Source organism: Acomys minous, assembly GCF_964271855.1.
Source record: "Acomys minous genome assembly, chromosome: 1".
NCBI classification, from domain to species: domain Eukaryota; kingdom Metazoa; phylum Chordata; class Mammalia; order Rodentia; family Muridae; genus Acomys; species Acomys minous.
This window is the reverse complement of record NC_140483.1, coordinates 120,582,888-120,653,757: the sequence shown is the minus strand read 5'-3', so window position 1 is coordinate 120,653,757 and position 70,870 is coordinate 120,582,888. Positions and strand designations below refer to the sequence as shown.

The 70,870-nt window shown below is 46.2% G+C and overlaps 1 protein-coding gene and 1 long non-coding RNA gene across 5 annotated transcripts in view; one reads left to right on the top strand and one right to left on the bottom strand.

Moving 5' to 3' along the window:
- The first annotated feature begins 23,926 nt into the window (after positions 1–23,926).
- On the top strand, positions 23,927–47,099 carry NDUFAF6 (NADH:ubiquinone oxidoreductase complex assembly factor 6). Of its 4 annotated transcripts, XM_084798981.1 has the most exons (10): positions 24,049–24,169; positions 25,802–25,946; positions 27,536–27,639; positions 28,485–28,607; positions 32,098–32,154; positions 35,793–35,895; positions 36,951–37,084; positions 38,912–39,013; positions 43,060–43,116; positions 46,952–47,099. In XM_084798981.1, exons 3-10 carry the CDS (start codon positions 27,619–27,621, stop codon positions 47,078–47,080), a joined length of 726 nt encoding a protein of 241 aa, XP_084655107.1. In that variant the 5' UTR covers positions 24,049–24,169; positions 25,802–25,946; positions 27,536–27,618; the 3' UTR covers positions 47,081–47,099. The 4 variants fall into 4 exon arrangements, with proteins under 4 accessions (XP_084655105.1, XP_084655106.1, XP_084655107.1 ...); XM_084798979.1 differs by lacking the exon at positions 25,802–25,946 and having other exon boundaries at positions 23,927–24,169; positions 27,536–27,635; XM_084798980.1 differs by lacking the exon at positions 25,802–25,946 and having other exon boundaries at positions 24,029–24,169.
- Positions 47,100–65,265: 18,166 nt separating this feature from the next.
- The window catches only part of LOC311607434, a 6,873-nt gene continuing 1,268 nt past the window's right edge, over positions 65,266–70,870 (bottom strand). The window contains exon 2 of the long non-coding RNA XR_014782597.1: positions 65,266–66,003. This is a non-coding gene — a long non-coding RNA (uncharacterized lncRNA). The remainder of the gene's footprint in view (positions 66,004–70,870) is intronic.

Here is a 70,870-nt window from a genome sequence, read left to right as displayed (position 1 = left end):
TTGGCAAAGCGCTCTTGCTTGGCCCACAGGGAATGAAAAGCCAGACAAAAGCCTTCATTCTGTGCCTGTCCCCTTCAGTTTGCCTCAGATCCTTGCCTGACCCTGCTGTCACAGCGCCTGTGTACCTGAGCGACCTTTAAGGCACAGCGATAAGTCACCGGTCTTGACCTGGTCACTTTGAATTCCAGGAACTGCCAGCCTTCTGGAACAGGACAGACCATTCCCAGATAAACACAATCTGTGCTTTATGGTAAAGCTGCACCTTTCTTCCCAGAGTCACCATGATTCCCTTCAGCAATGACTGGAATCAGAGGTCTGGGGGACCCCTTTGCAGAACTGGAACTGGGACAAGGATCAGCTGGGAGTAGTGGCGCACGCCTTTAATCCCAGGGCTTTGGGAGGCAGAGACAGGGTCTATGTGAGTTCGAGGCCAGCCTGGTCTACAAAGCAAGTCCAGTCTGGTCTACAAAGCAAGTCCAAGACAGCCAAGGCTACACAGAGAAACCCTGTCTCGAAAAACCAAAAAAAAAAAAAAAAAAAAAAAAAAAAAAAAAGAAAAAGAAAAAGAAAAGAAAAGAAAAGAAAGAAAGAGAAAGGAAAACCAAACAAACAAATAAAAACAGGGAATGATCAAGGAGCCCACACTTGAGTCAGGACTGCTTGATGATGCACACCCTTTGCACCTCCCAGTTCTTCCTATTTAAGCTTTTGTTTGTTTGTTTGACTTTGAACTCCTGGCTCCAGAGTGCTGCAGGTGTGCACCACCACAGCAGGCTCTCAGTTTCTTTTATTAAAGTCCCTAGCTATATGGTGTTTGTTTGCTTGTTCTTTGATGGTAAAAGTATCCATCATAAAATGTGTGAACTTTGTCTTGAGCTCACTGGCATCTTGTTTGGTTTTTATTGGTGACTTCTTTCAAACTGTCAGCTCTTTCAAACTGTCAACTGCTAGACAGCGTATTGCCCACACATTTGTGATTTAAATGAATAGGCTAAGAGCAGCTGACTATCCATTTTTCTGCCCACTCCCCCTTTCTCTGCACAGGGAGCCTGGCCCCTGTAAGACATGGCCTCTTGGCCGCTTGGCTTCTGGTTAAGCTCCAGCGGAGGGAGCTGCCAGCAAATCAGGAGACAGGAAGTGTGTCTCCTAGTCAACTCCTCTGAGACTGTGGTCATTGCAGCACGCTAGCTATGGGTTCCCAGGAGACTTCCATCCTAGACATGGTTGTGGCATCCAACTGTTGCAAGTTTCTGAGTCTTTCAACAATACTCTTCAAAATTATGTGTTGTTAAATTGGGAGTGATGGCTCAAACCTTTAATCCCAGCCCTTGGAAGGTAGAGGCAGGCAGATCTCTGTGAGCCCAAGGCTAGCCTGGTCTGCATATTGAGTTTTAAGCCAGACAAAACTATATTCTTTGATCCTGTGTTTGACAAAACTATTATTTGTTATTGTCTTTTTTTCTTTCTTTCTTTCTTTCTGTCTTTCTTTCTTTCTTTTAAGATAGTCTATAGCCCAGGCTGGCCTAGAATACTTATATAGCCCAGGCTGGCCTCAAACATGGCAATCCTTGTGCCTCAGTTTCCCTGGTACCCGATTAAAGGCCCAAGCCAGCATATCCTGATCTTCTGTTGAAGTACATCTCCTGTCAACAGGAACAAACATTAGTTATCTGTGTCTGTCACACATGGTCACTGATAACACCACAGAGTTTTAGAAAGTCTTCCTGGGAAGAAGGCTCAGTGGGTAAGAGCACTTGCTATGCAAGCAAGGGGACCTGAGTTCAGATCCTCAGCAGCCATGTAAGAAGCCAGGTATAACCACATGCACCCCAAGTGTATAACCATATGTTCCCCAGTGACACATGCACCCCAGGCACTGGAAAAGAGGGGGCAGACCAGAAGATGACTGTGGCTTGCTTACTGCAAACCTAGGCAAAGGAAAGGCAAGCTTAATGAGAAAGCTCATCTCGAGGGAACAAAGCAAAGAGCAATAAAGGTAGCCGACATCTGGCCTCCTCCGCTGCCCACTGTATGTATGCCACTGCAGTTCCCAACACCAACCAAAGAAAACCTCAGGTCCATCCTGTTGGCTCAGCAGGTCAGAACACTTGCCATCAAAACATGATGAGCTAGCTGGGCATGGTGGCACACACCTTTAATCCCAGCACTTGGGAGGCAGAGGCAGGTGGATCTCTGAGTTCGAGGCCAGCCTGGTCTATAAAATGAGTCTAGGACAGCCAAGGCTACACAGAGAAACCCCATCTCGAAAAAAACAAAACAAAACAACAACAACAAAAACAAAACTGATGATCTAAGTCCTGTTTTCAGACTCCACATGGAGAAAGGCTATACCAAATCCCATAATTGTTCCCTGAGCGCCACATGTGAGTCATGGCATGTGTGCCTGGATGCCCAGCAAATAAATAAACAAATATTAAAAAGAGGAGGAGGAAGAAAAAAAAAAGTCTGCACTGCTGAAGACAGGGCTGGTGCTAGAAGCCCACCTTGTTTTCCTGCATAGCCCAATTCCATGAGGCCATTAGGACTACATTAGCTCTGGAGTTGGGGAGTAGCTCAGACCCAAGCCTTCTCTGGTGTTCTTCTTCGGCGTCTGTGTTACGCTCTGTGGTGGTTTGATGAACATGACCCCCCCATGGGCCCTAGGGAGTGTCACTATTAGGAAGTGTGGCCTTGTTGATGGAAATATGTCCCTGGAGGTGAGCTTTGAGGTTTCAGAAGCTCAGGGTCACTCTCTCTCCCTGCTGCCGGAGCATCTGGCTGCTACTTCTCCATCGCCAGGTCTGCTTGCATGCTTGCCACCATGATAGTAACAGAGGACTAAACCTCTGAACTGTAGGCCAGCCCCAATTAAATGCTTGTCTGTATAAGCGTTGCCTTGGTCTTTGTAGGGGGTGGGGGAGTGGTGAATGGGATGGACCATGCCCAAGATGACCGCAGCCTGGTGCCATAGTGCACAACTGGGCATAACACTCCTGATATAGCCCCAGACACTCAGAGACCCTGGACGCCACTAACATGAGCAAGTAAGTGGCAGAGAAATGGAAGAGAAACAGAGGATGTGGGCAAAGAGAAGAGAGGCAGCACTGGAGATTCAAAGGTAGTGAGGAAAAGCCTGATCTGAGTAGCCGCTGATGCCATCTGAGACCATGTCTGGGTCTGTGGCCCTACAGCAGCAGGGGTCTGTTACCACCAAAGGCCAGGCAGAGATCCCTGGCTAGGCTGCTACCGTGGCACATTTTGATATCTGAGGGCTGGGCAGAACAGGCCCCACCCCACCCTTCACCTTGGTATCCTGGGAGAGCTGGCCCTGGGAGCGTGAGAGCAAGAGAGCTGACCTTGCCCTAACCAGCTGCAGTACTCTGGAGAGTGCCATATTGTGGGAGTTGCAGGTGAGCCAGCCCCAAGGGTATGAGCATGGAAGAACTAGCCCTGCCACTGTCTCTCCTTACGGTGGCATGTATGAGGGAGAGATATCCTTCTCTGCCCTCCACCCTGCCCCTTGCCTCTCATCACTTGCAGCAGATGGGAGACCCAGCTCTGGAGTCATGAAAGCAGGAGAGCTGGTCTCCCTCCTCACCAGCTGCAGGGCCCTGCACCTCAACTGGGCAGCACAGTAGGGCTGACCCTGACAGCAGTGGTGGTGGTGGTGGTGGGGAGGGGGGAAGGGACACGGGTTAGTCGCCCTGAGGGTATGAGCATGGAAGAGCTGGCCCTACCTCTAGTCTACTGTGGGGTGTCATTGGTGAGAGAAAGGTCCCCTCCCCTCCCTTTTGCCCTCACTACCTGCTACAGCACTTGGGAGAGCAGGCTCTGCACCTCACCTGGGCAGCACAGTAGGGCTGACTCTGACGGCAAGGGTGAGCTGGCCCCACAACTTGTCTGCTGTGCAGTGTGGCAGTGTGGGAAAGGGATACCTGCTCCCCCCCCCCCCCCCCCCCCCCCCCCCCCCCGCCAACCAGCCACCTATGACAGGCAGGAGAGGTGGCCCTGGGGTCATGTGAGCAGGAGAGATGGCCCTGTCCCTCACCAGCTGCAACACATGGTAGAGCAGACCCTGATTGCAGGAGGGGGCAGGGCTTGCCTGTGAGCTGGTGGGCTGACCGGAGATTAGGGCTTTGAATTGGCCCACCGCATCAAGGAACTGCTGGAATGCATGAAGGGGCCTGTCCTACAGATCCAAAGCTGCAAGAGCTCCATGACACCAAGCAAAAACAGGCTGAGAGGAGTCCTAATGAGGTCCCAGTATTAATAGAGTAGCAGAAGCCAGAGGCCTACCAGACCAATGAGTCATTGAAGCGAACATCTGCAAGCAAAGAAGTGTGGACAAAAGGGTAGAATATGGAATACAATGTAACTCACTACAGCCTCTGTTGACTGTTCACAGCAGAAAAAGCCTTCCGTGCCAGACGCCCACTGTTTACTTTGCATACTTAGTAAACTTTGTATACTTTGCAGGAAAGTGTCCCAGCCCCTCCTTGCTGAGGAGCTCCTGCAGCCAGGCAGGGATGCTTCAAGATGTTTGCCTCTTGGCTCCCTTACATCTTTCCCTGGGTACCCACTCTTTCGCCCTTCAGTTCCCCTACGTGCCAATCCCTGTGTTCCCTAAAAGGGGATCTTCAGGCTGTGCTGCTGTCCTCTCCACACGCCTCAGGACTACATCTCCACAGCCCTGGCACCTGAGATCACGCACCTAGAGAAACTGAGACGCTGAGGCCTCAGTTACCTCAGCTGCTGACTTGGAACTCTGGGAGGGCGGCATGTTTAACTGGAGCTAGTCTGTGAGCTCCAGTACCATCTTCTGTTGCAATAATGTATCAACTAGCCAATCCTCCCCGGCTGACACTGCCAGCCAGGGACCAGAACTAGAAATCTGACTCCTTAGTAAGAGTTCATAGTTTAGTTAAGGAAAGGTGTTTTGTTTAGAGTTCCAAGTCTGTGTAAACCCCTTAGGGCATGAGTTAATAGGCCCTTCCCCCACACCACTCTAACTGGCAAATTGACAATTCCAGCCTCTAATGGTCACAGTGCCCATCTCCAGACCCTCAGTGAGGGCCCTTTCAGATTTATGCTAATTTTAGGTGAAAGGGCTGAACCCACCAATCACTAAGGTCCCTCCAAGCTCAGGACTTGAAATCTCACCAATCCTCACTCTAGAAATCTCTGCCCTAGACAGTTCCTCCCCCTAAACAATCCTATATAAAGGCTGTGTTTGCTCAGTTCTCTGCTGTCTTCACCTGGTAGCAGAGGCAGCCACTCCTGGATACGTTCTTCCAATAAATCTCTCTTAAGAGGTTTGCTGCCTGGTGTGCCTCATCAGAAGAAACCAAGAAGCCCAGAAGAGAAGAAGCAAAGAAGGAGCCGGACTTAGGGTCCTCAGCCCATCAGAGCTTGGGGAAACCTTTTCCTGGAAGCTGCATTTGTTATAATATATAAATGTGCCATGCAACAGATCTGGTATGAAAGGAGATTTATTGTGGGAAAGGGAGAAGGGGGAGAGGGGAAAGGGGAGGGTCCCGAAGGGGAGGGTCCCAAAGGGGAGGGTCCCGAAGGGGAGGGTCCCTGTAACAGACAGGCAAAGGGAGAGAAACTGAGAGTGTAGGAGAGCAAAAGAGAAGGAGGAGTAAGAGAGAGAAAAGGCTGGTGGGTCCTTTTTATCCAGCACACAGTGCACCTGGTGGTGGCAGGTAATGACCTCAGCAATTGCTAGGCAACCTAGAAGCAGGCTAGTGGTTCTGCCTCCCTGGGAGCTACAATGGCTCTGCTCAGAAGGTCTCTTCTCAGAGCTGTGTGGTTCCTGGACTCTTGTGTCTCAGGATACCCTTTCCTTGAGATGCTGCCCCACCTCAGAGCTGGGGTACCTTCCCAGGTCTTGGAGTTATGGGTTTCCTGGATACTTTCCTACCCAAGCAGGAAGGCCCCCAGTTTCCACAACAAGATTTTTTGTCTTTGCTCAAGGGTGGAGGATGGGTCCGAGGGGAGGGGGTGATGAGTGGGATTGGAGTGCATGATGTGAAAATTACAAAGAACCAATAAAGCCGGATGTGGCAGCGCACACCTTTAATTCCAGTACTTGGGAGGCAGAGGCAGGCAGATCGCTGTGAGTTCGAGACCAGCCTGGTCTACAAAGTGAGTCTAGGACAGCCAAGGCTACACAGAGAAACCCTGTCTCAAAAAAAAAAAAATCCAAAACAAAAAAAGAAAGAACCAATAAAAGTTAAAAAAAAAGTTGCCATGGTCATGGTGTTTCTTTATAGTAATAAAAACCCTAAGACACTACTTTCTTGAGGAGTTGAGAACGGGTCTCAGTCTATAGCCCAGGCTGGTCTTGAGATTTTGCCCTGTTCATCCTGCCTTACCCTCTTAAGTTCTAAGATTACAGGTTGAGCCATTACATTATTGTTAGTATTGTTATTATTTTGGCAGGAGGGTGAGTTTGAGAAGGATTTATTTTCTCATGTTCTGGCTGGCCTGGAACTCACAACAGTTGTCCTGCCCTGGCATCCAGAGTGCTAAGACTACAAGTGTGAGCCAGCAAACTTGGCTTCCCTTTTCTTTTTGTTTGTTTGTTTGTTTGTTTGTTTTTGTTTTTCAAGACAGGGTTTCTCTGTGTAGCCTTGGCTGTCCTGGACTGACTTTGTAGATCAGGCTGTCCTTGAATTTACAGTGATCAGCCTGCCTCTGCCTCCCTTAGTGCTGGGATTATAGGCATGTGCCACCACGCCCAGCTTGCCTTTGGTTTGGACCTGTGTTCTCCCCATTTCAGTGGCACAGAAGGGGTCCTCAAGCACTGCGCATAATTTGTAGTTGAAACCAACCTTTTGTACAGGTAATTTGCTTGTTCTGGCTTGTGCCACTGTTAAAACCAGATAAGGTTGAACTTAGGTCACGAGCCAACTTAACCTAAGAGCTCATGGGTCATTGGGTCACAGGAGAGAAGGAGGATGGTGTTGCAGGGGTCCCCAAAATAGCAACAGAAAGAGCTGGGGGTCAGCCTTAGAGACGAGAAACCTCTCCATAACCTCACCTGCCCTTGCCAGCGGACACAGAAAGTGGGCTAATGAAGGTTAAGCGTAGGAGCCAAGGGAGATGTAATTTCAGCAGAGATCACAAACGAGGACAGAGCAGTAGTTAGATAATAAAGGAAATTGACAAACGCAGGCCCCTAGGAGATGCATAGAACAGGCTAGGCTGTAGCTCATTGATCGAAGCCCTGAACTCAGTCTTGTTACCCCTCTACCAAAAAGGGGTTCTTTGTGGTGAGTTTATCTTTTTTTATGGGGAATGAAAAGGTGCTGGCGACTGAGCCCAGGGGTTCATGCATGCTAAAGTACACTCCTTTTTTTAAAAAATGGTTTTTTGAGATGGGGTTTCTCTGTGTAGCCTTGGCTGTTCTAGACTCACTTTGTAGACCAGGCTGGCCTCAAACTCACAGCTATTAGCCTACCTCTCTAGTGCTGTGATTAAAGGCATGCACCACCACGCCCGGCCACATACTCCTTTTGAATGTCAATTTCTTCCTCACTATACTTAAAAGTTTATTTATTTATATAATAATAATAATATTATTATTATTGGCTTTTTGAAGCAGAGTTTCTCTCTGTAGTCCTGGCTGTCCTGGACTTGATTTGTAGACCAGGCTGGCCTCAAACTCACACCGATCTGCCTGCCTCTGCCTCTGCTTCCCGAGTGCTGGGATCAAAGACGTGCGCCATGAAGCCTGGCTTCCCAGTTTGCTTTTCTATATAAACCAGGACCTCCTGCTCAGAGATAGCACCACCCCAGTGGGCTAGACCTTCCTTCCCACGTCAATCATTAACCAAGAAAACACCCCACAGACTTGCCCACAGCCCAGTCTGATGCAGGCATTTCCTCAGCTGAGCCTCCTGCTGCCTATGTTACCCACTTCCATCAACTCAACAGAAAACTCAGCTGCACAGGGAGAAAATCAGAGGTTTTTGTGATGCTAGATGCACAGGGAAGCCTATCAGGGCTCAGCCTCCTAACTGTTCACCTTTTAACATTTTCTTTTGTTTTTCGAGACAGGGTTTCTCTGTGTAGACTCACTTTGTAGACCAGGCTGGCCTCAAACTCACAGTGATCCACCTGCCTCTGCCTCCCGAGTGCTGGGAGTGGGCCACCACGCCTGACCAAGAATTTTCTTTTCTTTTCTTTTCTTTTTTAAGACTTTATTTTCTTGAGACACAATTTCATGTAGCCCAAGGCTGTCTTTGGTCTTGCTTTGTAGCCTGGACTCCTGATCATCCTGTGTTCACCACTCAAGTGCTGGGAAGAGGACACAACTATGTCTCTGTACAGGACTTCTTCTTGTTTGTTTGAGCACTGTAGCCTGGGGAGGCCTGAACCTCACTTTGTAGCCCAGGCTGTCCTGAACTCACAGTAATCCTTCTGCCTCAGCCTCTCATGTACTGATACAACGTGTACTTAAAAACCACTTTTGGTAAAAAACAAAAACAAAAACCATTCACTCCTCATTCAGACCCACGATGTCACTGAAAGCCTGCTGTCTCTCTGTTTTGTGCAGTTTTTTTTTTTCTTTTTTGGCTGGGAACATAGAGGTAAATTGTTTCCCCTAATCTTTCTTCTAGTCCTTCTAGATTCCCAGAACTGCAGAACTTTCCAAGGCAGACCAGCTCAGGGTAATTATCTCGGTGGGGGCCACACCCTGGACTAGGAGTTGTGATCTCTGGAGAACCACCTTATGCCCTTAGGCAATAAAGATGCCTTAACAGCTCTCCCAGGACTAGGGCTGGCACAGCATGGGTTGGGCCACACCTTAGGCTGGACTGCTTAATTATGCACACCCCTAAACCTTGTCCATTTCAATCTTATAGCTTTTTAATCAGTACCTGAAGTCAGACTTACGGTCTCTTTTTCTCTTTCCATTATGGCCATAGTGACTGAGTTTCCTCTCTACTTTTCACCCGGACATGGCTTTTTAATTGAAATATTTGGGGTTATTCCAAGCCTAGCTTTTTAGAGCTACAGAACCCTGGTTTTAAACCTAACAACTCTGGTTACCTTGCAATCAGAGGTATGAGCACTGAACTCTCACTTTCTAAACTTAACCCCTGGGGTTCAGGTTTTGTGTGGGTCTGAGGCTGGATTAGAGACAAGCAGCATTGATTGCAGCTCTGGACTCTTTGTTACTGCTCTGTCTTCTTGTTTTTGTCTGTCTGTCTGTCTCTTTCTCTCTCACTCTTTCACTGGTTTCCTGGGACAGTATCTTACAATGTCACCCACTCTGGCCTGAAACTAAAGGCATCCTCCTGCCTCAGCCTCTAAGTGTTGTTATATATGTATATACGACCATGCCAGCTCTTTATTTTGTTTGAAACAGGGTCTGCTGTGCAGACCCCACGGGACTGGATCTTAGGATTCTGTACCTTGTACCTGTCTTCATTTAATATTCATGATCTAATAACATTTTTTTAGGTTTTTTGTTTTGTTTTGTTTTTCGAAAATGGTTTCTCTGTGTATCTTTGGCTGTCCTGGACTCCCTTTGTTAATCAGTCTGGCCTCGAACTCACAGCGATCCACCTGCCTCTGCCTCCTTCCTGAGTGCTGGAATTAAAGTGCCGCCTTCCCGTGAGCCACCATGCCAGGCTGGTTTTTTTTTTTTAATTGTATTTATTTTGTGCTTCTAGGTGTTTTGCCTGCATGTATGACTGTGCAATGCTTGTTGAAGCCAGAAGAACACATCAGGTCCCTGAGCTGGAGTTACAAATGGGTGTTAGCTGCCACATGAGTGCTGGAAACCAAACCTGGGTCCTCTGCAAGGGCAACAAATACTTTTAACTCCTGAGCCCTCTCTCCATCCTCCATAGCCTTTCATTTTAAAGCAGAATGTTAGCAAATCAGGCTCTTCCGCCCTGCCACTTAGATAGGCAGTAAATGTTGGATATATCCATGCATTCATTTATTCATTTTTATGGTGCTGGGAATCAGAGTCAGAACCTTGAGTGTGCTAGGTAAATACTGTGCCATTTAACTACACCCCTGAGGCAGGAGGCAGGGTCAGACTTGCTACTGTGAGTCATACAAAGGTTAATTCCAGGATCCAGCAACCGCAAACACTGCCCCTTAGAACTGCCCTTGATTATTCCTTGGATTTTGCAATCTGTCTCCAACAAACAGAAAAAATAATCTGACCACAGTTGAGAAATAGAACCAGTGGAAGATTCCCCTGGAAACACATATGCAGTCTGGGTAAGAGGATTAAGGTCCCTGGGGAGGTCGTTGACCCCTTGAAGACTGATGGAGTACATCTCAACAGAGGACCATGGGGTAGTGCACATAAGGAAGTATAACATCATATAAGCTAAAGATGTCAGTCATATACACCTGACAAGAAGGGTCCATCCCTTCAGGAAACCTCTAGTTTCTCTTTTGTCCTTAAAACCCTTTGGGCAAGATGGTGGTTGGGCCATGAGCTTGCTTGAGCCCACTCTGGAGTGCACCTTTCTGTGTGTTTAGTTGCAATAACTCTACACTTTCAATACTACTTCTCTGTGTCTTCCTCAACTCTTTGTTTTTTGTTTGTTTGTTTTGTTTTCTCAAGACAGGGTTTCTCCATGTAGCCTTGGTTGCCCTGGACTCACTTTGTAGACCAGGCTGGCCTTGAACTCACAGTGATCTGCCTGCATCAACTCTTTCTTTTTTGTGACACACAAACCTGACCTTGGCATTGTCAGAGACAACTTGTAAGCATCTGGTGACACTTCCAGTTCCTGTGATGTTTAATTAATAATCAATTCTGTAGATAGCAAGAAATTATAAAGTCAACCTTTTTCTTTCTCAAGACAGAGTTTCTTTGATGTAGCCCTGGCTGTCCTGGACTCTCTTTGTAGTCTAGGCTGCCCTCAAACTCATAGAGACCCCCTGCCTCTGCCTCCCAAGTGCTGGGTTTAAATGTGTGCACCACCACACCCAGACCAAACATATTTTTACAAAGCACACTGTTTAGCCAAAACTGGTGGCACACACCTTTAATCCCAGCACTCAGGGAGGCAGAGGGAGGGGATCTCTGTGAGTTAAAGGCCAGCCTGTTTTACAGAGTGAGTCTAGGACAGCCAGGGCTACACAGAGAAGCCCTGTCTCAAAAAGCGAAACAAAACAAAAAAGCGGCTGGAGAGATGGCTTAAAGGTTAAGAGCACTGACTGCTCTCCCAGAGGTCCTGAGTTCAATTCCCAGCAATCACATGGTAGCTCCCAACCATCTATAATGAGATCTGGTGCCCTCTTCTGGAGTACAGGACTACATGCAGGCAGAACACTATATACATAATAAGTAAATAATCTTTAAAAACAAAACAAAACATAAAAAAACAGTAACAACAACAAAAAAGCAATTAAATGTGTTTGCTGGTCTTTCAGAGGTCATGAGTTCAGTTCTCTAAACCTATGTTGGGTAGCTCATAAATGCCTGCAACTCCTGTCTACCTACCAGATCCAATTCTATTTTGTCATTCATGGGTTCTCACACACATATGACATTCACTAACACACACACACACACACACACACAAATAATCTTTTAGGCCAGGTGTGGTGGCGCTCACCTTTAATCCCAGCACTCGGGAGGCAGAGGCAGGTGGATCTGTGTGAGTTCAAGCCCAGCCTGGTCTACAAAGCAAGTCCAGGATAGTCAAGGCTACACAGAGAAACCCTGTCTCGAAAACCAAAAAGAAAAAAGTGACAAATCAGAGGAGATTTGACAGAATAGGAGAAGTGGGGGAGGGGGGAAAAGGGGAAGTTACTTAAGCAACAGTACAGTGCACACATTTAAACCCAGCACTTGGGAGGCAGAGGCAGGAGAGGAGGCTGTTTTACCAGGACAGTAATAGGTTGCAGAGAGAGAACTCAGGTGAAGACCAAAGGAGCCAGAGAAGGAGCCAAAAGACTAGAGCAGATTGCCGGAGTTAGTTTGAGGCCAAGCAGAGCAATTCCAGGCCTGGGAAACAAACAAAGAAACAAACAAAGATTGAGTAAGTCAGCTGGGAGAGGAGTTTGAGTCAGAACAGCTGAGTTGAACCTGCCAGCCCAGAACTCAGGGTGGGGTTAGTCAGCAGTGAGTCTCAGAGGCTGAAAACATTCTAGGCCTAGGTTAGAACGGAGGCTAGAAGCTGCCAACACCAGGCCTAGGTTAGCAGAAGGAGGCAATAAACCTCCAAGACAACAGTTACTTCAGGAGAATAAAAGTTCCACTTACACAAAGTATCTTTTTTTTATTTGTATTTTTTTCTCTGACGTGTCAACAAACCAACCAACAAAACATGATGACACGTGTGAGCCACAGTGCCTCAACTGCAGTGAACCTTAAACTCTAAATATCCACACAAAATATTTAGAGAAGCCTTGTTTTGTTTTGTTTTTCTGTATTTTTATATTAGTGTGTGTGTGTTTCTCTTTTAGTCCTGGCTGTCCTGGACTTACTCTGTAGACAAGGCTAGCCTTGGACTCACACAGCTCCACTTGCCTCTGCCTCTGTTTCATGAGCCTTGGGATTAAAAGTGTGTACCACCACTGTCTGGCTAGAATCAGATTTTAAGTAATGATACAATACACATACACACACACACATAGCTGGAGAGCACCAGCTATTCTTTATTCTTTCAAAGGACCAAGGTTCAATTCCCAGCCCCTACATGGCAGTTCACAACTGTATGTAACTCCTGTTTTAGAGGACCTGACACCCTCACACAGACATTTGGCAGCCAAACACCAATGCATATGAAATAAAAAATTAAAAATATATACATATAAATATACATTATATATATGTGTGTGTGTATATATATATATACATACATATACGTACATATATGGTGCACACACATACATGTGCCACCACACTTGGCAGGATCTAACACTTTTAATATATACATTTATTATGTGTTATATATTTATTATATATGTAATATATTATTGGGTGTGGAGTCACATGCCTTTAATCCTAGCACTCAGAGAGGTAGAGGCAGGTGGATCTCTGTGAGTTCAAGGCCAGCCTGGTCTACAAAGCAGAGTCCAGGACAGCCAAGGCTACACAGAGAAACCCTGTCTCAAACAAACAACGCAAAGCACAATGAAAAACCTATAATCAGGTATGTGGTGCATGCTAAAATCCCAACACTTGGGAGGTGGAGGAAGGAGGAACAGAAATGTAAGGCCCACCCTCTGCTATATGGTAAGTAAAGCCAGTCTGAGCTACATATCACCCTGTCTGAAAAAAAAGAAAGAAAAAACACAAAAGCCTTCCACTAAACACGTATTAAATATCAGGAGATTTCACTGCAGTTTGCAGTGGTCCTCAGTAAGTATGTAACCAATGTTAAATGCTCAGAAATGCTTATTGGATCATTAGATGACTAACTCTTGGGTATAAGTGAATAAATAATTCTACACTTTTAAAAGGCGGTAATTATGGGTAAGTATGATTAAAAACTCCATACACTCAAGATTCTCTCATTCAGCCAGGCGTGGTGGCGCACACCTTTAATCCCAGCACTTAGGGGCAGAGGCAGGCAAATCGCTGTGAGTTCGAGGCCAGCCTGGTCTACAAAGTGAGTCCAGGACAGCCAAGGCTACACAGAGAGACCTTGTCTCAAAAAAAAAAAAAAAAAAAAAAAAAAAAAAAAAAGATTCTCTAACTCATAATTGACAATGAGTTCCCTAAAATCAGATAACTATAAGGACTGAATATTGAGTAGTGGAAACTGCTTTTTTGAGACATGGTCTCATGAAGCACAGGTTGTCCTCAAACTTGCTGTGTAGCTGAGGAAAACTTTAAACTCCAGCTCCTCCTTCCCCTGCCTCCCAGGTGCTGAGATTACACATGTGCACTGCTGGGCCCAGCTAGTAGTGGACACATTTCACAAGGAGTAATGGTGTCATTATTTTCTCCATATTCTACCATTCTTGAAGTCTCTAGGTCTGATTTTTCAGCCAGTTGTGGGATTGTAAGGCTGGTTGGTGTCATAGGATGTACTGAGCAAATCTCCTTCCTCCAGGAAAGGAGTAGCCATGCAAGCAGATGCCAGGTGATGGGAAAGGCTCCGCCCCCTTCCTCTGGGTGGGGACAACCCATACCAATCCAGCAGCTCAGTTGGCTCCACCAGCCAGGCGTAGCTGCAAAGTGCATAAATGTACAAGCAGGTGCCTTGTTTCCAGTGCCAGAAAGACCTGTCTTTCTCAACGACACAATGCTGGGCATTTGGCCATGCACTGGCTGTAAAAGGAAGAGTGAGACGGTGTGCCTTTGGCAGTTGAGGAAGAAGGCCATGTAAACAAATCACAGTAAAAACGGGTAAGGTGACCAAAAATATACTCAATGTTTACCATCACAAATTAAGGGACGACTCATTTTTCTAGGTCCTGCTATGGCCCAGAAAAATTCAGAAAGGATGAGGCATCTGAATAGGGTAAAAGGATGAATAAAACTCCATGAAGTGACAAAAAGGGCAAGGTGACCTGGACAAACTCAAGGCTCTCTTCCTGTACCCACAAACCTCAGCAAGGCAGACTTAACATCTAGGTCTTAGGTCACACCATCTCTGTTGGGATTGTCCTGCTTTGATTTTATTCCGTTTCTCCCTTCCTTCCCTTTCCTGTGACACAATTCAGACAAGTGCTCCATCAAGGCTTATAAACAACAGGGTAATGAATAGTATTTATTTGCCAGGACTGTCCCCTATGGGGCAGCTCCTTTGGGATTCATAGTGCCCTGAAGTGGTTGGTCAAAGGCTGGGGATTTTGATCATTGCTAAAGGGTTTTCTGGAAGACACAACACGCAGGATGTTCCAGGAAGAGGGAACAACAAAATGCCACAATATTTTGTGGGCCAGATGCAAGATCCTTGGTGATAAACAGGTGTGACCTCTGGTTATGAAACAGCATTGAAGATCAGCTAAAGTAGAATTTTGAAACTCCCAGACTACTTATTGCCCAAGAAATATCACTTGTTTTGCCCCAGTAGCCAGTCCAAGAGCACAGATTACATGTCTAATTCCAGTGATTCCCTTCCCTGTGCTTGGTGCAGTTGCCACTGCTTGCCAGAAAAATCCAGAGGGCGCTTGTGTGCACAATAGTCAGACACAAGCCACCCCCACTCTCAGAAAAAGCACTCAGTGAATGTCCTTAGGCAGGAAGTTGGAGGTATTTCTGAGTCATCAAGAGAGTATAGCTTTTTATACAGACATCAACCAGACTGATCGTATTGGGGCAGAGGGGGCAGGAAGGAGAAACAACCTTTTTTTTTTTTTTAGGTTTTTTGAGACAGGGTTTCTCTGTGTAGCCTTGGCTGTCCTGGACTCACTTTGTAGACCAGGCTGGCCTCGAACTCACAGCAATCCACCTGCCTCTGCTTCCCAAGTGCTGGGATTAAAGGCGTGAGCCACCGCTGCCTGGCACAATGACCTTTTTGTTTGTTTTGTTTGAGTCAGGGTTTCTCTGTGTAGCCTTGGCTGTCCTGAACTCACTTTGTAGACCAGGCTGGCCTCGAACTCACACACATCCACCTGCCTCCCCTGTGCTGGCATTAAAGGCATGTGCCACCAGGCCCGGCTTGAGACAATGATCTTTAAAACATTTTACTGCCTTCATTTATTTGCATGTACATGTGTGTGCACGCATGCCACAGTGCCCATGTTGAGGTGAGGGACAGCTGTGGGAAGTGCTCCTCTCCATTCTGGTGCCAGGGAGAGAACTCAGGTGGGCAGTCTTGGCAGCAAGCACCGTTCATCTGCTGGCTGTAGTGGGTGTACTGAGTCTAAAAAGGGTTGCTTCTCCTCTTTCCATTAACCTCTTTTCTCTCCTCTCTGGGGTAGGAAGGAAGGTTGGAAGGAAAATATAAGCTTTAAAGAACCCCAAATAAAGTAGGTTTGAAAAAGTCCAAAGTCTACAGCTAGCCCATCTCATTGGCCTAAGGTAGTAATCTTCACTTCCTCTTTAGCAGGCATTCTGATAATTGCTTTGCTGCTCGACATGCCTGTGGCCTCTGAGCCTGTTCGTGGAGTTAAAGGCAGACTAGAAGCATTAGTGGGCACCGTGCTGGCAAGTCACCACACCAGCAAACAGCAGAAACATCACTGGCTGTGTTCCCCCCCGCCCCATTAGTTGGTGGTTGCAGGCATCATGCTCCAAAGCCAGGTTCTCCTTTGCTGACTCCTTGAATAAAAGGGGATGTGTGTCTGCAGCTGTCAACCTCAGGGACAGCCTGTGGGTCCCCATTTATCAGAGTGCAGTGACCCAACGAAGCAGATAGCAGTGAGCTTATGATTCTCCAGTGCCACAGATGTCACTGAGGCACCACACTGACAAGGACATTCGTACCCAGGAAGCAACCACTGAAGAACAAGAGGCAAAGTCAGGAACGCCGTGTAAACACTGAAGGGAACATTCTTACAAAGTAGGAAGGCGTGTTAGAACAGGGCAGATTGAGGAAGAAAATCCAGGGCAGTGGCAGAGAAGCCGGGGATGTGTCCAGCTGTATTTCATGGCCCTGCTGTGGGTGACCACAGGTCACATGCCAGTGACTATTGTCCAGAAAGTGTGTGCCAAAATATCCTTGAGCATCCGTTAAGGCTTCACACTCCACAGCTCAAGAAAATATACCTCACCCCCCAGTTCCTATAACAAAAACAGCAGCAAAACCTAGGAAGAAGGTTGGGTGTGGTCTGCAGTTCTAGGACCCAGGAAGCAGAGGGTTCAGAGTTTGGGCCATCCAGTGAGACCCCGTCCCCAAAACACAACAATAGAAAACCTAGAAAGCATGCCGGGAGGCAGAGGCAGGAGGATCCCTGTGAGTTTGAAGCCAGCCTGGTCTGCAAAGCAAGTTCAGGACAGCCAAGGCTACACAGAGAGACCCTGTCTTGGAAAACAAAAACAAAAATAAAAACAAAAAAACCCCACAAACAAATCTAGGAAGAGGCTATGCACGCCTGTAATCCCAGAACTCAGGAGTCAGAGACAGATGGATCTCTGTGAGTTCTAGGACAGCCAGGGATATTACCCTGTCTCAAAAAAATAAACCCAGGACTGGAAAGATGGCTCAGAGGTTAAGAGCACTGTCTGTTCTTCCAAAGGTCCTGAGTTCAATTCCCAGCAACCACATGGTGGCTCACAACCTTCTATAATAGGATCTGGTGCTTTCTGGCATGCAGGCAAAACTGTATATTATTTATAATAAATAAATAAAATCTTAAAAAAAAACAAAACAAGCAAACCCTTCAAAGCTGTCATTTCCTTTTTTTCTTACTATTGTCAACTAATTAAGCAATCAAATCAATCAATGTGGATTTTTGGTTTTGTTTGTTTGTTTTGTTTTGTTTTTTGGATTTTTGAGACAGAGTTTCTCTGTGTGGCCTTGGCTGTCCTGAACTCACTTTGTAGACCAGGCTGGCCTCGAACTCACAGCAATCCACCTGCCTCTGCCCCCCCCACCTCCTAAGTGCTGGGATTAAAGGAGAAATCAATCAATGTTAACCTCCAGATTAAACACACACACACACACACACACACACACACACACACACACACACGATTCAAAAAGTTCTCTTCTTCCTCATCTACTATGTGGATCATCCTGGAGATCAAATTTAGGTTCTTAGGGGCAGATGCCTCTACCCACTGAACCATCTCACTGGTCTCTCACTTCTTTTTAAAATCTACTGAGCCGGGCGTGGTGGCGCACGCCTATAATCCCAGCACTTGGGAGGCGGAGACAGGTCGATCACTGTGAGTTCGAAGTCAGCTTGGTCTACAAAGTGAGTCCAGGACAGCCAAGGCTACACAGAGAAACCCTGTCTCAAAACAAAAAAACAAAAACAAAAAAACCAACCAACCAAACAAACAAACAAAAACAAAAATAAATAAATTAAAAAAAAGAAAAATGGACAGGAAAATTACAGGACAGGAAGAGAACAGCGAGGGAGGACCCTGCCTGCCGCCTCCACATGAGGGAGTATGCCTGACGAGCTCTCCTCAGCAGCCCACAGGATGAGAACTTTTTTTGGCAGTGGTCACTTAAAACATATTTTCTGGGTTCACAAAATTGTCATTTACAGCATTCTAGTTACCCTGCTTACTTGGCTGTTCTGCAACAGTTCAAAGCTTAGAAACCACATCTAATAACCAGTGGCCACTGACAGTGTGGCCGGGACATTGCAACAAAAAGTACTTTGCTGTACTCGCCAGAGGGTTCTGTTTGTACAGGAAGGGTCTTGAGTACCGCTCAACAAGCTTGTCAACAAAAGGAGCAGGGGAGGAGAGAGCATCAGCAGACAGATGCAATAGTGCGGACACAAAGTGCACACGTGAGCCTGTCCTGGGAGGAAGGAAGCATCTCAGATACTGCAGACACAAGGGAAAGTGAGTCTTTCCGCTCTGCATGACATTTACCCATCCAAAAAGAACTGTTAAAGTACCAGCTCATATATACCCACATATATGCATGCAGCAATGATTAAGAAAAAGGCAAAATGAGGAGGCCTGGTGGCACTCAGAGGAAGGACAGCAGGCTACCAAGAAGAGACTTGATACCCTATGAGCATATACAGGGGGAGGAGGTCCCCCTCAGTCACAGTCATAGGGAAGGGGAGTAGGGGGAAATGGGAGGGAGGGAGGAATGGGAGGATACAAGGGATGGGATAACCATTGAGATGTAATAAGAATAAATTAATAAAATTAAATTTAAAAATTAAAAATATTAAAAAATAAAAAATAAAATAAAAAAGAAAAAGGCAAAAAACAAAACAAACAAATAAACAAAAAAACAATGAAACCGAACCAAAATAAATAAATAAATAAATAAAAATAAGAAAAGAACCCAGCCTTGCATGGTGGCTCTCATCTGTAATCCCAGCCCCTGCCATGAGTTCGAGGCCAGCCTGAGCTACATCATCAGTTTCAGGTCAGCTTTAATTACAGAATGGATCCTTGACTCGAAAGAACAACAAAAACAAACAAACCTCAAAACAAAAACAGGACCGAATACCTTTCTAAAGACAACACAAATCACAAACTCCAGATGGTATAAAGTAAACATAGGCGCGGGGCATAGTGGTGCTCACCTTTAATGCCAGCACATAGATCTCAGTGAGAGGTGGATTGCTGTGAGTTCCAGGCCAGCCAAAGCTACATAGTGAGAGCTTGACTCAGGAAAAATAAATAAATACATGTACATTCGAGTATATAAATGTATATAACAAACTCCCCATAAACAAAGACAAAAACAAGACCAAGGAAAAAAGATTCATGTCCTGGACGAGAACAGTAGCCCCTCCCAGTCAGGGCATCTGATGGCCACAGATTACACAGACTAGATTCTGGGGTCCTGGAGGCAATGGGATCATGATCTCAAGATGCTCCCAGGGGAAAGAGTCTTTATAACCTAACCTCAGGAGTACTGTAGTGGGCTTTTTGGGTGGTGGTGGTGAATTTTCAATTTTTTTCCCCTGAGACAGGGTCTCTCTGTGTAGCCTTGGCTGTGCTGGACTTGCTTTGTAGACCAGGCTGGCCTCAAAGTCACATCTGTCCGCCTGCCTCTGCCTCCCGAGAGCTGGGATTAAAGATGTGTGCCACCATGCCCTGCGCAATTTTGTTTTTTCTTGTTGTTTGTTCTTGTCTTTTTCTTGTAAAAATTGAAATTAGTTTTAGGATTCAGGGCTGGTGGTAAACACCCATAATCCCAGCACTCAGGAGGTAAGAGGGTCTCAAATTTAAGGTCAACCTGAGCTACAGAGTAAGAGCTGTTTTAAGAAACCAAAGGTAGGTGGGCGTGGTGGCACAGGCCTTTAATCCCAGCACTGGGGAGGCAGAGGCCAGCCTGCTCTACAAAGAGAGTCCAGGACAGCTGGGGCTGTTACACAGAGTAAACCCTGTCTCGGGGACCGGAGGGGAAGCCCAAGACCAAGCTACAAAATCCCTCCAATCCCAAGCCATCCTGGAAAGCACACCCTTACCCCCAAGAAAGGCTATATAAAGCTGTCTTCTGTTCAGTTTGTTGCTTCTGCATCGAACAGTGGCAGCCTTCCTTTTGTGTCTCTTTTGTCTCTAAATCTCTTGTGTGGTGTGAGTTTCTTTGCTCCAGACTGCCAGGGTACCTTTCCCCTCAGAGGTGTAACCCTTATACTGGTCAAATATTGAGGTATGCTCTTAGCTCTTTAGTTTAAACAAAACCATACATTAATTTATTTCCTATGTGGGGGAGCCCTGTCTCTCCTTTTACCATGTAGCTTTATTTATTTTATTTATTTATTTATTTTTGGGTTTTCGAGACAGGGTTTCTCTGTGTAGCCTTGGCTGTCCTGGACTATGTAGACCAGGCTGGCCTCAAACTCACAGCAATCTGCCTGCCTCTGCCTCCTGAGGGCTGGGATTAAAGGTGTGTGCCACGACGCCCGGCTACCATGTGATTTTCGACACTGAACATAGTCCTCTGGCTTCTGAGGCCATCTCATCAGCTCCCTTTTTAGTTTTATGTTGAACATTTTGGAGGGAGTAGTTCCTGTGTGCTGTCTGATGTTTGTGCTTCCTTTAATTAGTGGAGTAACTGCCTCAGGAGCCCCAGACGGGTCCCTCTCACTGTGGCCGACACGCACTCCACCGCAGCAGGCCTGCTTTGATTCTTTAATCATACGAAGTCCTGGGCTGACGATGGTGCTGCCCCGTCAGGAAGAAGAACACGGCTACCTGAGCATCAGTGAGTGCTGGATGCCACCTTTTCATGACAGGACTCACCTGTGCCTCTAGTTTGATTCTTCGCCAACAAGCTCCCAGCTGGTCTCTCGACTTCCAAGAGAATCCCCCCACAAAAATCAGAGCTGTCTTTTTCAAATCTAAGATAAAGCGAATCGGGCACCTGTTCTGAATTCGCTAGTGGGTCCCTAACACATTTCATACTGAGGTCCCCTAATCTCAGCTTTCCCTAGAAAGCCACCAACACTTGACCCCTGGTGACCTCTGCATACCCTCCCTTGCTGATCACATGGCCCCTACTCAGTCCTTAACAGGAACTGGCTCCTGTACTAAGGGCCTTCGCACCTGCGGCTCTCTCTGGTGGCACAGTCTACTCAGTCTTTGCCTGGCAGTAAACTATAAAAATGAAGGAGATGGAAATAAAATTTAAAAAAAAGGAGAGATGGTGGAGATGTTGTACAAGGCACAAGTTTATTTCCATCAGCTATTGCCAGACGTCTAGTGCTGAGCAAATTACTTAACCTTCCTCCGCCTTGTTTGCTTCTTTGATAGACTGTAGGTGAGGTGGGCCTAGGAGGCTGAGGCAGGAAGAACCCAAGTGTGAGGCCTGTCTGGGGTCCAAGGCCAGCCTGCACAACTTAGTGACACTTATCTCAAAGTAAAAATAAACAAATAAGCAAATGCAGATGGCATTAGTGGTTATTCCCACGTCTAGCTGAAAGCCTTGGGTTCAACATCCAGTATCGCAGTAACTTAAAACAATCCAAAAGCCAGGCTTGATGGTGCATGCTTATCGCTGTGCTACGCAGGCAGTGACAGACCGAAAGGGGCCATGTAGCAAGACCGAGCCTTAAGAAACAAAAATAAGTAGAATTTTAAAAGGAGATGACAGTAGTGTCAGCGCGGTGCTAGTCGTAGCCGTGTTGTAGTGTCTGTGCTGGGGACACACCAGCCACTCTTCTCATTGCTGTGGTGACATATCCACCATGCACCATAGGAACCAGCCTAAAGGAGGGGACGGTTATTCTGGTTCATGATCACCCTCATCGTGGGAACGCTTGCCCACTATTAGTATTAGTCTTGGTTTTAATGGATGACAAGAGTTCTCAGTGGCTGGGCACAGCAACAGCTGGGAGGCAGAGGCACCTCACACATATCTGTGAGTTTGATATCTGGTCTACACAGCGAGCTCCATGGCTACATGGTGAGACTCTGTCTCAGAGGACAAGGCAGAGGAGGACACAGAGCGCTTGTTAATCCTGGCCTTATACCTGCTAAGCCAGTGTGCACAGTACAGTAGATGCTTAATAAATATCTTGAAACGAACAAAATAATAGTGTAAAAATGTACGTGATGGCAGGGCGGTAGTCGTGTACGCCTTTAATCTCAGCACTCTGGATGCCGAGGCAGGCTGAGCTCTGAGTTTGAGGCCAACCTGGTCTACAAAGGTAGTCTAGGACAGCCAAGGCTACACAGAGAAACCCTGTCTCAAAAAAACCAAAAAATCAAAACAAAATGTATGTGATGACATTAAACTAATGAAGTAACATCGGACAGACTATATAAAAAAACCAAATAAGTCTATGCATAAAAAAGGAAAATATCTGTCGGGCATGGTGGCACTCACCTTTAAACTTGAACTCCTTATTGCCTACTTGTACACAAGTGGTGCGATTAGAAATGAGAGCCACCACAGCTTCCTTAGTGAGGAAATCCATTTTCCTGGGCTTTATATATGAATAATAATAAAAAACCATGTAAGACAAGATGGAACTGGAGGGCTGGCTCACTGGTTGAGAGCACTTCCTGCCTCCTATAGGATGCTCTGTTTGCTACATCACCTTGGGTGGCTTACTGCCAGCACCTCCAGCACCAGGGGATTTGATGCTCTCTGCTGGACACCGTGGGAAGCCCTCCACACACATGACATATAATCATATAATCATGCAAAAAGAAAAAGAAATCTTTAAAGGGTGTAGGTATTGTCAAGATGGCTCAGTGTGTAAAGGCCCTGGTTACCAAGCCTAAAAATCAGAGTTCTATTCATGTTATCCACGTGGTGGAAGTGTAAGGACCAGATAAACACCATTTTGAAAAGGAAACTCCATTTTGTGTTAAACCTAGGCAAGTGCTGAAACACAGATTCCAGAAAAACCACAAACTAGTCTAAACAGAAAAATATTCCTGGGGCTGGAGAGATGGCTCAGGGGTTAAGAGCACTGGCTGCTCTTCCATGGGACCCAGGTTCAATTCCCAGCATCCAGATGGTAGCTCACAACTGTCTGTAAGATCTGACACCATCACAGAGACAGAAATACACGCAGGTAAAACACCAATGCACATTAAATAAAAATAAGTACTTTTTTTTTTTTAAAGAAAAACATTCCCTAGCAACACAATCAGCTCACCTTGGGAAAGTCCAAATACACTCTCTGCTGACCAGCAGGTGGTCTGGCACAGAGCAGCAACCAATAAGAAGCCAGGTGAAAGTTCCTAATGCCCCCATGACTGCTTCAACCTATCTTTCTATAGGCCAACTTGGCCCTACAACTATTACCCAACCACGAAACACCAAGGCTTGTAACTCCCTGCTTGCAGCTTTTCTTCCCAAATGTTATCCAATCATATGCTGTAAAACCCATTTCTTTGTCTAAAACCTATTAAAAACCCGTCTCAATTGAGACTCAGGGCCGCTTCCCTACCTCTGCTGTGTCGTGCATTGGAGGGGTGTCCAGGGTTCCAACCTGCAGTAAAGACTTCCTTACCATTGCATTTGGACTCAGCTCTTGGGTGGTCTGTTCCGGGAGTCTCTCAAAATTTGGGCATAACAGAAGGGTACACACACACACACACACACACACACACACACACACACACACACACACACAGAGTTGTGTTTTGTTTTTCCTAGAAAGAGGGTCTTCTGATGATCCCTACATCAGAACCCCCCCAAAATGTTAGATCTCAGTATTGAGGAAATAAATTTCTGTTGACATTAAGGAAAACAAACAAACGAAGACTGGAGCTCTTGTGACAAGATAACTTGACTCTTGGCATGAGGAATGACAAACTCATTTTTTGTTTTGTTTTGCTCTGTGTAGCTTTGCCTTGTAGGCACGAGGGTGGACGCTGGAGAGGACAGCCAAATCACCCACGAGCGGAACCACAGCGACACCTGGCTCCGGTCTGAGTGGCGGGGGCGTGGCCTCGGGGTCGGAGGGCGCGCGGAGCGGGTGTCATGGCGACCTCCATGCTGGGTTCCGTCCCCGGCCCAAGGCCGTTCGGCTTGGCCGGCTTGCTCCGTCGCCAGCCGCCTCGGGATGAGTGGGAACGTGTGCGGCGGCTCCCGGGGCCCTCGGCAGTGCGGCGCAGCGTGGCGGCGGCCAGCGGCACGGGCGTCCCGGGTTCCGATCACTACTGCCTAGAGCTGCTGAGGTGAGCCGCGGCCGCCCCCGGGGATGTCCCCGCGAGCCCCGAGCCTAGGGGGCAGGAGGTGGTGCCGAGCCCCGAGCCTGGGGGACGGGGGTGCTGAGCCCTGAGACAGGAGGATCGGGCATGCTGAGCCCCGAGCCGGGGTGCTGAGCCCTGAGACAGGGGGATCGGGCATGCTGAGCCCCGAGCCGGGGTGCTGAGCCCTGAGACAGGGGGATCCGGCATGCTGAGCCCCGAGCCGGGGTGCTGAGCCCTGAGACAGGAGGATCGGGCATGCTGAGCCCCGAGCCGGGGTGCTGAGCCCTGAGACAGGGGGATCGGGCATGCTGAGCCCCGAGCCGGGGTGCTGAGCCCTGAGACAGGGGGATCGGGCATGCTGAGCACCGAGCCGGGGTGCTGAGCTCTGAGACGGGGGATCGGGCATGCTGAGCACCGAGCCTGGGGGACAGGGGTCCTGAGCCCTGAGACAGGGGGATCGGGCATGCTGAGCCCTGAGCCGGGGTGCTGAGCCCTGAGACAGGGGGATCGGGCATGCTGAGCCCCGAGCCGGGGTGCTGAGCCCTGAGACAGGGGGATCCGGCATGCTGAGCCCCGAGGCTGGGAGCCCGGGTGCTGAGCCCCGAGAGTAGGTGTTCTGCTGAGTTCCGTGCGGGTAATTGGAGAGGCGGGCAGCCACCCTGTTGCCGTAGCCACAAAATCCTGGCAGGATTTCTTCCTCTGCTCAACACGTCACCCTGCCTGAACCCTAATTTTATGGGACCCTGCAACCTTTGCACGCATAACAGTTTTTGGTTTGGTATGGTTTGGTTTCGAGACAGTGTTTTTCTGTGTAGCCTTGGCTGTCAGGGATTCGGTTTGTAGACCAGGCTGGCCTCCAACTCACAGCGATCCTCCTGCCTCTGCCTCCCTGAGTGATGGGATTACAAGCGTGGGCTTGTGTAGCACTTTTTATTCATTGACAGCTAGTGACTTTTAATACCTGTTTAGTGACTGGGTTCTGTGTGCTCTGTCTGCACTATTAAAAGTAGTTTACAGAGCCTTTGGATTTAGCTCCGTTGGTAGAGTGTTTGCCTAGAGTGCTCTAGGGTTAGATCAACAGCATTTCACACCCCTGACCCATCTTCTTGGGGGCGGGAGCGGGGCGTCTGTTCAAGGTTTGGCTATAAACCAGCCTTATGAAACTACTTAATCATTGTGTACGAAAATAAATTCCAAAGCCACTTATTTAATGCTCCTTACAAGTTGCGACTCCCGTCAAGGGTTGTAAGAATTAGAGCATTTAGGAGCTGGAGAGATGAGATAGCAGCTAAGAGCACAGACTGATCTGGAGGATCCAGGTTCGATTCCCAGCATCCACATGAGAGCCAACTCTCTCTTCTGGCGCTCTTGGGCACTAGGTAGGCACGTGGTGCATAGACATATGTGTAGGCCAAGCACTCATGCACATAAAAATAAATGCACTTTAAAAAAAATAAGCTTTAATAATTAGAGCATTTATATCAATGCCTGGCACGTAGTTAGGTTATTATCATATTTAATAGACGGTCACACTTCGTGTCATATAAAAGGAACAAGGGTTTTGCCTGAGATTTCTAGACCAGTCTCCTGACTTGTGTTTTGTCCACCTGGTAACAGGCAAGAGTTCTGGGAGTTCCTCCTCAGACATAGGTGGAAGTGTGGGCGTGGGCCTTGGAATTGAGCCCTGTGAACATCTGTGGATTAATAACATCCACCCTCTACACCCCTGCGTTTTGCCCTGCAGTGCCAACGGTAGTACCTGGTATGGTTTTTTTGTTTGTGTGTTTGTTTTGACAGACAACCATGGTTGGCTGTGTAGACCAGGTTGGCCTGGAACTCAGATCTTCTGGCCTCTGCTTCCCAAGTACCAAGATTAAAGAAAGGTCTGGCCGGGCATGGTGGCGCAGGCCTTTAATCCCAGCACATAGGAGGCAGAGGCAGGCGGATCGGTGTGAGTTCGAGGCCAGCCTGGTCTACAAAGTGAGTCCAGGACAGCCAAGGCTACACAGACAGACCCTGTCTCAAAAAACAAACAAAACAAAAAAAATAAAAATAAAAATAAAAAATAAAATAAAGAAAGGTCTGTGTCACTAGCTTTTGTTGTTGTTGTTGTTTTTTATTTTTGTTTGGTTTGGTTTTTTGGAACAGGGTTTCTCTGTTTAGCCTTGGCCATCCCGGACTTGCTTTTGTTGACCAGGCTGGCCTTGAACTTGTATTTTTTATTTTTAAAGATGTGTTTTTGTTTTATGTGTATGAGTGTTTTGCCTGTGTGTATGTATGTATGTATGTATGTATGTATGTATGTATGTATGTATGTATGTACACTGTGTGCATGCCTGATACCACAGATAGGCCCCCTGGAACAGTTGTTAGCCAGGGTGATGTTGGGAATCAAACCAGGGCCCTGTGGAGGAGCAGTTAGTGCTCTTAATTGCTCAGGCATTTCCAGCCCTACTATCTGGTTTTTAAATACCTGCTTTCAAGGGCTTCTAAGAATTACTAAAATAACTAAATTACCATAGATTTGACTAGGGAAGTAAATCCAGAAAATGCATTTGCTTCCCAGTTTGGCAGGTGCTGGGGTTCTCCCCGCATCAAGGCTGAGTTTACAGCTTTGCCTGTGCCCTACCCTGTGTGGTTGCTATGCTTGCTCTATGGTGCTGGAGACTGAGCTCAGGGCCTGGTGATGCTGGGCAAGCTCTGAGCTACACAGTAGCCATTGTGTTTCTTTTTTTCTTTTGTTTACTTTTTTTTTTTTTTGAGACAGGGTTTCTCTGTGTAGCCCTGACTGTCCTGGACTCGCTTTGTAAACCAGGCTGGCCTAGAATTCACAAAGATCCACCTGCGTCTGCCTCCCTGAGTGCTGGGATTGAAAACATACATTACCATGCCTGGCTTGCTTTCTTCTTTTGTTGCTCATAATTTTATTTGTTTATTTGTTTGTTTGTTTATTTATTTATTTGATTTCTCGAGACAGGGTTTCCCTGTGTAGCCTTGGCTATCCTGGACTCACTTTGTAGACCAGGCTGGCCTCGAACTCATAGCCATCCACCTGCCTCTGCCTCTGCCTCTGGAATGCTTGTTGCTCATTTTAATTCTTATAAAAGCAAAATATACTGAAGCAATTACAAGTGCTTTGTAAATAAAAATAAAATAATAAAGATTTTCCTTTTAATATGTTTGGGATGAGAAGCAGATTTTTTTTTAAAGAGAAATATTTATATAACTTAAGAACTGAGAACTACTGTGATCCAAAGCTTCATCAGTTGCCGTTGACTCTTATCCGTAATGTGTGTGCAGTTTGGAGACAGAAGACTGACTGCCTTTTTCTTTTGTTTCTGTTTGTTGTAGGAGGCGGGATTATGAGAGTTACCTGTGTTCCCTGCTGTTCCCTGCAAACTGTCGGAGCTCTGCTTCTGCACTGAGGGCTTTCAATGTGGAGCTGGCTCAGGCTGGTATTAAAATGACCTAAAATGCTGTGTCAGGATGGCTGGAGGATGTGCTTAATACTGAACAGAATGGAGTAGCCAGCTGTGATGGCACACTCCTGTGATCCCAGCACTCGAGGGGCAGAGGCAGGTGGATCAATGTGAGTTCGAGGCCAGCATGGATTACAGACAAAGTCCAGGACAGCCAAGGCCACACAGAGAAACCCTGTCTTGAAAAAAACCAAACCAAAACAAAAAAAGAAATAGAGTAATTCATGTTAGATGTTCTTAAAGTCGTTGCTAGTGGTTTCTTTCCCTTGCTAACTACTTAGGCGTGAGCCACCACACCTGGCTCATAAAATAATGTATTTATTTTCATGCTAATAAAAGATATTGAGGAGTAGCATCAAGGGGACAGTGCTTACAGTCAGTTTTATACTTTATGTTGGCTCTGAAAAAATATAGTCATGTATTGGTCACCATAAGAATTACCATAGAGAAGGATGGGGAGATGGCTCAGCGGTTAGGAGCACGGTCTGCTCTTCCAGAGGTCTTGAGTTCCATTCCCAGCAACCACATGGTGGCTCACAACCATCTATAATGAGATCTGGTGACTTCTTCTGGTGTGCAGGTGCACACCCAGACAGAACTCTGTATACATAATAAATAAATAAATAAATCTTAAAAAAAAAAAAAAAAAAGAATGGTACAGAACAGTTTGATTAATTCAGAGGTCCCCTCGTAATACTTGGTTTTCAGACAGTATGTTGTCTTTATTTGTTTGTTTCTATTTTGAGGTTCCCAATCAGACAGACAAGTACTGCACCATGGAGCTATGTCTCCAGCCTAGAGGTTTTAAACTCTGTTTACAGGTTAAGGACTCTGTGTCTGAGAAAACCATAGGACTGATGCGGATGCAGTTCTGGAGAAAAGCCGTGGAAGATATATACCACGACAACCCACCACACCAGCCTGTGGCCACTGAGCTCTGGAAGGTAAAAAAAATTATATATACACATAAACACATACATACATACATACATACATTTTTTTGTTTTTGGTTTTGTTTGTTTGTTTGTTTGTTTGTTTTGAGACAGGGTTTCTCTGTGTAGCCTTGGCTATCCTGGACTTGCTTTGTAGACCAGGCTGGCCTCAAACTCACGGTGATCCACCTGCCTCTGCCTCTTGAGTGCTGGGATTACAGGCGTGTGCTCTGAGCCCTGCTGCATGTACTGCTTTAATATACAGGAATTCATTTGAGCCTACTCCCTGGTGGATGTAGTTCCTGTTTGGTGATGGTACCGTGGGCTCAGCCCTGAACTTTCTTGGGCTCCTTTAGTGGTCTGAGCTGTCTTGTCAGCTGCATTAGTTACTCGCCACCTTCCTGGAGCAAAAGGAAGGAGGAGGTATTGAACTCAGGTGGACAGGCTTGCTCGGCAGGACCTTTTACCTTGCTGATAAAAAGCATCTTGCTGGCCTGGTATTTTGTTTGTCTCTTTCTTTCTTTTTCTTTTATTTTTTTAAGTGGAAAAGGGAATTTTGCCTGTGTATTACAAACTGTTTATGCATTTTCTACATGTCTGTTTTCAGAATAGAAACTGCCAGTTTGATGCAGTGGTAGGAACGTGTCCGTTCTGTCTGCACAGCATCCCTTTTGCCAGTTCTGATCTAGCCCAAGAGGAGGAAAGCAATAATCTTTTGTGCGAGGAGATTTTCTCTCAGTTTATCTGCAGAATGTGTGTCACTGCTCTTTAAAAGAGCAGCAGGGAAAGCCAGGCAGGTGGTGGTCATGCACGCCTTTCATCCCAGCACACGGAGGCAGAGGCAGGATTTCCAAGTTTGAGGCCAGCCTGGTCTACAGAGCAAGTGCTAGGACAGCCAAAGCTGCACAGAGAAACCCTGTCTCAGGACAAAAGGGGGAAAAAGCAGCAGGTAAGGGCTTCCCAACCAAGCCTTGCAACCTGACTTTAGTCCATGCAAGCTCAGTTGAGTTGCCTCCTTCAGTTTGGGCTGTGGGTGTTCTTGTGGGGCAATGTCCTGATTGCTAATGATTTTAGAGGGCCAGCCCACTGTGGGCAGCACCATCCCTAGGCAGGCGGTTCTGGGCTTTACTAAGAAAGCCAGCTGACGACTGGGCATGGTGGCGCATGCCTTTAATCCCAGCACTTGGGAGGCAGAGGCAGGAGGATCTCTGTGAGTTCAAGGCCAGCTTGGTCTACAAAGAGAGTCCAGGACATCCAGGGCTAAATAGAGGGACCGTGTCTAGAAGGGGGGGGGGGGGGGAAGCCAGATGAGCAGAAGCCAGTGAGCAAGCTGAGAGCATTATATCTCTGTGGTTCTGCTTCAACTTCCTGCCTTGCCTTGGTGATGGGCTGTGATCTGGAAGTGTAAGCCACTGAACCTTTTCCACCTTAAGTTTCTTTTGGTCAGAGTATTTTATTATCACCATGACAGAAAGCAAACCAAAACAACCCTTGAACTGTATCCCCAGTCCTGATTAAACATTTACAAGTGTTGGCCGGGCATGGTGGCGCACACCTTTAATCCCAGCGCTCGGGAGGCAGAGGCAGGCGCATGGATGTGAGCTCAAGACCAGCCTGTTCTACAAAGTGAGTCCAGGACAGCGGAGGCTACACAGAGAGACCCTGTTTTGAAAGACCCAAAACACAAAAGCAAAAATTTACAAGTGTCTCTCTTCTTCTCTTGCATTCTCCACCTTTATCCTTCCCGTTGTCTCTCCTTTTCCCTCCTTTTTAATATGTTCACATACAGACACATGTGTGGTTTGTATGTCTGTATATACATTCACACAAATACTTTTCTCTAGCTCATTTGTTGTCTTACATCATTTCCATAATCTAAGTATTTTGGGACTTCCAAGAATGGAATCTTTTCCAGCTGAGCGTAGCAGTACTTACTCTAATCCCAGCGCTCGGGAGGCAGGAGAACCTGAAGTTCCAGCCTCGGCTGTGTGACAAGACTCCATCTCAAAAGAAAACATGCACCAGGTGTGGTGGCTCATGCCTGTAATCCCAGCACTCGGGAGGCAGAGGCAGGCGGATCTCTGAGTTCGAGGCCAGCCTGGTCTACAAAGTGAGTCCAAGACAGCCAAGGGTACACAGAGAAACCCTGTCTAAAAAAACAACAACAAAAAAGAAAACATGCACTCTCCCCCAAATCTAGAGACAAATCTCTCATATAGTTAGAACAGCTTGTAAATTCAGTAAATTTACTTGCACACCCCACCCCATATCTAACTATCGCCAGGATGGCTTGGAATTCACCATGTTCGCCAGGCTGGCCTAAAACTTATAGCAATCCTCCTGCCTCGGTATCTCACATGCTGCAGTTACAGATGTGCTTCGTCACACCCCCAAGTGACATGGACTTCTTTTGGGGTTTTTTGGTACTGAGGACTAAAGCTAGGACTTGGCACACACTTGGCAAGCACTCTACCAATGGGCTTACAGCCCCGCCCACAGTCAGCATTTTCTTAACAAGCATAGTGGGTCCTAACTTGTTTTTTCCTCTCTGGACATTCATTTTTGGTTTGCCTAATATTTTCTCATTAGATATAGGGTATAAATTATTGGCTAGAGTACTTAATAGGAAATATATCATTCTCAAGGTGTCACTTCTGGAGGGACACTTGTCCACCCCACCTTCATTGGCACTGAAGTCTGTCAATCAATCAATCAATCAATCAATCAACCAGTCATCTACCTACCTAGCTACTCAGGCTCTGACTCTATAGCTCAGACTTGAACTTATGATGATTCTTCTCCCTCAGATTCTGGAGTGCTGGGGGGAGTGTGTGGGACCATGCCCTGTGGTTCTCGGGGTTGTAGGCATTCTTCATTTTTTTGGGAAGTGTTTATTTTTGCTAGTGAGACTCCATGTGCTGTGAGGGAAAGATTCAAAATAGTATCTGAGCACCAAAGTCAGCTGCGGCCACCAGCAGCCCACAGCTGCTTTCATTTAAATGTGGCGCCTGGATATGGAAGGGTGAGAGGGAAGAAAGGAGAGAAAACCTTTTTTTTTTTTTCTGTCCTAGAACTTTGTAGACCAGGCTGGCCTCGAATTCAGAAATATGCCTGCCTCTGCCTCCCAAGTACTGGGATTAAAGGCGTGAGCCACCACCGCCCAACTGTAATTATATTTTAATATCAAAAACAAAGAACCTAGTATTCAAAAGAAAGAAAGAAAGGAAGAAAGGAAGAAAGAAAGGAAGTAGACTCATTAGAGGTGCAGCAGTACAGCCGGAAGGAAGGCGTGGAAAGCCTTACAGAGTCGCTTTACTTGGAAAGGCCTGACGTGTGTTCTGGGACAACTGCCTCTCTCCTGATGTCTCTTCGGCACAGCTGCCTCTCTAGAGAGTTGCAGCAAGTGCGCCTTACCCATCTTTGCATTGCTTAGTGTGTTTTGTTCTGTCTAGAGAAATCATTTCTAGTACCTTCTCAAATGTACAACACTCTTGTTTTTTAGGCTGTCAAGAGACATAACCTAACTAAAAGATGGCTTATGAGAATCATTGATGAAAGGGTAAGTTGGAATTATCCGAGTCTTAAATTCTTTTCCCTTTTTAATCTCTAGGTTAGTTGTTCATGGAGGAAAAGTTTTGCATGCTTATTAATCTCTTGGAGGAAGGAAAGTTAGAGAACAAAGGTATTTTATCCATAATTACCTCTCTGTGCTATACTTGTCACTCCCACTCCCTACCTTGAGTCAGAAACCAGCACCTAGACAGAAGACCAGCACCTATGACGTGTGTGTGTGTGTGTGTTATTACAGACATAGGCTACAGTGTCCAGATATCCAATAATATTTCATGTATATTCTAATTCTCTTCATTAACTTCCTTAACTTTTTTAAAAGGTAAACCCTAGGGCTGGAGAGATGGCTCAGCAGTTTAGAGCACTGGCTGCTCATCCAGAAAACCTGGGTTCAATTCCCAGCACCCACACGGCAGCTGACAGCTGTCTATAACTTCTGTTCCAGGGGATCCAATACCCTCTCACAGATACAGGTCCAGTCAAAACACCAATGTACACCCTAGTTATGTGATTTGACCAGTACATGCATATGTATCTTTTGTTTTTTTCTTTCCAAGAGAGGGTTTCTCTGTGTAGCCATGCATGTCCTGGACTCTCTTTGTAGACCAGGCTGGCCTCGAACTCACAGTGATTGCCTGCCTCTGCCTCCAGGGTGCTGGGGTTAAAGGCGTGCGCCACTGTGCCCAGCTACCCTAAAATATTTTGACACAGGACCTCACTAGCAGTCTAATTATCCCTGAACTCGTAGCAGTCTCCTGTGTGCTGGGTTACAGGAGTGTGCCTTCATGCTCAGCCCAAACATTTAGGGTCTGGAGGGAGGCTAATTAAAGGACTTAAGTTTTTTTTTTTTTAAGACCAGGTCTCATGTAGACAGCTAGTTCTGGAACTGAGGGTGATCTTGAACAGCAAATCATCCTGTTTTACCTCTGGAGTGCAGGTCACAGGTGTTCCAGCACGCCCAGCTTGCTCAAACAGTGTACAGGTTTGCAGCAGCCCTTATCTAAGTTTCACCTTCTTTGTCATGGTCTCCTCCTCCTCCTCCTCCAATCAGTAAGTTGTTTATAGAAAAATATAGCTGTAAGCCGGCCGTGGTGACGTATGCCTTTAATCCCAGCACTCGGGAGGCAGAGGCAGGCGGGATCACTGTGAGTTTGAGGCCAGCCTGGTCTACAAAGTGAGTCCAGGACAGCCAAGGCTACACAGAGAAACCCTGCCTTGAACCCCCCCTAACTATATATATAGTATATAATATGTATATATGTGTATATATGTGTGTGTGTGTGTGTATGTGTGTGTGTGTATACATCTGTAGTAATCAAACCATGGTATTGGTATAGGATGGTCACGCAGATCAGTGGTACAGAAACAGAGTCCAGGCAGGCAGGCTCAGCAAGTACTTGCTGCAGAAGCCTCGTGACCTAAATTTGACCCCTTGAGCCCACAAGGTAGCAATAGAGAACTGACTTCCCAGAGTTGTCCTCTGACCTCTACATGTCCACATGGAACAGCTACACCCGCCCTCATATATGTAGACATCAATTAATTAATTACAAAAAATTAAAAGCAAGCCAGGTGGTGGTGGTACATGCCTTTAATTCCAGCAGGCAGAGGCAGACAGGTCTCTGAGTTGAGGCCAGCCTGGTCTGCGGAGTGATTCCAGGACAGCCAGGGCTGCATAGTAAGACCCTGTCTTGAAAAACCAAAAAATAAGAATATAAAGCAGATATAATCCATACATTTATAGTCAGCTGAGAGATAAGAGTATCTGGACGATTCAGTGGGAAAGGTTTTCAACAGGTGGTGCTGGGACCACAGGGCACACATCTACAAAAGAAGGAATCCACCTAGGTTTGTGGTGCAGGTCCCTAACTCCAGCACTTGGTATGTAAGGGCAAGAGTTCAAGGCCATGCTTAGGCACATTCATAGTTAGAAGGCAGCTTGGGTTCCTGAGACCTTGTCTCAGAGATAGAAGTAAGTAAATACACAGACTGAGTCAGGACGCTGGCCCACACTGACTTATGAAAGTCAGCAGTGTAGTTTGATGGCCCATGGAGACCCAAGAAACAAACACTGTTTGGAGGAAACACTGATGTAGACTGTAAATCTTTGTGATTTGAAGTTTGGTGATGGCTTCTTAAATATGGTATCAAAAACACGTAATAAAAAAGAGGTAAGTTAAAATTCCTTACAGCTAAAAGCTTCAAAAGGTTGAAACCTAGAAGAACGGGAAATGCGCTGTCAGTTACTTACCTAGTAAATACCTAATATCTAAAGTATATCGGGAACTCTGAGCTCAACAATAAAACACCCTCCTACACATTTCTGTACAGAAGATGCACACATGACCAATAACAACCTGGGAAAGTGAAGCACCCATGCCCGAGGGGTTTGTGCATTCACACTGTTGCCGAGCCTTATTTTATGAGGTGATTTGTCAGCATACATATAAAACTTTGATGGGAGAACTATTCTTGTTTTTTGGGACAGGTTCTTGTGTAGCCCTGGCTGGCCTGGCATTTGTTAGAATTTTTTAAAAAATATGTTGAATGAAAAATATATGTAAAATATTTTGTTTTATATGTATGAACGTTTTGTACAGCATATGCAGGTGTGCCTGAGGAGGTCAGAGGGTATTGGATCCCCTGACATGCTAAGAACAGAACCTGGGGTCTCTGCAAGAACAGCAATTAATCTTAACCACAGTCCCATGTCTAGCTATATATACATATATTTCTTAAATTTTTAAAAATTTATTTTTAGCCGGGCGTGGTGGCACACACCTTTAATCCCAGCACTCGGGAGGCAGAGGCAGGCGGATCGCTGTGAGTTCGAGGCCAGCCTGGTCTACAAAGTGAGTCTAGGACAGCCAAGGCTACACAGAGAAACCTTGTCTCGAAAACCAAAAAATAAAAATTTATTTTTAGGACCGGGCGTGGTGGCGCACACCTTTAATCCCAGCACTTGGGAGGCAGAGGCAGGTGGATCACTGTGAGTTTGAGGCCAGCCTGGTCTACAAAGTGACTCCAGGACAGCCAAGGCTAACACAGAACACAGAGAGATCCTGTCTCAAAAAAAAAATTTTTTTTTATTTAGGGGTATGTGTGTATGTGTGTGTGTGTGTGTGTGTGTATGCCACATGTATAGAGGTGTTTCTTGGAAGCCAGAAGAGGGTGTCAGATCCCCTGGAGCTAGAGTTACAGGCATTTATGAAATACCTGATGTGGTTGCTGGGAATTGAACTCAAGTCCTCTGCAAGAGCAGCCAGTGCTCTTAACCACTGAGCCATCTCTCCAGCCCACCTAGCTATATTTTAATTTTAATTTTTCACTAGACAAATCTGTTAAGTAATATTCTTATTTATTTTGGGAGGAAAAAGCACTTTTGGGGCTGGAGAGATGGCTCAGTGGGTAAGAGCACTGGCTGCTCTCCTAGAGGACCAGGGCTCAATTCCCAGCATCCACGTGGCAATCACAGCTGTCTGTAATCCAGCTCTAGGGCTTCTGACACCCTCACACAGACAGATGTGCAGGCAAAACACCAATGAGCAGAAGACAAAATATAAAAAATAGCACTTTTATTATAAAAAATAATTCATTTCATTTCATTTGCATTTTCTTTGACTTCAGGAAAAAAATCTGGATGACAAAGCATATCGCAGTATCCAGGAACTTGAAAATTATGCCGAGAACACGCAGAGTTCTCTTCTTTACCTGACACTGGAGGTGCTGGGTGAGTTGCTTTTCTACTTTCCACCTCTGATTGCACTTTGAATTTTTTCTTTGTGTTGTTCATACAGTAACACATTTCTCCCATTTGAGACAAGGTTTCACTGTGTGGCGTAGGCTGGTCTTGAGCTAGAGGCAACTCTTCTGCCTCAGCCTCCCCAAACGTGTTGATTACAAGCCTGCACTATGGTGTCTTGCTGCAACGCTTGTGTATTTATTCTTCAGACAGGCTCTCATGCTATAACCCTGGCTGGCCTGGAACTCAGCATGTAGACCAAGCTGTTCTTGAACTTACTGAAATCTGCCTGCTGAGGCCATCAGCCAACTTTTGTTTTTAATAGGAAGAAAAGCGAACGTCTCTATTATTTGTGCATTTATATTTCTTCCAGAATGCAGACGCGTCCAACTGCTCAGACTCTCAGAGAGGCAGTAGGTGCTCATGGGAGTGCTGTGGGTGATACTGGTGCTGCCCACGGTTTCCCGTTTACCCAGCACCTCCTTTAATTCTCTCCCATGGTGGCAGGGGGAAGGGGGACCAGAATAAAAATACACTTAAAATTTTTATGAGATTTTTCTTTCTCCTCTTCTTTAAAAGCATTGGAAGGGTGCTTTCTTGTGGCCTTTTTCTAAGCTGGTGGCACCTTACTGAAGAAGGAAATTATTGGGGCGGAGGACAACATTACCTCATTTAAAGAGGGTGGTCTGACTTGATGTCACCCCCAGGTTACAGCCCCTGTTGCATGCTCCAGGCCTGCATGGCTGCATCCTAAAAGTAAGGTTGTTTGAAATTGCTTAGAGGGAAGAAATGAGAAACACTTGTAGCATTTTCTGATTAATGCTGAGGTGTGTTCTTGGTGTGCTAAAGCTGGAATTAGCAAGCGGAGTTTTCCAGCAGGAAGATCCCTGGCACCCAGTTTCCCTCCTAAATCCTATTTTCCAGCTGTCAAGCAGGATGAATACCTTTCCTGGGTTCAGATGATGTCATGCGCTGTTTCTCTTGATTTGTTTTGCTTCGAGGACAATGGAGCATGACACCCTGTTTGGTGTCTGTAATTGTAGGCGTGAAGGATCTTCATGCAGATCATGCTGCAAGCCACATCGGGAAGGCGCAAGGCATTGTCACGTGCTTGAGAGCAACGCCCTATCACAGTAGCAGGAGAAGAGTGTTCCTGCCCATGGATGTCTGTGTGCAGGTGGGCCGTAACCTGCCAGCGCTCCCCTGGGGACACCAGGAGGGCGGCTGCTCTTTGTTTTGTTTAGTTTGTTCGCGGCTGGTTGAAGATGAGGCACATCGCTTCTTGCCCTTGCCCTGGTCAGAGATGGACCCTTACATGTCAGGCACATAGGTGTCTGGAGGGGCTGCAGTAAGAGGGCCTGGTACCCTGCAGGTCCATGCCGATGACTGACTCCTGTCGGTGGTTGTAGTAACCTCACCTGCCCATTTGTTATTTTATATTATTGGTAGGAATTTTTTTGGTGGATTTTGTTTTGGGGAGGACAAGGTCTCTGGTAGCTCAGACTGAACTCTTGACTCTTTATGTAGCTTAGGGTGACCTTGAACTTCTGATCTTCCTGTCTCCACAAACACTGGCGTTACGGGCATTGGCACCTCACCCAGCTGGAATATGTCTTGTAAAAATGTTTATCCGAAGCTGGGTGAGGTGGCGCGTGCCTTTGATCCCAGCACTAGGGAGGCAGAGGCAGGAGGATCACCATGATCCAGTTGGTCTACAAAGTGAGTCCAGAACAGCCAAGGCTACACAGAGAAACCCTGTCTTGAAAAAAAAAACCAAAATGTTAATCAGAGCTGGGGAGTGGTGGCACATGCCTTCAATTCCAGAATCTTTGGCTTTGAGGCCAGCCTGGTCTACAGAGCAAATTCCAGGACAGCCAGGGCTACACAGAGAAAACCTGTCTTTAAAAAAAAAAAACAGAAAAAAAAAAGTTTATCAGAAATAGGTTCTTTATTCTCTGCCCCTTTAAATAACCCCCCCCCCTCCTCCCCACCAACAGGGTTTCTCTGTGTACCCTGGCTGTCTTGGATTTGGCTTTGTAGACCAGGCTGGCCTTGAACTCACAGAGATACTCCTGCCTCTGCCTCCCAAAGTGCTGGGATTAAAAGCGTGTGCCACCATGCCTGGCAAACATTTTAAAAATATTTATATTTATTGATGTGTATGTATGTATGTGTGAATATGTACGTGCACATGGATGCTTGCGAAGGCCAGAAGAGAGTCTAGGGTCCTCTGAAGCAAGAGTTTCTGAGACTCCAGATGTGGGTGGTAAGAACAGAACCTGAGTCCTCTGCAAAAGCAGCAAGTGCTCTTCAGTGTTGAGCCATCTCTCCAGCCCCCCTTTTAATCTTTCTGTATTTTGTTATGTTTTCTCTCTCTGCGTACATCACACACACTGAATTAGTTGGGTTTTTCTAGAGAAACAGACCTAGTAGAATGCATATATATCCCAGAGGGGGCTTATGACATTGGTTTGCATCATGGACACTGAGTAGTCCAACAATGGCTGCCTGCACACTGGAGAAGATGAGGACCTAGTCAGTCCCCATGGCTGGGGAGTCCCAGCCTGGCACTGAAGGCCTGGAGAGCTGCAGGTCTTTAGTGCGCATCTCAAGTCCAGAGACACTGGCCTCCAGTGTCAGGGAGGCATGGCAGCACCGTGGCAGAACTCAGCAGCAGCAGCAGTGGTAGATGCACTCACCAGCAAGGAGCAAAGGTGGCAGGCAAAAACAGAAACTACTTTTCATTCAAACACCCATCTGCAAGACCATCTTCCCCACCTTAGCTAATCCTTCAGGGGAACACCCTCAGAGGCCCAGCTACAGGCATGTCTTAGTTGATTATATAGCCAATCAAGCTGACAAGCAAGATTGAGCCTCGCATACTCCCCTACACACAAATTTTAAAAAGGCCTTTATCCTATATATGCTGTCTGCCTGCTGTTCACTTAAACAATATTGGTTTTAAATGTGCATATATATTCCTCACATTATGTTTTCCTCACAGCATGGTGTTTCACAAGAGGACTTCCTTCGGAGGAACCAAGATAAAAACATGAGAGATGTGGTTTATGACATTGCCAGCCAGGCACACTTGCACCTAAAGCATGTGAGTAGCCTCTTCCCAGTCACTTAGGCAGTTATCACTGCCAGATAGGGCTGTCTCCATGGCAGCTATGGATTAACATGTATGACAGCATTTCTATAGTTTATTATGGCCTCTTATTTTGGCAGTTTTTGTTCCATTGTTCTTTGGATTCCAGGGTTTACCTCAGGGACTATTGACAACTTTTCTACTCTAGAAAAATCCCTTTCCACGCTCAGCTGAGGGACAGACACACACTTCTGTGAGTGAAGCGCCTCAGCTTTCTCACATGAGCTCCTCTGCTCATCCACAGACTGTGCCTCCTCCCCTCCTAGACCCCATCTGCAGCTGGTGGGTCTCAGTTGCTCTGTTAATGCTCTGGCTTGTTGCTGCTGCAGCTGAATTCACAGCTGGGCTTACATCTGGCTTACAGCTGAATTTACAGCTGGGTTCACAGCTGGGCTTACATCTGGCTTACAGCTGAATTTACGGCTGAGTTTACAGCTGGGCTCACAGGCCCAGATTTCCTGGTTCCTATCCTGTGGGCGCGCACATCACCCGGACTTGTTCCTCCTGTTTAATTGTGTCCTAGACACTCCACTGGGACGATCCCTGGGAAGGAATCGCCACCTTTCCATATTTCAGTCATTTAACTCTTGCTCTTATTCCTTTTTGATATTTTTTCACCCTGAAATTTATTTTCATTTGACTCTGTGACAGCTGACTCCATTTTAGTGCTCTAAGCATTTGCTCCTGAGGAGGGGTTTGGAACTCACTGTAACGACCAAGCTAGCTTCAAATCACAAAGATCTGTCTACCTCCCCAAGCTTTAGGCCTCTCTCCTTGGAGATTGGTAGAGTAACCTAAACTGAGAAGTATAATTTCCAAAGTGTTTTGCTGATGTATTTGTTGTGGCTGGGCATAGTGGCCTACACCTTTGATCCTAGAGGCAGGTGGATCTCTGAGTTTGAAGCCAGCCTGGTCTACAGAGGGAGTTCCAGGATGGTAAGGGCTGTGCAGAGAAACCCTGTCTCAAAAATCTTAAAAAAAATAAAATAAAAATAAAAATTAAAAAAAGAGCAAAAAGCTGAAGAAAAATTAAATGAAACGATAATAAAATTAAAATATGTATTAGTTGTGGAATATGGAGAGTAAACCTTAAGGTCTTCGACATGCTAGGAAAGCTGCTACTGAGCTAGCATCCTTGGCCTCTGAGTGATTTTAAATAGTCAGGATTGAAAGCTGCTGGCTTATTGGTTGTATGAAGTCCAATCCTAGGAAATAGGTTTGGAGCAGCGGCTTGAAGAACCACCGTGGTTCTGGGTCTGCTGTCGTATGCCTCGAATCTCCACACCCAGGAGGCAGAGGCAGGCAGATCTCTGCGTTCAAGGCCAGCCTGGTCTACAAAGCAAGTCGGAGATAGCCAAAGCTATACAGATAAATCCTTCTTGGAAAAAAACAAGCAAACAAACAACAATTCCACCATGCCTCAGTTCCACATAACTAGGAGAATCATATTACCTCCTAGCTCAAAGAGTTAGATAAATGAGGTAACATACAAAGCTGCCGTGTAGTAAGTGCAATATAAGTTAAGTTTTTATCAGCACTGAGTAAAGCTGTAGCATTAGTACTGCGGTAGCAGGATTTTGCTCTTTATTGTGGGTAGGAATTTCGATTGTTCAATTCCCAGCACCCATGTGGCAGCTCACAACTGTCTGTAACTCCAAGATGTGACACCCTTATGCCAATGCACATACATTAAAATTAAATAAAATATTTAAATTAAAACAAAAAAGAAAAAACTAGAATCAGATGGTCTGTGCTGGCTCTGATGGAGGGCAACTACTGCTCACCAGGAATTCAGTGTTCATTGTGTCCAGCACCAGCAGGAAGGGTTAGCTAGCCTCAGTGGGAGGTCTCTGTAGGAGAGCAGTCTCAGGCCATAAACATCAGCACATCGTGTCAACATTTGAACACACAGCAGGGAAGGTTTGTCATTTCTCTGAGCCTGAGTCAGGAACTGCTTTGCCGTTTTAGTGGGTAGTGGTGGGGCTTGACATGGCTGTGCCTATGTTAGTAGTACCCAGGGCTTCCCACAAGTTAGAGCCACTTAGGGAAAGGAAAAGGGGCTATTTGGAGAGAGAGGCATTGGTATGTATACGCCCACACCCACAGTGGGTCTTGGTAACTGACTAACTATGGCAAGATGGAGAGGAGACAAGTCAAAGGCTGCACAGTGTGCTCACATGTAGGCCACACTGCTGCCACTCAGGGATGATTGGTGATGATCTTTGTTCTGGTTATAATTTAGGGAGATAGTGCAGAGGAATTTTAATCCAGCAACTTGGCTATTCAGACAAGAGGTCTGTGTGATCTGGCTGGAATCCAGATATGCTGTAGTATGCACCTTCAATCCCTCTGGCTGGAATATAGACCTGCTTTTATACACACCTTTAATCCCAAGCAATACCATCTAATTGAGGGACAGACAAAGTGACGAATCAGAGAAAGATTTGACAGAATGAATCAGAGATAGGATAGGCCCAGTGAGAAATTAGAGACAGAGACAGAGAGACAGAGGGAGACGAAACAGATGGGGACAGAGAGAGAGAGAGGCTGACTACCTAAGAGGAGCGCCGAGCGAGTTGGTCAAACAGTACAGTCAAGGTGTAGAGTACAGTACAGGAATACAGTAGAGTTCATGCAGTCAACACAGTATAATTTGGTGCACTTCAGCTGAGCTTGATAAAGTCAGTTCAGTTCGTAGAGTTCAGAGGCAGTTTTTCCCAAGCAAGGCAATTCAGTGAGAAGCAGAGAGAAGTCCATTTGAATAAGTCAGCTTGGAGAATAGTTTTGAGTCAGAACAGCTGAGTTGAACCAGCTAGCCAGAGTTCAGAAAGAACTGAAAAGGGTGAGTTTATCCAGCAATAAGTCTCTGATGCTGAAAACATTCTAGGCCTAGGTTAGCAACAGAGACTGGAAGCTGAAGCCTTCAAGGTGTGGGGTTGCAGAAGATTACATTGAACAGAGACTAGAACCTTCCAGGCCTGGGCCTAAGGGTAGTTAGAAGCACTCTGGGCTCAGCCCAAGCCATGTATTAGTAAAGCTTGCCATGGCTCTCATCTCATCCCCTCATCTGAGAAAATAAAAACATTTACAAGATGGCCTACTGGAGAGGATGCAGGATTGTGACTTTGGAAAGTCAGAGTCAGAGTCACCGTGTAAAAGGTTACTTACTGTCAAAGCTGTAAGTCTAGATGCTGCTGCTCAAGGAGATGCCTCTAGGTGAGGATGAGGGACAGGTGTGAGGCCGCATCCATTCATCAGCGAGGAGCCAGGGCCATTCTCAGGAAGAAGGTACAGGGCTGAGCAGGAGCACCGGCACCTGCACCCTGAGAGCAGAGAAGAAAGAGGCACCAACATTCCAGTGCTGCGCAGAGGCCAGGAAGAGGTGACCATTGGGTGTGGCCGTGGGTGACCTAGGAGCAATCTGAGTGTGCTGTTGGGTGTAACACTGTGGTGTACAGTCAGGAAGTGGATGCAGGATGTGCCCTCCTAATCTAAAACAATGTACAGCCTTGGTTACAAATGAAGACCTGGAAAGGTAAGTGGTTCATAGCCCGGAAGAGCCGGGAGTCAGGCTGAATTGAGCTTAGGGCTCAAATACAAAGACATTTGTGTTTCAGGAAGAAGAGCTGGTGCCTGATCACTAGGGATTTAATCCAGGGGAAAGGGAAATAGTGATGTAAAGACATAAATCATCTGTGTTGAGTGAATCAGAGGCAGGAATGCTAGCTGGAGGGTCATCTGTGCACCTGAACAGGAGACTGAGTTAGGAAGTGTTGGGATTGTTACCACAGTCAGGGAGTAGGGAAATGCCACAGCTAAGCCAAACCGAGGGTTTTCTATGACAGAGTTGTTTGCTTGGTCCCTGAGGCTTTGATGCTAGCCTTGGGCAGCCGGAGGTGAGCTGTTCTCTGGCTTCTGTGAGCTGCCCTTGTCCTGTCTCATCCTCAGCATGAGGCTGTTTCCGAAGCACTCCAACCCATTTCTTTCCTTCTCCCTTTAAGGCGAGGTCCTTCCACGGAAGCATTCCCTCAGAAGCGTTTCCTGCTTTTCTTCAGACGGTGAGTGCTTCAGCAAAGGCGGGGTGACTAGTGAGTGAGGAGGCTAGGCCCATTTCTTGTTTCTTTTTTCATTTTTTTCTTTGGTTTTTCAAGACAGGGTTTCTCTGTGTAGCCCTTCACTGTCCTGGACTCGCTTTGTAGACCAGGCTGGCCTCGAACTCACAGTGATCTGCCTGCCTCTGCCTCCCGAGTGCTGGGATTAAAGGCTGCGCCACCATGCCCAGCCATTTCTGGTTTCTGGTTTCTTATGAGAAGTCCCCAGTGCGCTTCTCTTGGTTCTGTTTCCCTACCACAGAATGGCTTGATTAGTCTGTGGTGGTGACATCTGCATTTCTATGCTGTCATTAGCATAGCCTCTGCGACCACGCTACATCGTGCTTACTCTACTCTGTCGCTTTCTAGCCATGGGGCCTTAATATCTATAATCCTCATGTTCCTCAGTTACACTCAATGAAATGGGAATTATAGAAGAAAGCCCCTTGTGGGAGTGTCTCCATGGTAACCTGACCATGGAGTCACACCGGCTCACAGGTCATTGTTGAGCTGGCTACATTGGAATAACCTGGAAACCTTGTGTATTAAGAAGTAGCTTCCTGGGCTTGGATTCCCTGCTGCAGGCCTGTGAGATGGCTCAGCAGGTAAAGGTGCTTCTTGTATAAGCCCGTTGATCTGAGCTGGACCCCTAGAAGGCACGCAGAGGTACGAGAGAACCAACCCACAAAGTTCTCAGCAGAGGGGTCAGGGTGGTGGCCAGGGAGTGAGTAGAGGAGCGTGTGGTGCCAGCTTGATCTGGATCATGGCGTAGTGAGAGAACTGACACCTCTGACCGCACACACACAGCTCGGCACGCTTGTGCACTCTTGGGATCACACACGTCATAGTGCACAGTAGAAATTAGAGTGAAATAAAGCTGGAGGCCTAATTAATTCCTGTTTGACCCGTACCCAGTCTTGTGCTGCAGAACTCCAGCGGGCACTGTGGATGTTGTCTGAGAAGGGCTTGTGGCCTCTCAGAATCATGGAGAGGGAAATGAAGTGACGTCTGGTGTTTCACAGAGTGGTGGCTGCTAAGGGCGGGCATGTAGCTCAGTTGGTAGAATGCCTGACTAGCTAAGCCAGCCTTCACGATCTGGGTCATGAATGTCATGAATTGTGGTCCTGCACACCTGTGAGGAATGACAGTGCTTGGGCGGCAGAAGTAGGAGGATTGGGAGTTCAAGGCCATCCTTGGCTACTAAGTTCAAGGCCAGCCTGGTCTACAAAGTAAGTCCAGGACAGTCAAGGCTACACAGAGAAACCCTGTCTGTAAAAAAACAAAAACAAAAACAAAACAACCAAACAACAACAAAAAACATCCAACAAAAATAAACAACAACAACAAAAAACCTAGTGAAATTTTATAAACTAGCCAAAACGACAACCAAATATTAAGGTATATTATGTATTTCCATCTTGCCTTCATCCTTACGTGATAGGTGATGGGTAATGGTGACTTTTTTAGGAACCCATGATTATTCTTTTTGTCCAAAAATCTTGTTTCCTACCAAGAACAAGGAGACCGACTAAACTTCAAAACATTTTTGTAAAGGTCAGCCTGAGGGACGGGAGAGATGTGCCGTGGTTAAGAGCACCTGCTGCTCTTGCAGAGGACCTGAGTTTAATTTCCAGCACCTGTGTCAGACAGCTCACACCCAGCCATAAATGCAGCTCAGGGGATGTGGCGCCCTTTGTGCCACTGCAGCTACTGTGTGGGTCCCCATAAATAAATAAGCAAATCTTTACAAATGAATGGTCAGCTCATAATAGCCAGAACCTGGAAACAGCCTAAGTGTCCCTCAGTAGAAGAATGGATAAAGAAACTGTGCTACATTTACACTATGGAATACTACTCAGCTATTAAAAACAAGGAATTCCCAAAATTTGTGGACAAATGGATGTAACTAGAAAGGATCATAATGAGTGAATTAACCCAGAAGCAGAAAGACTCACATGGTGTGTACTCACTTATATCTGGACACTAGGCCAAGGGGCAAGTCCCATGAAAGTCTTCACTTACCAGGAAAGTGGGTCAGAGGGGAGGACATCCTATTGGGATTCTAGGAGAGAGAAGTAGGGGAGAATGGGGAAATAGAAGGAACCAGAGGGTCCTAGAAATGGACAGATCGGTGCCCAGGGGTCCTGCTCAAACTATGGCACCAACCAAAGACAATACATGCAGTAAACATTGAACCCCTACTCAGATCTAGCCAAGGGACAGGACATTCTTTACAGTTGAGTGGAGAGCGGTGACTTTCATATGAACTCTGGTGCCCAGTATTTGACCACGTCCCCTTGATGGGGAGACCTGGTGGCACTCAGAGGAAGGATAGCAGGCTACCAAGATGAGACTTGGTAGCCTATGACCATATAGTGGGGGAGGAGGTCATAGACCTAGGGGAGGGGAATAGGGTGAAAGCAGGAAGGAGGGAGGAATGGGAGGATAGAAGGGATGGGATAACAATTTAAATGTAACATGAATAAATTAATAAAAAAATTCAATGCAAAGGAAAAAATAAAATAAAAATGAACAGTCAGTTTCATGACACACGGCATTTGGAGATGTTTCATTTTCCTTGGTTGTTTTTCTGTTTGTGGTGGTGTGCACTGTAATCCCACTACTCCAGAGGGTAGAAGAAGATGATTGTGTGCTTGGGGCTAGCCTGGGATACCTGGTGATAATTAATAATTATCTAATACAAAGTATTATCTAGTATCCAATACAAACTATTACAAAGAAGAAAAAAATTACTTAATTTTTGGCTTTGGTTTCAAACTCAGGCTCTCACACATGTTGGCCATTCGGCCTCCAACATTACCCCCCTAGGTGGGCATCTCTTTTTCTAATTCCTCAGAAGCCAGTAATATGGTCAGGTGAACAGTTTCTCCAATGCCCAGGCCTTGAGCAAAACATTATGTATATATCATATATATAATAATATACACACATACATATACGTATACATATATGTACACACACACATATAGTCAGAAGAGGTCATTCATAGTACTGGCTTTACTGTGTTATACCTTCTTGCTAGTTATACCTTTACTGTTGTAGATGCTTCTGGGAAGTGTCTTTATTTCCTCTGGAATTCTCTGGAAATTCTCGTTTTGGAGCACCGCTGATGACTCCAGTGACTCAAGCTCCAATCTTTAAGACATTTTCAAGATTTATTGATTTATTATTATGTATACAGTGTTTTGCCTGCATATACACCTGCAGGCCAGAAGACGGTATCAGATCACATTGCAGATGGCTGTGAACCGCCGTGTGGTTGCTGGGACTTGAACTCAGGATCTTTGGAAGAACAGGCAGCACTCTTAACCACTGAGCCATCTCTCCAGCCCCTTTAAGACATTTTCAACTTGCCCAGTTATGATGGTGCACAGCTTCAGTCCCAGCACTCAGGGGGCAGAGTCAGGAGGATCTCTGTGAATTCAAGGCTAGCCTGGTCTAGATAATGAGTTATAGGCCAGCTGGGGCTACATAAAGAGACTCTGGAGAAAAATTTTTTTCCTCATATAGTATCACCTCAAGAAACCAAAATAGCTTTAATACTTACACTCTTTCTTTGGAACAAGGTCTTACTGTGTAGCCCAGACTGGCCTTGATTCCATCCTCCTCCCCCAGTCTCCTCAGCACCCAGATCGCAGGCCTGAGCTGTCACCTCTACCTTTTTCATTGTTTTATTGAGGCAAGTTCTCACTCTGTGGCCCAAGTTGACCTATTTCTTCTTTAGGTTGTCTAGGAAATTTGGTCATTTTAAGATCTAGTGACCACTGTTTTCTTTTTCCAGGTTTCCCTAGAGGACTATTTAAAGAAAATCCAGCGAGTGGATTTTGATATATTCCATCCGTCTTTACAGCAGAAGAATGCGTTACTTCCGTTAGCTTTGTATATCCAATCATGGAGAAAAAGATACTAAAATGCTTTTGTGTTACTGATCCTGGCTTTTAGTTTATTGGTTTAAAAAATGTGTTTGGGTTCTTTAGAAGCAATAAGAGCTAATGCACGTGCGTGCTTGCGTGTGTGTGTGTGTGTGTGTGTGTGTGTGTGTGTGTGTGTGTGTGTGTGTGTACGTACACCTGGAGCTGACGGATTCTGCTAGGATGGCTGGCCAGACAATTTCTTGTGATCTTCCAGCTTCTGGCCCCCCAGTCCTGGGGTTAGGGGCTCTTTAGCTGCCCCCCAGCTTTTTATGTGGTCCTGGAATCTGAACTCAGGCTTCTTATTCACTGTTCCAAATACCAGTGTGTGTGTGTGTGTGTGTGTGTGTGTGTGTGTGTGTGTGTGTGTGTGCCTTTGTCAGTTTATTTGCAAGTACCCACAGAGGCCAGAGGGTGTCAGGTCCCCTGGAACTGGAGTCACAGGTGGGTGTGACCCACCTAATGTGGACACAGGAACTTCTATAAGAGCTCTTAGCCTCTGAGCCAGCATCCCAGTTCTGAGAGGTAACTTTCTACTTAAGGAGAGAAGGCATCATTGTTCAGGGTAGCTTACAGAGCAGCTGCAGAGCTGCAGTGGGACCGGATGCTGGAACCGTGCTGAGATCCTACCATCCTACCCTCCCTAGACGCGGCTGCTGAGCCAGGTGGGAGGGAGAGCCAGTCACCTCCCTGCCTTACTCCAGGGGATCTAATGGGGAAAAGACTTAGTAACATGAGAGCAGCCGAGGCTCAGATGCTCCGTTTAGCTGCAGAATGGATTTTTAGGGCATGAAAAAATGAACTCAAATCTAAGTGGTTATTGAGAGCTCTATAGTCCTAACTCTATTCTTTCATATAGTTTTTGGTTGTGAGCCTAGCCTTTAACAGCTGAGCCATCTCTCCAGCCATAATGCTAGTGTTTCTAACCAAAAGTTTATCCATAGTGATGAAAAACCTGAGATTCAGCTTAAGCACCTGCTCCCTGCAGGTGAGGCCATGTTTCACTTCATTTCGGGTTAGTCTGGAAGCTTTTACTTTCTTCTTAATCCCAGCTAACAGAAGCCGAGACTTAAGTCATTCAGCATTACCATGGTCATAAATAAAACTGTGTTGGCAAACTCTGTATTAGTTATAATTATACTAACAGTATTGTATTGAGCAACCATCCAGTTTGTTTGGTGTTTGCTTTTTTGAGTCAGAGTCTTACTTTGTAGCCTTGGCTGCCCTGGAACATGCTAGGCTGGCCTTGAACTTGTAGAGTTCTGAGTCCCTTCTGAGTACAGGGATTAAAGATGTGTACCACTACACCCAGTATGAAATGTGCATTTCTGTTTGGTTTTTTGTTTTGTTCTTTTCAAGACAGGGTTTCTCTGTGTTAGCCTTGGCTACCCTGGTCTTGCTTTATAGACCGGGCTGGCCTCAAACTCAAAGAGGTCCACCTGTCTCTGCTCCCAAGTGCTGGGATTAAAGGCATGTGCCACCACACCCAGCACAAACACTTGAACGCTTTCTAAGACACATTTTCTTTCTTTCTTTCTTTCTTTCTTTCTTTCTTTCTTTCTTTCTTGAACCAGGGTTTCTCTGTGTTACAGCCCCTGGCTGTCCCAGAACTCACTTTGTAGACCAGGTTGACCTCGAACTCACAGAGACCCACTTGCTGGCATTAAAAGTGTGTACCACCATGCCCCGGCCAGTACTGACCAGGCTTGACCATGCTTAGCTTCTGAGATCACTTGAGATCTGTGTATTCAGGGTGTATGGCTGCAGACCCTAAGACACTCATAATTTGATGTTTACAGATTTGATGAAACTTCTTACCTCAAGGCTAAAAAAGAAGGAAGTAAGGAAAGGACATCCGTAAAACTGCTCTCCGGAAGTGGAGGCAGGAGGACCAGAGTCATCCTCTAGTGAGGCCAGCTGGCCTAGATGAGACCCTGTCTCAAAAATCTAAAGATATAACTGAGTAAAGATGGGCCAACTTTTAAAGGAAAGTTTGTGAATAAAATTGTCCATATCCTATGGCCTAGTGAAACATTTTGAATTAAGTTCAGAGAATTGGGGTTTGTTTTGCACATTTCAGCAAATCTCCAGGTGCCCTTGGATTTGTGCTGTTTCAGTTGGTATGAATGTAATTTCTTTCTTTCTTTTCTTTTCTTTTTTTTTTTTTTTCTTTTCTGAGACAGGGTCTCTTTCTGTGTTAGCCTTGGCCATCCCAGACTTGCTTTGTAGACCAGGCTTGCCTCAAACTCACAGTGATCTGCCTGCTTCTGCCTCCCAAGTGCTGGGATTAAAGGCATGCGTCACCACAGCTGGCTCTAAATTTAATTTCTTTAAAGACAGTAGCCCAATTGATGACTTGACCAGGAGGATCCCTAGACTTGTGTACACTATGCAGAGAGTTACTGAAAATAAAACAAAGCATTATCTAACAAGCCACACAGAAAGAACTGGAACTGGGAAGTGAGTCAGAAGGAAGGCAGGCTGGCCACTGTACTTGCTTTTTCTTGTGAAAAATTACTTTGTTTTTTTGGGTTTTTGTTTGTTTGTTTGTTTTTAAGATTTATTTATTTATTATACATACAGTACGATGCCTGCATGTATACCTACATTCCAGAAGAGGGCACCAGATCTCACTACATATGGTTATGAGTCATCATGTGGTTGCTGGGAATTGAACTCAGGACCTTCGGAAGAGCAGCCAGTGCCCTTAACCTCTGAGCAGTCTCTCCAGCCCCAAAAAATCACTTTGTTTTTTTTTTTTTAAAGATTTATTTCTTTATTGTGTATACAAATCTCGTTATAGATGGCTGTGAGCCAACATGTGGTTGCTGGGAATTGAACTCATGACCTCTGGAAGAGCAGTCAGTGCTCTTAACCTCTGAGCCAACTCTCCAGCCCCCAAAAAATCACTTTGTAATGAAAGCTGTTTCTTAAGAAATTAGGATCCGGGCTGCAGAGACGGCTTAGAGGTTAAGAGTACTGGCTGCTCTTCCAAAGGTCCTGAGTTCAATCCCCAGCAACCACAAGGTGGTTCACAGCCATCTGTAACGTGATCTGATGCCCTCTTCTGGCCTACAGGTATACATGCAGTACAGAATACTATATACATAATAATGAATAACTCTTTAAAAAAAAAAAAAAAGACAAGCCCTTGACTAGTACTCTGTTACCAGCAGTCCTTAGCGTGCACTTCGTACGTGTACCCATGTGTGTTCTTATGGTGCCTCTGGTGTAGTGGAGCCTTTTGACTCGGGGCCTGAATCTCCTTGTCACTTGATGAGCCTAGGGACCGACTCTTCTCCTGCACAAACAGTTTTCTGTTGAGTCACCTTTTCCATTTAAACAGGCCTGCCTGGCTTCACTGTGTTCTGTTTTATTTTTAATCCTGATCACTCTCCTGGCTGTTCGGTTATGTAACAATGCCCTGTGTGTTTCAGCACCGGCCAACACCAGGAATTTCTCAAGGACCAAAATTCAAGAGCTTTAAAAGCCTTAAAGTATGTTTTATGGGTAGGTTGGGATTCTTTAGGAACTCCACATTAACGATTCAGAAAGCTGTTTCAGTAGAGTCTATGTTTGCTTCTTGCTTTTGTCTACGTAATGCTAATTTCCAATGCAGGGCAATCCCCTGACGTAGCAGGAGAATTCCACTGCTTGGAAATAGATCCGTCAGAACTCTGCTTTCCTAGGATGCTCTGAAACACTGACTACACATTCTTTTTGCATAGCTGACTTACGTGTGCTCACTGCAGAAATACTGGGGCCAAATAAACACAGAAGCAGAGGATAATTTGTTTGTTTGTTTTTGTTTCTCAAGACAGGGTTTCTCTGTGTAGCCTTGGCTGTCCTGGACTCCCTTTGTAGACCAGGCTGGCCTCGCACTCACAGCAATCCGCCTGCCTCTGCTTCCCAAGCACTGGAATTAAAGGCATGTGCCACCACGCCAGGCTGAGGATAATTATTTTTAAGTCACACATTTCCCTAGGTAAGAGATAACCACCATTATATCTGTTAGGTTCATCCAATATTCCCCTTCATACACATAACATGAAAAAAAATGGTACCCAGCTAGGCACTGTGCCACAGCCTGTGATCCCAGAACTACCAAGGTAGAGACAGGACATCCTGCCTCAAATCCAACTAACCAACAAACAACAGTGGATCAGGAGAGCCAGGTGTGGTGGGACACACCTCTATTCCCAGCATTCTAAAGGCAGAGGCTGGCTGATCTCTGTGAATTTGAAGCCAGCCTTGCCTACATAGTGAGTTCTAGGACAGCCAGAGCTACATAGTGAGACCCTGTCTTAAGGAAGGGGGGATTAAAAAAAAAAAAAAGCAAAGCAAGCAAAAAAGGATGAGGGGAAAGGTGGAGAAATAGAAGGTCTAGAGGTTAAAGAGCAGGAACTGCTCTTGCAAAGGACTAGAGTTGGGTTCCCAGGACGTGTAGGGTAGCTTAAAGCCAGCTGTAATTCCAGCTCCAGGGGCTCCATCAGTCTTCAGGATGCATGTACTCATGTTCACAGATACACACATAATCAAAAATAAATATTAAGCTGGGTGTGGTGGTGCATGCCTTTAAGCCCAGCACTAGGGAGGCAGAGGCAGGCGGATCTTTGTGAGTTTGAGGCCAGCCTGGTCTACAAAGCAAATCCAGGACAGCCAAGATAACATAGAGAAACCCTGTCTTGAAAAACCAAAAAAGAAATAATAATAATAACAATAACAATAATAACAATAACAACAACAACAACAACAACAACAATAATAATAATAATAATAATAAATATTTTAAAATGGGCAAAGGGGAATATGCTAATACAGATCAACAAAGGGTTTGAGTTTTTCAATTGTATTTTTTGTTTGGTTGGTTCTGGTTTTTCTTTTTCTTTTTTTTTCTTTCTTTCTTTTTTCTTTTCTTTTCTTTTCTTTTTTTTGGTTTTTTGTTTGTTTGTTTGTTTTTTGGAGACAGACTTTCTCTGTGTAGCCTTGGCTGTCCTGGACTCACTTTGTAGATCAGGCTGGCCTTGAACTTACAGTAATTTGCCTGCCTCTGCTCCTGAGTGCTGGGACTAAAGGTGTGCGCCACCACCGCCTGTCTGGACTGTGTTATCTCAACAATAAGCTAATTGAGATCATATATGTATAAAATGTTACTCATTTTATATTGTTGAAATGTCTTGTGTCTCAAAACTCTTTTATTATGGCTGCTAACTGTTTGGTTTCTGTGTCTTTCATGGGAACATTAATTTGCTCCATGACACTAGCCGCCTGGGTGATGTGTTCACTGCTAGAGCAGGGCCTGGTCCCCAGCAAGTGCTCAGCAAGTGAACAGTGGTTAAGCAGGTGGGTGCATTTTCCTGTGTAGACTGAGACTGAGGTAACAAGATGACAACAAGACCATGGACAACGGAGACCGTGGAGAAATACGGGATCATGAACAATTTGATTACATCAGAAGATAGAAAGCTAAACAAAGAAGTGGAGCGTTCTGAAAGTCACGCACAGAGTGCTGCTGGAGGACATCCTGCAGACAGTCCCAAAGTGGTGAGGACCAGGAAGAACCAGTGGTTCAGTTTGGGGGCTGAAGAGAAGGCAGGCACAGCAGAGAGAGTAGAGTGGCCTCCCATCTGGGCAGGAACAGCAGAGCCGCTGGGACAGTGAGGAGGTCGGCCAGGGACCAGGGCAGCTGATCACCCGCTGACTGTGTTGTTCATTCAGTAGAAAAGTGTGAGTTGTCACTCATCACTGTATCAAGAGGAGGACCCCTCTCACTCATCGTCTGTTCCGAGAACAAAGAGTGCCCAGTTTCATGAGTGACCCAGTGAGGCTTCCAGGAGCCTGGGCTGGACAATCACAACCAGTTCTGAAGCCCAGCTCTGCCCAGTACAAGAACTGACAAGAAAGAACCAACCCCTGATGGTTAGGTGGCCTTTGGCTCCTACACCTGAGGTGAGACACACTTCACAGCAAAGAAATACAGAAAAGAAAAAAGAGTGGAAAAAACCCTTTCATAATATTAGCAAGTGTTTATTGTGTTTAAATAATTTTCTCATAACTAATATATTGTTTAAGTTAGCACTCAGAAATGTCCATGCATCATCACCTTAATGTCCTTTCCTCTCTTGTCAGTTTGACAGCTGGACATAATGATGTAGCTAAACATATTACTGAAGGGTTCTGAAGACTTCTTCCTCCCACCTCCTCCACCTCCCACTTCCTCTTCCTCCCACTTCCTCCTCCTCTTCCTCCTCCTCCTCCTCCTCTTTTCTTCTTCTCTGATTAAAGCCTCTTTTACCAGGGCCTGACTTTTCTCAGGTTTCCCCCAGCCCTTTCCCCTGGTAGTGGCTACTGCTCTCATTTTCCTGGTCCTCAGTTTATTTACCTACTTCATCTTGCCCTCCCATTCAAACTCTGAACAATCTCTGCAAGATAAAACTTTTATTTGGTTTCCTCTTTTCCTTTTAAGCACTTTGTGTGTGTGTGTGTGTGTGTGTGTGTGTGTGAGACAAGGTGTCTCTGTGTAGCCTTGGCTGTCCTGGAGGTTGCTTTGTAGACCAGGCTGGCCTCGAACTCTCAGTGACCCACCTGCCTCTGCCTCCCAAGTGCTGGGATTAAAGGCGTGCGCCACCACTGCCCAGATTAAGCACTTTAAAAAGCGTTTAAAAATACTTCTCTCAGTGCTGGAGAGATGGCTCAGTGATTAAGAGCACCACTGCCTGCTCTTCCAAAGGTCTGAGTTCAATTCCCAGCAACCACATGGTGGCTCACAACCATCTATAATGCAATCTGATGCCCTCTTCTGGCCTGCAGGTGTACATGCAGACAAAACACTGTATACATAATAATAAATAAATCTTAAAAACAAAAACTTCTCTCCATTCTGTACCTCAATGAAAAGTGATCCAAATCCCCCTCCTTGTCCTATATCATATTTCATCTTTCTTTTTAAAAAAACATTTTATTTAATTTATGTGCATTGGTGTGAGGGCGTCAGATCTTGGAGTTACAGACAGTTGTGAGCTGCCTTTGTGGGCTCTGGGAATTGAACCTGGATCCTTTGGAAGAGCAGGCAGTACTCTTAACCACTGAGCCATCTCTCCAGCCCCCCATAGTTCATCTTTCTGTTCTCCAATCAGCTGCTAGCTTCCCTGCCCCTTGTCCCCTAGAAGACCTTCCTTTTACTCTCATTAACCTCAATGGTAGGTCTTCAGGGTCATTTCACAGCCCTGGTGTGAGGGTGGGGATGGAGTGTATGTGGCTCACACAAAGACAACGAAAGTCAGCTGTCGACCCGGCGGCTCGTAGAGCCTCCACCCTGCACCAGTCCAGCTGCATCCCAGGAGCAGCGGAGAGGCGCTGTCAGAGCTCCCAAATAGTGACCCCGAGGCTGGGCTTGGCACACTCTCTGCTCCCAGTACGCGGGGTAGCCCCGCCTCCTGCGCAGGAACTGAGGCTGCCGGAGCCTAGCCCAGCCTATCCTCCTGCCTCACAGACCATGGAGTTTGTATGGGGTCTCACAGTCCTGTGCTTGAAGGACAGCTTGCTTCTCAGAGAAACTTGGGCTATTGGCTTTGTCCACTGTAGCTTTCTTCTGGAAACTAGAGAGATCAAACAAAGTTCACCTTTTCCCTTAAATTGCGCTAAAGTCGGCTACGCTTTCCACTACTGGGCTGGATGCTGCTCCGTTTCCCTAACTTCCTCTCTCTCTCTCCTCAAACACTGCAAGGGGCGTTTTCCCCACATGCCCTTTCAGGGAGCCCCGTTCTCACCGGTTCCTCCTGATTCTTCTAGTGTCTCTCCTCTTCCCCCTTCCCCCCCTTCTGAGCTCAAGGCAAAGCTAGGTAACGGGACCCTTGCATCCACTCAAGCGCTCTCTTCCAGGTGTCTACTGCCCTCCCTGCTCACTGGCTAACGCTATGAGGGCTGTCCTGCCATTCTCCAGACCAGCTTAGTTTTCATCCGGAAACCTTTTCAGAAAGCCCTCTCAATCTCCTGCCACATGTCCCTTTCCCTTCCACATACTCGTGCAGATGGAAAATGGCTGGATTGTTCCTCTTTCCTGATGCCCTGCGGAAGGCCCAGCCTTGTCTATTCATCATGTTTGGGGCCGCTAGCCTAACACGCACCTTAGCTGCACCTGCTAGACACCTTTCGCCTCGTATTCATTTTCTTCTTCTCCTTTAGCGCTCAGTCCAGGTCCCAGCTCATATTGTCAGGATCACCCCCTGTGTGTCTTCCTGTCTTCAGATGAAATCTCAAGTGCCCACCGACATGATATGACTCTGTATTCACTGCGTCCAAGTCAAACCCAGGGCTTTTCGTGTAGCCCACGATGGCCTGGAACTCAAACAGCCTCAGTCTCCTGAGTTGGAGACTAGATACAGCCATTACCACGCCTGGCATCTAGTCAGCATATTAAGAACTACCCAATGCCTCGCCCAGTTTCAAAGCCTGTGTGTGGATGTTGAGGAAGCCACGCTTACTTATGGAGTTCAGAAGTTGAGACTGGTGTCTTCCTTAGTTGCTCCTGGTATTATTTGGAGCCTGGGGCCCATTGACTTGGCTAGACTAGCTGACAGCAAGGCCCAGTAAACATCTTCTTGTGGGGGTGCTGGGGATCCAAACCTAGGTCCGCTTGCTTCACAGCGAGCGCTATGCTGGCAGCTGTCTCCCGGCCCCCTCACTGAGACTTTGAAAGTCCTTTGTGTAAAGGTAGCGGGTCTTCGCAGTCTTGTAAAGGGCCTCTTGATGCTTGTATACGTAATACTGTGATTGCTAACCTGAGGTCAGGAGACACGCAAACGCTGAGTTAGGTATTAGCTGCTTGGAAAAACAAGGACTGAAACTTCAGGACTCAACTATTCCATCAAAAGAATGGGTTCAAGGTTATATGACAGGGTCTGGATGGAGACACAATATTCTAAACTCCCTGGAAGGTCATTGATAGATAACTATCTAAACTTTGTAAGATTGCCATCTAACTGGAGGCTTTAGGACAAGGAACAAGGCCAAACTCTCTCCCTACGCGACACCCCCCCTTTGACAGGAAACCCCTCTCAGGGAAAGCTGCCTGTTCTAGAGACTTCTGAAATGGGCCGAAGCTTACCTGACCCTCCGGCCATTGCACACGCTCACTCTGGAGAACCCTGTCTTCTGTAGTATGCTCTGGGTGCCTGGTCCAAACTCCTTCTTTGGGGATCACAAAAACTAGAAGCTGAGGTGACAGTGAGACCCTAGACATCTGATCTTCAGGGAACGCAGGTCCGTGGATAGCAATGTGTTCATTTTTACTCTGGCTGGCTGTTTTGTCCCTTCAGAAGTAGGGAGCATGGAGCCCTTGCCTAGCACTCATGAAGCTTGGGTTCGATCGCCAGCAATGGAAGAAAGAAAAGAAACAAACAATACAGTATCAACGTAGAACGACCTTTCTTGACATCTGTGATGTGCTAAGCCTCAAGTTTCTAAAGAACAGGCTGAAGCAGCTCAGTTACCAGAGTGTGTCCTCAGCTTGCCTGAAGCCCCGGGTTTGATCCCCACCGAGCAAGCCTATAACCCTAGAACTCAGGAAGTGGCGACAGGAGGAAGAGAACGTTAAGGTCGTTCTCAGCTGTTGTGTTTGAGGTCAGCCTGGGCTACACGAGGACCTGCCTTAAAAATAAAAAACAAACGGAAACTTGTTGTATAGGCCACAAGCATTGGCTAGAAATGAAGTGAGATGAGGAACAAATAAAACATTACAACACCCAAGCTAGGGAAAACACTGTTCTTACTGGAAAAACCTCATTGGTTTAAAAAAAAAAAAAAAAGGAAAGTTGGAAATGACCTACACGTTGAATGGAAGAGCACGCAGTCAGGCTTGTGCTGGGAAGCCCGTCTTTTTGGTTCTCTGAAGCAAGGTTTCTCTGTGTGGCCTTGGCTACTCTGGAGACCAACTCTGTAGACCAGGCTGGCATCGAACTCATGGGACTTAATCCCTGCTCTGCTGGGATTACAGTGCCAGGATTAAAGGTGTTTGCCACCCCTGCCCAGCTGAGCCAATCTTCTAATTTTGTTGACCTGTGTCGGAAGCCGAGCAATTAGAAGCTGGTGTGTTCTCAAAAACCACGCCTAACTTGTAAAGTCTGACTTGCAAAGTCCTGGAGAGCCTAGGGTTTGACAGCTGGAAAGTGCCTTGCCAGCTGCTCCTAGGACTGACTCGCCTGGGGCCAGCTTGCAAGCTCTAAGCCTGCTTACTTGACCGAGGCCTGCTTTGTTTTCTGAGGCCAAGTGTTGGATTTGAGGACAGGGATGTACAGTGTTAGAGGGAGATGCTTGCTTGGCCTTGGCCCTGTTGTCTGCAGTTGCTATGCAACACTAAAAATGGGACAGGAAACGCAGTGTGTCCCACGCTGACTTGTTGGCTCACAGCTTCAGGTGCGACCTACTCGCAGGAGTGGTATTCTCACCTGGAATCTTCCTTACCTCCCTCCTAAATTTAATCTTGCTTGCTTCTTTCCCCCTCCCTTCTGCGCCCTCTCTCTTTCCTCCTCCTTTTCTTTGACAAAGGGTCTAAGGTAGCCCAGGCTGCCCTCAGACCCACTATGTAGCCTGGGCTACTCTTGGACTCCCGATTCTCGCGCAACAACCTCCCAAGTGCTAGCGTTACAGGCATGCGTTATCATGTCTTCTTAACATATATTTAAAACAATTCAGATGTCTCCTGCTCACCCTGATGCCGAGAGCACTGGGCATTGAGACAGTGAGCTGATGGCAATCAGGATGCAAGAAACGAAACTACATCCACTCTCTTCACCACTACGTCTTGCACCATCAAGACCGGGAGGGCATGAGAGGAAGAGTGGAGAAGCTGGACCAACAGTCGGCTATTGTAGAAACCTTGGTGAGGCCGGACGTGATGACATAGGCCTGTAACACCTTAGCTGTCCTGCAACTAACTTTTTAGATCAGGCTGGCCTCGAACTCACAGCAATCCAATTGCCTCTGCCTCCCGAGTGCTGGGATTTAAAGGCGTGCGCCACTACCACCCAGCTAGTAGGCGTCCTTTTAAGAAGGCTCCTGAGACTGGACTCCACTGGAGCTCTTGGCATTTGTGGTTTCCTGACTCTGAAATATTACTGTGAAATTAGGCAGATATTTTGTCCCATGAGAAAGAAAGCCTTAGAGATTAGCCCCGCCTGGGAAAGCCTGAGGAAGTAGAGAGTAGGCGTGTGATGAGAGAAATCTAAGGGAACTGGAATTTGAAGGGAAGAGTTTAAAGTTAATTTTTTTGTTGGTTTTTTGAGACAGGGTTTCTTTGTATAGCCCTAACTGTCCTGAACTCAGAGCAGGTTGGCCTCCAACTCAAAGAGCTCTGTCTGCTTCTGCCTCCTGAGCACTGGGATTAAAGACTGGGGCCACCACTGCCTGGCTAAGGTTAATTTTTAATTTAAAAATGTCTATTGTTGCCAGGCGGTGGTGGCACACACCTTAAATCTAGCACTTGGGAGGCAGAGGCAGGGAGATCACTGTGAGTTCAAGACCATCCTGGTCTACAAAGCGAGACCAGGACAGTCAAGGCTACACAGAGAAACCCTGTCTCGAAAAACAAAAACAAAAACAAAACAAAACAAAAATGTCTATTGTTAGACCAGAATTGCCTGTAGCCCCAGCACTTGAAAGGCTGAGCTACGAGGACTGCCAGGAGTTCAGGGCTAGTTTGAGTTACACAATAAATCCAGTCTATTAAAAAAAAAATCTACTGTAGAAAACTTGGTGAGGCCAGATGCGGTGGCATAGACCTGTAATCCAGGCACTTGGGAGGCAGAGGCAAGCAGATCTCTGTAAGTTCAAAGTCAGTGTGGTCTACAGAGCAAGTTCCAGGACAACCAGAGCTGTTACACAGAAAAGCCCTGTCACAGAAAAAAATAAAATAAAAAAAGAAAGAAAGAAAGAAAACTGGAGGAGGGGGAAGGCACAAAAATATTAACCCTGTATTCCCACTACCCTGGAATAACAAATCCTAGCATTTTATTGTTTTTTTTCCCCCAAATAGTTTTAGGCTGAATGTATAGTCTCTGAAATTTATGATTAATATATGCAACTGGCTGGGTGTAGAGGCACACACCTTTGATCCCAGCACTTGGGAGGCAGAGGCAGGTGGATCTCTGTGAGTTCGAGGCCAGCCTAGTCTACAAAGCAAGTCCAGAACAGCCAAGGCTACACAGAGAAAATTTTTAAAAATGCAACTGAAAATGGACTGTACTCACCACTTTAAGTGTATGAGGAGGAATAACACAGACATTCACATAGTGCAAGCACTATTGCCTGAATGTTTTTCCTTTTACAAGACTAGAACTAGGGCTGGAGAGATGGCTCAGTGGGTAAGAGCACAACCTGCTCTTCCAAAGGTCCTGAGTTCAATCCCCAGCAACCACATGGTGGCTCACAGCCATCTATAATGCAGTGTGATGTGATGCCCTCTTCTGGCCTGAAGGTGTACATGCAGGCAGAACACTGTATACATAATAAATAAATAAATCTTTAAAAAAACAAGACTAGAACTTGGGACCTTTAAAAACATCACTATGAGGCTGAGCATGGTGGCAGATGCCTTCAATCCCAGCACTCGGGAGGCAGGCAGATCTTTGTGAGTTCGAGGCCAGCCTGGTATACAAAGTGAGTCCAGGACAGCCAAGGCTAACACAGAGAGATCCTGTCTCAAAAACTCAAACCAACCAACCAACCAAACAAACAAACAAACAGAACTTCACTATGATGTGTGCCTGTGATCCCAGTACTTTGGAGGCAGAGGCAGGAGAACCAAGGGCTTGAAGCCAGTCTGTGCAACCCAAATTCTAGGCCAGCCTGAGCTACCGGTGAGACACTGGACTGATCTGTTTCCTGTTGAGGTATATTCTAGGCCACCATCAGTGACCATTAGTTCGCCTGGGCTTTTCAGTGGCTGGTAAAATGGTCACTGTCATCTCTGGTGGACTCCACAGTCCCTGTTTGCCCTGACCTCCATTGTCTGGCTCAGATTGCTAATAGTTCATATAAGGGGCCAATGATAGAATACCTAGTGTTTTATTGACATAACCCCTGCCCCACACCCAACACACACACACACACACACACAGAGAGAGAGAGAGAGAAAGAGAGAGAGAGAGAGAGAGAGAGACAGACAGACAGACAAACAGACAGAGCTGTGTCTTGAAGGTTCTTCTCCATCCCTCCATGCTCACTACACTCTCTGCCCTCAGGTCTCCTTACTCACGTTCCTTCTCCACTATCTCACGCTGAAGTGTGTCCTAGGGTAGGGCATCTGTAACTGCCTGTAAAATAATTAATCCTCCATTAAGAGAAGCAACCTGTGAGTGAGTTCTCTGGGGACCTTTCCACTGCCCCAGGCCTCACAGGACATCTGCAAAGAAGCCAAGGCCCTCTTGCCTGCCTGCGGGATGCAGATAACGGTCCTCATTTTTTCAAGCACAAGGCTTCAGAGTGAAACAGGTCTGACCTGGCAATTGAAAACTGCTTTAACTGAAAGGGAGGTAAACTGTAAAGACCCCAATCCAATCCACCTTCCATCTCTGTTAACTAACCAGTTCCTGTCTTTGTCCACTCGCTCTGCAAGGAATAAATGCGATATCATAAAATGACCCTGAAGTGGGGATATCTGTAAGACTTGGGTTTCAAGTTGATTTTCTCCTCAGGATGTGGTCTGCATGCAGATAAATAAATAAATAAATAAATAGGTAATAGCAAACAGAACGAGAGAGCGAGTGATTAAGCTCGAAAGGACAGCTACCCAACACGAACGTGGGTGTGGCATGTGCAGCTAGATTGTTCTTTTCCTTCTTAAAAGGAGAAAAAAAAAAATATTGGCAATGAAGGTGAAACGATCTCATTTGCAAAAATGTTTGGTCTAGAAGTTTTCCACTTTACATGGCCTGTGACTACGTGGCTATCAGGCCATCAAACCTACCGCATTACAATTATGCTGAAACTAGAGCCAGCCAGCTGGGAATCAGAGGTCTTTAGGAACGAAATTAAGTCAGAGAGTGTTGGGAAATACTGGCTAACTGATGCCGTTCCCAGCTTAGTTTACGCTCAGGAACTTTTCCATGAAAAGCTTCTGACTCAGAGCGTCCGTTATGTCCATCAGCTAACGCATTGTTCCTGTCTCCCTGGGCACTTCCTGTTGGACTTCTACACACTGTACAAGTAGGCGTGACCGCAGCTTTATTTATTCCTGTAGCTGGACAAACCAAAGCTCAGCAGAATCAAGTTCTTTTTCTTTCTTCTCCCCTTCCACCCTCTCCTTGCCTCAAGGTTACTCTAAACCCAGGATTAGAATCAGCGTTGGCTGCCTCCCAGCTTTCTGTTCCACACTTTGGGTTAGGCCAGGTCTTAGGGCATTTCTCATTTGCTGACTTGTTTAAGCAACGCAATTCTGAGCCAGGTAAATGTACCTTAGTCAAATGAAAGCCGTGTCTAATATGCTTCTTTTCAGGATAATTTTATTTACGGTAATTGCTTCTCTGCTTTCCATGCAACACACTGTGTTCTCAACCGGGAAAAGAAGTCTGTACTTAAATTTCAGTATCTCGTGACTTGGTCCATGTTCTTTGCATCTAGTGACATCTGGCAGTACCCAAAGCTCTTGAGCAGTTGGCTTAATGCACAACATTGTCTCTGTCTGCTTTTCTTTTAGCTGTGACTCACTAGAATCTTAGATTTTGGGGGGACTTTATGGGGTCAGATAGTTGCAATTCATACCCAGTGCAATAATCTCTTCCTTAGTATTCTGGGCAATGACTGTCACTCCTTGTTCCCAATATCTCTATGACAAGGCACTCATAACTGAACAGGCAGTTAAATCCATTTTGATTTTTTTGTTTTGTTTTGTGAGACAGGGTTTCTCTGTGGGGTTTTTTGCTTGTTTGTTTGTTTTTTATTTTATTTTTATCTTTTAAAAATATTTTTTATTTATTTAATTTATGGGTGTTGGTGTGAGGGTGTCAGATCTTGGAGTTACAGACCGTTGTGAGCTGCCCTGTGGGGGTCCTTTGGAAGAACAGGCAGTGCTCTTAACCACTGAACCATCTCTCCAGCCCCCTTGATTGTTTTTTAAATGAGCTCTCATTATGCAGCTCTGGCTGGTCTGAAACTTTCTGCATAGGCGTGGCTGGCCTCGAACTCACAATGACCCTTCTGCCTCTGCCTCACAAGCACTGGGATTAAAGGCGTGCAATTTTAATCCCATTTGAATGCTATATAATTCTTCATGCTGCCATAGTGAGCTAAGATTTTTGTCTCTCTGTAACTTTTGTTCTTCTGGCCATAACATGTTGCCAGTGAGATCGAAGTCACATAATTAAATTAAATTAATTAATTAATTTTGTTTTTTGAGACAGGGTTTCTCTGTATAGCCTTGGCTGTCCTGGACTCACTTTGTAGATCAGGCTGGCCTCGAACTCACAGCGATCCACCTGCCTCTGCCTCCTGAGTGCTGGGATTAAATGTGTGCGCCACCACGCCTGGCTTTTTCTTCAAGTTTTTAATGAACTTACATTGTGTTTGTGTGAAGAAGCCAGGAGAGCTACCGACTGGTTCCAAAATAACGGTGTAAACAAGAGGAGGAGAAGGCACTGCTGCTGCCTGGGCACCAGTCACTCTCCTGTCAAATGTGTGGGCTGTAAGTGAATATGTGCAGAGTGGATTTTTATACATCCAGAACAATGCAGAAGTGTGAGGTGGGCGATGAAAAAGCTGGGAGGGAATGTTCATGTCAGTGAATATCAAATCACAGGGGAAAAAATGAAAACAAGCAGTCTGGGCCAGGAAGAATGGCTCAGCAGTTAAGACACTGGCTACTCTTGGTACTTGGTTCCCAGCACCCACATGGTGGCTCGCAGTCATGAGTCACAGGTCTCCAGTTCCAGGGAAACATGATGATGACCTCTTCTGGCCTCTGAGACACATTGGCGCACACACATACACGTAGGCAAACACTCACACGCATAAAAATAAATAAGTATGGGGGGAAAGCAATTAGTACCATCTAGAAAATGACTGTGACCATTTTTTTCTCCTGAGAGCCACTCAAAGGGGGGGGGGGCGGGGAAGGGGAAAGGTGGCAGATATTTCTCTGGATGCAAGACTTTTAAAATCTAATGATATTGCTCACTCCTACAGACTCATTTCCAGGCAGTTTCCTCCAACCCAGTCCTGTGATCACTTATTATGTTAAACTTTCTTTTAAGATTTGTTTCTCATTTTAGTTTCTTCCCTCATAGTGTTAAATCCTCTACTTTACCTTTAATAGCTCGCTATGTACATAGTTTCTCTTCAGGTCTTCTCAGATATCAGGTGCTTTTTTTCCTGTTTTTTTTTTCCCCTTCATGTGTCTGTGTGTGTGTGTGTGTATGTGTGTCTGTGTCTGTGAGGTGGGATTAGGTAGGGTTTCTCTGTGTAGCTTTGGCTGTCCAGGAATTCACTGTGTAGACCAGGCTGGCATTGAACTCACAGAGACCCACCTGCCTCTGCCTCCCAAGTGGTGGGATTAAAGATGTGCACCAACATGCCTAGCCTCTGGATGCATTTTTTTTTAAGACCAACTCTGTGGAGAAACATTGTTATAGTTGATTTGATACAGTACAAGTCTTAAAATCTCAGCAGGGCATGGCACATGCCTTTAGTCCCCAACACTCCAGAAGTAGAGGCAGACAGATTTCTCAGTTCCAGGCCAGCCTGCTCCTCAGGGCAAGTTCCAGGACAGCCAGAGCTAAGTAGAGTTGAAACCTTGTCTCACAAAAATAAAGCAGACAAACAAGGGCTAGAGAGATGACTTAGCGGTTAAGAGCCACTGTCTAGTCATTCCAAGGTCTTGAATTCAATTCCTGGCAACCACATGGTGGCTCACAACCATCTGTAACGTGATCTGATGCCCTCTTCTGGTCTGTAGGGGTACATGCAGATAGAGCACTGTATACATAATAAGTAAATAAATCTTTTTTTAAAAGTTGCAACAAACAAACAAAAAGTAAAAATTTCCTTTTAGACAAAGAAATGATCTTTTATACATCTCCATTTGGGAAAGACAAATTTTCTCAAGACCTTGGCTCTTTGTGTAACTGCATAAACAGTGTTGACTCATTGTATTTTTCTTGTAGTGCTGGAGATTGAACCCAGGACTGCAGTGTGCTAGGCAAGTACCCTCCTTAATACTGATATCCATGCTCCCCAATGTGGTCTTTTTATTTATCTTATAAAACATGCAAATTGCTCATTATGTTATTTCAGATACCCACAATTAATAAGCTGAATGCACAAAATTATTAATCAAGAGATATGTACATATACAGTTTGCATTTTTGTTTATTTTATGAGATGGGGGGTCTTACCGTTATAGCACTAGCTGTCCTGGAGCTCCCTAAGTAGGACCAGGCTGGGCTTGAACTCATAATTACCTGTCAGCTTTAACCTGCCAAGTGCTGGAATTAAAGGCATGTGCCACAACTCCTATCCTTGCAATTTTTTTTTGTTTTTTGTTTGTTTGTTTGTTGAGACAGGGTTTCTCTGTGTAGCCTTGGCTGCCCTGGACTTGCTTTGTAGACCAGGCTGGCCTTGAACTCACAGAAATCCTCCTGCCTCTGCTTCCCTAGTGCTGAGATTAAAGGCGTGCACAACCACGCCCGGCTTCCTTGCATTTGTTTTCTTTTTGTTTTTGTTTTTGTTTTTTTTAGATTTAGTTTATGTATCTGAGTGTTTTGCCTATATGTATATCTGTGAATTATGTGTGTGCCTAGTATCTGTGGAGCCAGAAGTGGGCTTCAGATCACTGGGACTGGAATTGCACACAGTTGTGAGGTGGCCTGTGGGTGCTGGGTCCTCTGAAGAGCAGCCAGTGCTCCTAACCATTAATCCATCTTTCCAGCCTCTCTTCCCACTTTTGGTAATCCAGGCTGGCCCCAAACATTGTATGGACTTTAAATTTAGCTCTTCTAAGCTCTGTATATTTTATAATTTACCCATGCAATTCTAATTAGTATACCTGTGTGCTATTGCTCGCTCTGTGTGTGTGTATGTGTGTGTGGTGTGTTATAGTGTTTCATTGTGAAGTGGCCTATGAAATATTCTATTGTATTCTTAAAATGTAAACAAAAGTCTTTAAAGATAAAAATTTGAAATTTTCCCCCAGAAGTGTAATTTTAGAATTTTAATATTTTTGTTATCATAGACTTAGGCATATTGGACTTTCATGATTTCAACACTTGGGATTATGACATTTAGGATCACATTTTTTATTTTATTTTATTTTATTTTATTTTATTTTATTTTATTTTATTTTTACCCAAACCTGAGTAAGGATAATTCTAAATAATTCAGATATGCCAGGCAGGTCTCTGTGAGTTCGAGGCCAGCCTAGTATGAAAAGAGAGCCCAGGACAGCCAGGGCTACACAGAGAAACCCTGTCTCGAAAAACCAAAAGGGGCGGGGGGGGGGGGGGAAAGGAAAGAAAAGAAAGAAAGAAAGAAAGAAAAGAAAGAATTCAGATATGCAAAACACCTAGGGCTGAGACAGAGTACCCGAGGAGCAGTCTCGGTCCCCCGATCTGGGTAGACATCTCGATAGTGCTGTGCAGAGCGCTGCTGTGCTTTATAACTGACGGAAGTTGCTGTCCCATGGCGTGGGTGCATTGCCTGGGGAAAGTTGTTCCTGGGGAAGTGACGCTCTGGAGGTTCCAGGGGGAGATAGGTGTCCGCTATTGTAAAGAAACAAAAAACAGCCAGGAGCCAGAAGAGCCGTGGGTGTTGCAAGAGCTGGGCACTGAAGAAACAGCTTTGCTGGCATGGAACGTACCAGAACTAGAAGACAGATTCCAGTCCTCAGCGGTGTCTCCCCAGTGCCCTCTGCTGACCGAGTTCCACGTCGTAAGAGCTGCAGAGGAGAAATAGGTAAAGCCCGGACTAAATTTTTGCTTAGCTAGCGATCAAGGGTCAGTTTTGTAGTGGAGACAGAACATTAACAGCAGCAGACACACCTTTGCAGTCCTTTTCCCTCCGCAGGCCCAGAACGCGCCCTTTAAAGAACTTGAGGGTCCATGCGCACCAGAATGTTCCACACTCCAGGCCTGGAACTTTTCTGTCAGCAACCGTAGGGAGAAAGCACTGTGCCCTCCTAATATGGCATCAGATTGTTCCAGATTACTTTTTGTTGTTGTTGTTGTTGCTGTTTTGTTTTGTTCTTGTTTTTGGAGACAGGATTTCTCTTTGTAGGCTTGGCTGTCCTGGGCTTGCTTTTATATCAAGCTGGCCTCGAACTCAGAAAGGGCCACCTGCCTCTGCCTCCTGGAGTGGTGGGATTACAGGTGTGCGCCATTGCTCCCGGCTTCCAGATTACATTTACTTGACTCTGATATATTAAACATTAAAACAAAACAAAACAAAGCTGGCCTCGAACTCACAGAGGCCCCTCAAACTCATAGCGGTCCGCCTGCCCCTGCCTCCCGAGTGCTGGGATTAAAGGCGTGTACCACCATGCCCGGCCTTTCTTTTCTTTCTTTCTTTCTTTTTGTTTTGTTTTTTAAATATATTTTATTAATTTATTCATATTACATCTCTTATTTTTTTGTTGTTGTTGTTGTTTTGTTTTGTTTTAAAGACAGGACTTCTCTATGTAGCCCTGGCTGTCCTGGACCAGGCTGGCTTCAAACTCAGAGATCCACCTGCCTCTGCCTCTGGAGTGCTGAGATTAAAGGCGTATGCCACTATGTTGGTTCCTTTTTTTTCTTGGGAGAGTTTTTCATGCTTGTAGCCTAGACTGTCTGGAATTGACAGTCTAGTCTGGCCTCAACAACTCTCCTGCCTCAGCCTCCACACTATTGGTATTATAGGATGAGCCATACTCCTGGGTATCATTTCTTCCTCCGCTTCCTTTTCCTCCTCCTTCTCTTCCTCTTCTCTCCTTTCTTCCTCTGCTTAAATCTATCTGTCTATCTATCTATGTATTTATGTTTTTCATTGTGTAGCACAGGCTAGCCTAGAACTCACTCAGCCGTCTCCTGCTGCAACCCCGCAAAGCGCTGGGATTAGATATACAAGATCCCATGTCTAACTCACAAACCTTTTAAAGCTATTTAACATAATTCCCTTGGGAAGGGCAAGCTAAGGTTCCACCCTGTATTATCCATTTCTGGAAAGGAATAGTTAGTAACACTTTCTCTCTGGTGCTGTACTTGGAAGTAAAACCTGGAGGCTAGCGTGGCTTGACTAACCAGAGAGACAAGGACAGGAAGGCTGAGGTTCCTCAGATATGAGCATGGAGCTACAGCCTGCCAGAGCAGGCAGTGAAGTCAGGCCTGTTCTTATCATAGGTCACCTGAGCAATTATCATGGAGGTAAGAGAGCAGAGCAGGGAGGAGAGGCATGCTGGGTAGTTCTGAGCAGTTCCAAGCAAGAGCAGAGACAGGCAGCTGACGCCAGAGGCACAGAATGAATGTCCTTCACCAACACTGGGGACAACTCTCCAAAGCTTTGTCACTTTACACAGCCCTCACATGTCCGTGCTGTGTGTGAGCAATTCTATTTACAGTCCACTGGTGGATTTATAATGCTTTTTATATTATATTTCATTTTTCTTAGAATTTCATATATTCGTATATGCCTCTCACTCTTCTAGGTTCCACGCCCCTGCTGCCCCACCCCCCACTTTTTTTTTTTTTTTTTTTTTTGAGACAGGTCCTGCTATGTAATCCTGGCTGGTCTGGCACTTCCTACGTAAATCTGTCTCAGCCTTCTGATTTCTGGATCTTAATTCAGTTTGGTTTGTGCTGCCCATATATGTGTGGGTGTGGGACCCACACCCACTGGAGCTGGGTTGACCTAGCAGCAGCCGCACCCTTAGAGAAAAGTGACTCTTTCCGGCAACAGCGCTTCAGCTATGCGTGGGGGCTGCTGAGCTCCTCCCACTGCAGCACCTGGAATGTGGACGGGCTTGTTCCTGTGTGCCGTTTTCTCAGCTTCTTACTATGACTGGCTCTTGGTTCTCTCTCCGCTAGGATGTGCTGTGGGAACATGCCCTCGGTAGCCTCACACAGGGCATGTGTTACACCCAGCCTGCTCCCGCTGCCATCTTGACCAAAATAATCACCAGATAAGGAGTGCATAAACCTCACATAATCCTCAAGGGATTAAAGTGAGAAAGGCGAAGCCAGAGTACAGAAGGAGAAACACATCGATTATCAGTTATGTGTCCATAAGTATAAGTATATAAGTATATAAGTATAAAAACACCGCGCAGGACGCTCCCGGGTGGGTGTCTAATCCTACAGCCACGGCGTAGCCTCTCTCTCTGCGGTCTGGCGTGATTTCTGCTTTGATCATCTAGATGCTGCCGGTCTCACTCCCTTCCTTGAAAACCCTCCACTGGTCCCTCGTAGAGCAAAGCCCGTGTTCTCTACGACAGTTCACAGAGTAATCAACCCCCCCCCCCCGCAAGGGCGTTTGTCTCCCCAGTTATGTTCTGGTAAAGGTGGTGTCGCAGCCTCGATGCGGAAACACAAGGAAGTAAAACTTGTATTCTGAGCAGGAGGAGCATGTCTGAGAAATGCCCAGGGCCCGAGTGGTAAACTTCAGTGCCATACAATTACAGCTTGAGCAGAGTCAACCATCGACAGACAGATGCGTATGAACCCCGGTGTCTAGTAGGCACCCTCGTGGACAAAGGCATCTGCTTTTATGTATATTTTTGTGGGCTCAAAGGTGACTGCCAGAGAGATATGTTCAGATTTCAACCTTCAGATCCTGTAAGTATGATCTTATTTGGAAAAAGGTCTTTGCAGATGTAACGTGAGATTGTCCTGGATTTCTGGACATCTCTAGTGACAGGTGTCCTTATGAGCTAGGCAGAGGGAGAGTTTCTTTTCCTTCCTTCCTTCCTTCTTTCTTTCTTTCTTTCTTTCTTTCTTTCTTTCTTTCTTTCTTTCCTTCTTTCTTTCTTTGTGTTTGTGTCTTTGAGACAGGATTTCGCATGTAGCCTGGGCTGCCCTGGACTTGCTTTGTAAACTAGGCTGGCCTTGAAATCACAGCGATCCACCTGCCTCTGCCTCCCGAGTGCTGGGATTAAAGGCGTGCGCCACCACGCCCAGCTGGAGAGCTTCCTCAGGGAAATACATGAGAAGATGAGAACAGAGACTGGAGTGAGGCTGCCACAGGCCAAGGAACTCTGGAGCCTCCGGTAGCCGAAGAGGCGGGAAGGATACTGGAGCCTTCAGAGGAGCATGGGGGTTTCCAGCCTCCAGAAGTGAGAGAAAACTGTTGTTGTCAAGCCTTGTGGCTGCCGGCCACCTGTTCTGGTATCTACAGTCACTAGCAGAACCAGTTTCCTCATTAGTATACCATGGCCACCAAGATCCTGTCCCCTGGCCAGGTTCCCCTATGCCTCTGTGACATGTTGCCTGTGGTTCCCGTCTCTTCTCTACTGTGCTTTGATAATCTATTAGTGCACATTTTGCTGTGTGCTCTGCATTCAGCACAGCCAGTGCACATAGCATGAAGATGAAAACTGCGTGGCAGCCAGGTTGGCACAGTTGTCGCCAACCCAAATGGACAGTGGCTACAGTGATGGAGCAAAGCCCAAGAGATCCCCAGCTGAGCCAGTTTAGGGGCTGCTGGGGTGTGTGTGTGTGTAAGAGAGAAAGGAGAGAGGGAAAGAAAGAAGGAAGGACAAAGAGGAGAGAGAGAGAGAGAGAGAGAGAGAGAGAGAGAGAGAGAGAGAGTGTCTGGGTGGTGCACATGCCACAGAACACAGGCAGAGGTCAGCAGTAACCCTCTAGATGAGCAAACTGAGACTGAGGTTCATTTGCATGCTGGAGGTCACACAGGGAGCAGGGATGTCAGCAACGATGCAAGAAGTCTGATGGCTTCACTCAGGATCTGGAGAGGAATAACTTTTCTACAGAGTAAGGCTTACACTTATGTATTTTTTTGGTTTGTTTATTTAATATGAGTACTCTAACTGCATGTGACGCCTGCAGGCCAGAAGAGGGCATCAGATCCCAGTACAGATGGTGGTGAGCCACCACGAGGTTGCTGGGAATTGAACTCAGGACCTCTGGAAGAGCAGCCAGCGCCCTTAACCACTGAGCCATCTCTCCAGCTCCAACTAAGGCATACATAGAAAGAGGAGGCATCCTAGATGTCCTCAAGAAAGAAAACTCCACAGAAAAATGGTGCAGAGTAGAACCTAGCGACCATCACTCAGTCCCCACTGGAATGCAGGTCTGTGAGCGGGGAGGCACGCCTCCTGGCCTGTGAGGTCAGTTGCCCACTCCTCACTCCAGGGAGAGCTGAGCTGGGATATAAGTGAGTAGAAAGTCCAGGGAGGTGGGGACTGTGACAAGGTCCCAGAGGAGGGAACTTGATAAGCTTCCTTGAGCCCCTAAGACTCCCTGACGGGGCTGTTCTCTCTTTGTCTGTGACCCCCGAGGCCATCTGCCGCAGAGCTTAGGGGCCACGAGGATACAAAGGCTTCTTTGAGGGTGGAGTAAAGACTGGGCTGAACAGTAAACCTGTATCTCCAGTTTGGAGCAGAGATGTGAAGCCAAAAATAAACTGAGACAGAGATGTGGTAACTGGAGGAGGGAAGGCGCCTGAGCTGCCAGAGAGCAGAAGAGCGGGAAGGAGAACCAGGCAGGCCTGCTCAGCCTCAGCTGAGGTGTGGGTGTGGCCCCCAGAGGCTGTGGGGCAGATAGGTGGCAGAGACACGGAGGGAGCCCATGAAAGCAAGAGCAACTGGTGCCATGCAG

Bases quoted from the DNA above. Each gene is read 5' to 3' on its own strand.
- NDUFAF6 (XM_084798979.1), top strand. From the start codon at position 23,973: ATGGCGACCTCCATGCTGGGTTCCGTCCCCGGCCCAAGGCCGTTCGGC. The intron at 24,170-27,535 runs GTGAGCCGCGGC...TGTTTGTTGTAG, and splicing joins TACTGCCTAGAGCTGCTGAG to GAGGCGGGATTATGAGAGTT. The intron at 32,155-35,792 runs GTAAGTTGGAAT...CTTTGACTTCAG, and splicing joins TGAGAATCATTGATGAAAGG to GAAAAAAATCTGGATGACAA.